We start from the raw sequence: 72,089 nt of genomic DNA, 5'->3' as shown, positions 1-72,089 counted from the left end.
CCGGAGACGGGCGCGAGCCGCGGCTGAAAGTGCGGAGCCCAGAGACAGACATGAGACGCTAGGGCCGCTGCTGCCGCCACCAAGAAGCCTGTGTGCGGGCACAGGTCACTATCCACACCCCCTTCCGGGGAGCCTGTGCAGCCCGCCACTGCCGGGGTCCCGGGATCCAGGGACAACTCCCCCGGGAGAACGCACGGCGCGCCTCAGGCTAGCAACGTCACGTTGGCCTCTGCCGCCGCAGGCCCGCCCCACACTCCGTGACCCTCCCTACCCACCCACCCCCCCCCACACCCCCCACCCCCCGCCTGAGTGAGCCAGAGCCTCCGAATCAGCGGCTCCTTTAACCCCGTCCTGTCTGAGCAAAGAACAGACGCCCTCCGGCGACCTACACGCACAGGCGGGGCCAAATCCAAAGCTGAGCCCCTGGGAGTTGTGAGAACAAAGAAGAGAAAGGGAAATCTCTCCCAGCAGCCTCAGAAGCAGCGGATTAAAGCTCCACAATCAACTTGATGTACCCTGCATCTGTGGAATACCTGAATAGACAACGAATCATCCCAAATTAAGGAGCCCTGTGGATGAAAGGCTCTTGGTGCGGCAGCCAGGAGTTAGTGCTGTGCCTCTGAGGTGGGAGAGCCAACTTCAGGACACTGGTCCACAAGAGGCCTCCCAGCTGCACATAATATCAAACAGCGAAAATCTCCCAGAGATCTCCGTCTCAACGCCAGCACCCAGCTTCACTCAACGACCAGCAAGCTACAGTGCTGGACATCCTATGCCAAACAACTAGCAAGACAGGAACACAACCCCACCCATTAGCAGAGAGGCTCCCCAAAATCATAATAAGTCTACAGACACCCCAAAACACACCACCAGACGTGGACCTGCCCACCAGAAAGACAAGATCCAGCCTCATCCAACAGAACACAGGAACTAGTACCCTCCACCAGGAAGCCTACACAACCCACTGAACCAACCTTAGCCACTGGGGACAGACACAAAAAACAACAGGAACTACGAACCTTCAGCCTGCAAAAAGGAGACCCCAAACACAGTAAGATAAGCAAAATGAAAAGACAGAAAAACACACAGCAGATGAAGGAGCAAGATAAAAACCCATGAGACCTAACAAATGAAGAGGAAATAGGCAGTCTACCTGAAAAAGAATTCAGAATAATGATAGTAAAGATGATCCAAAATCTTGGAAATAGAATAGACAAAATGCAAGAATCAGTTAACAAGGACCTAGAAGAACTAAAGATGAAACAAACAATGATGAACAACATAATAAATGAAATGAAAAATACTCTAGATGGGATCAATAGCAGAATAACTGAGGCAGAAGAACGGATAAGTGACCTGGAAGATAAAATAGTGGAAATAACTACTGCAGAGCAGAATAAAGAAAAAAGAATGAAAAGAACTGAGGACAGTCTCAGAGACCTCTGGGACAACATTAAACGCACCAACATTCGAATTATAGGGGTTCCAGAAGAAGAAGAGAAAAAGAAAGGGACTGAGAAAATATTTGAAGAGATTATAGTTGAAAACTTCCCTAATATGGGAAAGGAAATAGTTAATCAAGTCCAGGAAGCACAGAGAGTCCCATACAGGATAAATCCAAGGAGAAATATGCCAAGACACATATTAATCAAACTGTCAAAAATTAAATACAAAGAAAACATATTAAAAGCAGCAAGGGAAAAACAACAAATAACACACAAGGGAATCCCCATAAAACAGCTGATCTTTCAGCAGAAACTCTGCAAGCCAGAAGGGAGTGGCAGGACATATTGAAAGTGTTGAAGGAGAAAAACCTGCAACCAAGATTACTCTACCCAGCAAGGATCTCATTCAGATTTGATGGAGAAATTAAAACCTTTACAGACAAGCAAAAGCTGAGAGAGTTCAGCACCACCAAACCAGCTCTACAACAACTGCTACAGGAACTTCTCTAGGCAAGAAACACAAAAGAAGGAAAAGACCTACAATAACGAACCCAAAACAATTAAGAAAATGGGAATGGGAACACACATATCGATAATTACCTTAAATGTAAATGGACTAAATGCTCCCACCAAAAGACACAGATTGGCTGAATAGATACAAAAACAAGACGCATATATTTGCTGTCTACAAGAGACCCACTTCAGACCTAGAGACACATACAGACTGAAAGTAAGGGGATGGAAAAAGGTATTTCATGCAAATGGAAACCAAAAGAAAGCTGGAGTAGCAATTCTCACATCAGACAAAATAGACTTTGAAACAAAGACTATTAGAAGAGACAAAGAAGGACACTACATAATGATCAAGGGATCGATCCAAGAAGAAGATATAACAATTGTAAATATTTATGCACCCAACATAGGAGCACCACAATACATAAGGCAAATACTGACAGCCATAAAAGGGGAAATCGACAGTAACACATTCATAGTAGGGGACTTTAACACCCTACTTTCACCAATGGACAGATCATCCAAAATGAAAATAAATAAGGAAACACAAGCTTTAAATGATACATTAAACGAGATAGAGTTAATTGATATTTATAGGACATTCCATCCAAAAACAACAGAATACACATTTTTCTCAAGTGCTCATGGAACATTCTCCAGGATAGATCATATCTTGGGTCACAAATCAAGCCTTGGTAAATTTAAGAAAATTGAAATTGTATCAAGTATCTTTTCCGACCACAACGCTATGAGACTCGATATCAATTACAGGAAGATCTGTAAAAAATACAAACACACGGAGGCTAAACAATACACTACTTAATAACGAAGTGATCACTGAAGAAATCAAAGAGGAAATCAAAAAATACCTAGAAACAAATGACAATGGAGACACGACAACTCAAAATCTATGGGATGCAGCAAAAGCAGTTCTAAGAGGGAAGTTTATAGCAATACAATCCTACCTTAAGAAGCAGGAAACATCTCGAATAAACAACCTAACCTTGCACCTAAAGCAATTAGAGAAAGAAGAACAAAAATACCCCAAAGTTAGCAGAAGGAAAGAAATCATAAAAATCAGATCAGAAATAAATGAAAAAGAAATGAAGGAAACGATAGCAAAGATCAATAAAACTAAAAGCTGGTTCTCTGAAAGGATAAACAAAATTGATAAACCATTAGCCAGACTCATCAAGAAAAAAAGGGAGAAGACTCAAATCAATAGAATTAGAAATGAAAAAGGAGAAGTAACAACTGACACTGCAGAAATACAAAGGATCATGAGAGATTACTACAAGCAACTCTATGCCAATAAAATGGACAACCTGGAAGAAATGGACAAATTCTTAGAAAGGCACAACCTGCCAAGACTGAATCAGGAAGAAATAGAAAATATGAACAGACCAATCACAAGCACTGAAATTGAAACTGTGATTAAAAATCTTCCAACAAGCAAAAGCCCAGGACCAGATGGCTTCACAGGCGAATTCTATCAAACATTTAGAGAAGAGCTATCACCTATCCTTCTCAGACTCTTCCAAAATATAGCAGAGGGAGGAACACTCCCCAACTCATTCTACGAGGCCACCATCACCCTGATACCAAAACCAGACAAGGATGTCACAAAGAAAGAAAACTACAGGCCAATATCACTGATGAACATAGATGCAAAAATCCTCAACAAAATACTAGCAAACAGAATCCAACAGCACATTAAAAGGATCATACACCATGATCAAGTGGGGTTTATTCCAGCAAGGAAGGATTCTTCAATATACGCAAATCAATCAACGTGATACACCATATTAACAAATTGAAGGAGAAAAACCATATGATCATCTCAATAGATGCAGAGAAAGCTTTTGACAAAATTCAACACCCATTTATGATAAAAACCCTGCAGAAAGTAGGCATAGAGGGAACTTTCCTCAACATAATAAAGGCCATATATGACAAACCCACAGCCAACATCTTCCTCAATGGTGAAAAACTGAAAGCATTTCCACTAAGATCAGGAACAAGACAAGGTTGCCCACTCTCACCACTCTTATTCAACATAGTTTTGGAAGTTTTAGCCACAGCAATCAGAGAAGAAAAGGAAATAAAAGGAATCCAAATCGGAAAAGAAGAAGTAAAGCTGTCACTGTTTGCAGATGACATGATACTATACATAGAGAATCCTAAAGATGCTACCAGAAAACTACTAGAGCTGATCAATGAATTTGGTAAAGTAGCAGGATACAAAATTAATGCACAGAAATCTCTGGCATTCCTATACACTAAGGATGAAAAGTCTGAAAGTGAAATCAAGAAAACACTCCCATTTACCATTGCAACAAAAAGAATAAAATATCTAGGAATAAACCTACCTAAGGAGACAAAAGACCTGTATGCAGAAAATTATAAGACACTGATGAAAGAAATTAAAGATGATACAAATAGATGGAAAGATATACCATGTTCTTGGATTGGAAGAATCAACATTGTGAAAATGACTCTACTACCCAAAGCAATCTACAGATTCAATGCAATCCCTATCAAACTACCACTGGCATTTTTCACAGAACTAGAACCAAAAATTTCACAATTTGTATGGAAACACAAAAGACCCCGAATAGCCAAAGCAATCTTGAGAACGAAAAACGGAGCTGGAGGAATCAGGCTTCCTGACTTCAGACTATACTACAAAGCTACAGTAATCAAGACAGTATGGTACTGGCACAAAAACAGAAATATAGATCAATGGAACAGGATAGAAAGCCTAGAGATAAACCCACGCACATATGGTCACCTTATCTTTGACAAAGGAGGCAGGAATGTACAGTGGAGAAAGGACAGCCTATTCAATAACTGGTGCTGGGAAAACTGGACAGCTACATGTAAAAGTATGAGATTAGATCACTCCCTAACACCATACACAAAAATAAGCTCAAAATGGATTAAAGACCTAAATGTAAGGCCAGAAACTATCAAACTCTTAGAGGAAAACATAGGCAGGACACTCTATGACATAAATCACAGCAAGGTCCTTTTTGACCCACCTCCTAGAGAAATGGAAATAAAAACAAAAGTAAACAAATGGGACCTAATGAAACTTAAAAGCTTTTGTGCAGCAAAGGAAACCATAAAGAAGACCAAAAGACAACCCTCAGAATGGGAGAAAATATTTGCAAATGAAGCAACTGACAAAGGATTAATCTCCAAAATTTATAAGCAGCTCATGCAGCTCAATAACAAAAAAACAAACAACCCAATCCAAAAATGGGCAGAAGACCTAAATAGACATTTCTCCAAAGAAGATATACAGAGTGCCAACAAACACACGAAAGAATGCTCAACATCACTAATCATTAGAGAAATGCAAATCAAAACTACAATGAGATATCATCTCACACCAGTCAGAATGGCCATCATCAAAAAATCTAGAAACAATAAATGCTGGAGAGGGTGTGGAGAAAAGGGAACCCTCTTACACTGTTGGTGGGAATGTAAATTGATACAGCCACTGTGGAGAACAGTATGGATGTTCCTTAAAAAACTACAAATAGAACTACCATATGACCCAGCAATCCCACTACTGGGCATATACCCTGAGAAAACCATAATTCAAAAAGAGTCATGTACCAAAATGTTCATTGCAGCTCTATTTACAATAGCCCAGAGATGGAAACAACCTAAGTGTCCATCATCAGATGAATGGATAAAGAAGATGTGGCACATATATACAATGGAATATTACTCAGCCATAAAAAGAAACGAAATTGAGCTATTTGTAATGAGGTGGATAGACCTAGAGTCTGTCATACAGAGTGAAGTAAGTCAGAAAGAGAGAGACAAATACCGTATGCTAACACATATATATGGAATTTAAGAAAAAAAAATGTCATGAAAAACCTAGAGGTGAAACAGGAATAAAGACACAGACTTACTAGAGGATGGACTTGAGGCTATGGGGAGGGGGAAGGGTAAACGGTGACAAAGCGAGAAAGAGGCATGGACATATATACAATACCAAACGTAAGGTAGATAGCTAGTGGGAAGCAGCCGCATAGCACAGGGAGATCAGCTCGGTGCTTTGTGACCGCCTGGAGGGGTGGGAGGGAGGGAGACGCAAGCGGGAAGAGATATGGGAACATATGTATATATATAACTGATTAATTTTGTTGTGAAGCTGAAACTAACATACCATTGTATAGCAATTATACTCCAATAAAGATGTTAAAATGAAAAAAAAAAGAAAGAAAAACTGTGTCCTCTTACTACAAAGTATTCATAATTCATGTCCCTTACATGGAAATATGGAACCAAAAAAGTTAGAAAGTAAAATTGCTTGATATTCTATTACTTAAGTAAGACTAATGATAAGGCTTTGGAATAATTTTCCTTCCTGTCATCTGCTCTCCTTCCTCCCTTCTGTACACCGGCTAGGGTGATTTTTCTGGGACAAAGCTCCCATCGTATTGGATATCAAATTTTATGTTCAGCTTTTCTCCATTTAACATTGAAATCAATCATTTCTCATATAATCAGGGGATTCATAACCTTGATTTTTTTGTGTGGGCTACAAAATATTCCACTGAGTGGTTTTACTGGTTAACCATTTTACACATTTAAATTCTTTCCAACTTTTCAATATTATCAGACAAAATAACCGTTTTTATGCATGAAGGCTTTTTTCCATATTGAGAATAACGTTCTTGCAATAAATCCATAAAAATGAATTTCACGTCAAAGCAAATGAACATTTTTAAGGCTCTGAGATACCTATCTCCAAACTTCTTTCCAAAAGATGTCTGAGATTTTATACTGCCATCCATCAGCGATGTATCACTTGGTATATAACCTCTACTATAACTGTTGGCTTATTTCCTCACTTAGAGTGCAAGTTATCTGAAGATAGGGGGTGTATTTTATTAAGTGTTTATTCCCAGCACCTGTGCCTAGCACAACGTAGACGGTCAATAAATAATTGCTTAATAAGGAAAATCCCTGCCAATACAAGATGTACGTGTGTGAAAGACAGACTGTGTGCTTTTCTCTAACTGGATAGATGAAAACTTGTCATCTTCTTTAATGTGCAATTTTTTTGCTTATAATTAGTAATTAAATTTCTCTTTTAGATTGTATTGTAAAAATTCAGACTCTGAGGCAAATGGGCCTGGCACTACCCATTAGCTATATAACCTTGGACAAGTTCTATAACTCTAGGCCTCAACTTCCTCATCTATAAAATGGAGATAAGCTCCCACATCACAGAGCTCTTGTGAGGATTACATGCGTTAAAACACATATAAAATTAGAAGAGTGCTTGGTACACAGCATATGTTCAGTTAAGGCTGAATGAATGAACATGTGAACGCAAGCAGCAGTGAAGGGCTTAAAATGAAATAGTCTCATCCCACTCCCACATCCAGCAGTCAAGAAGCGACCGATTCTTTACTCAGGCTTTTAATTGTAAAATACGATAATGTGTACTGAGAAGTGCTCAGGACAAAATTGTCAATGTGACAAATAAAAAAAGAATACTTACATAACCACTACTCGAATCTGAAAGTATTGATACTTGTCAGCATCTCAAAACCGCCCCCCCATATCCTTTTCTCATCACAATCTCCTTTCCTCTTTCAGGTTAAACACCATCCTCACTTCTTGACAATCATTTCCTTTAACCTGCATGCATCCCTAACAAAAGAGTTTAGTTTTGTCAACATCTACCTTTATGTAGAGGATCATAGTATATGAAGTCTTTTCTATCTTATTTCTTTCTCTCAACATTGGTTTAAAAAATTCATCCACATTGCAGCCTGTAGCTCTAGTTCATTCAATTTTATTGCTGGATAGTTTTCCCACTGTACGAATACACAAAATTTATTTAATTTTTGACTCTTAATAGACATTTGGTTTGTTTTCAGTTTGTGCTAATGCAAATCGTGGACAGGAATCCTGCTGTACCGGTTATTCCGGTGCATTTACACAGGGCGGGGGTGAGGGCTGCTGGCTCACAGGCTATTTATATACCTTCAGTTGATGGAGAGTGCTAAATGCTTTCCAAAGTAGTTGTGTCGATTTGTACTCCAGTATAAGCAGGGTAGAAGATTCCCATAGTACTCCAGGTCTACAATACCTGATACTACCACACTCATTTATGTATTTGTCAAACTGATTGGCATGTAGTTTCATTGGTTTTGACTCACTTTTCTCATATTACTTAATGAAGTCGTACACTTTTCTCTGTTTACTGGCTGTTTGGATTTCCTTTTGTATGACGTTTACGTCAACTATTGTTATTTTTTATTATTTTTAAATTATTACTTATTTATTTTTGGCTGTGTTGGGTCTTTGTTGCTGCGTGCAGGTTTTCTCTAGCTGCGGCGAGCAGAGGCTACTCTTCATTGCAGTGGCTTCTCTTGTCGTGGAGCACAGGATCTAGGCACGCAGGCTTCAGTAGTTGTGGCACATGGGCTCGGTAGTTGTGGCTTGCAGGCTCTAGAGCACAGGCTCTGTAGTTGTGGCGCACTGGCTTCGTTGCTCCGCGGCACGTGGCATCTTCCCGGACCAGGGCTCGAACCCGTGTCCCCTGCCTTGGCAGGCAGATTCTTAACCACTGCGCCACCAGCGAGGTCCAACTATTGTTATTTTGAATTCTTCTCCATTTCCAAGTAACACTCTTACATGACTATTTTCTCACTAAATTGGAGGCATTATCTGTTCATTTTCTATTTTACTAAGTAAGGGTTTAGTTCCTTTACACTGTTTCCACACTGCTTAGTAAAGTTATGTCATCATTAGTTTTCTGCTCAGGATCTCTTTGACTTGTAGTGATATACTTAAAAACCTAAATTGTTGATCAACTATAAATTCTCTCAACGTCACGCTTTGTAAAATGAGGACATTCATACCATCTTTCCTTCTTTCTACCTCCTGTCTACCTTCCAGACCTAGCTTTTACATTGTCAAAGTTGAAACTTATATTCTGTTCTATGTGCAGTTAAGTCTTCTGTTATTTGAGAGTCAGTAGGGAGTAAGGTTTAAGAGAACAGGCAGAGAGCCTAAACTCAAAGCCTCGATCCAACCCTAAATTAGGTACAGCCTGGGCAAGTTCCTTCCCTGTTTTAGCTTCCTTTTCACAAAAGGGAATGCAGCTTCCCTGGTGGCGCGGTGGTTGAGAGTCCGCCTGCCGATGCAGGGGACACGGGTTCGTGCCCCGGTCCGGGAAGATGCTACCTCCCGTGGAGCGGCTGGGCCCGTGAGCCATGGCCGCTGAGCCTGCGCGTCCGGAGCCTGTGCTCCACAACGGGAGAGGCCACAACAGTGAGAGGCCCGCGTACAGAAAAAAAAAAAAAAGTGGGAATGATATTAGCACCAACCTCATAAGGCTATTCAGAGGATTAAATGAGTTAATATATGCAAAAACACTTAGAGCCTAATATATACTAAGTACATACTAGTACACAATACATTTCAGTACATACCAAGTTAATACAAATACATACTAAGTATAGGTTAGTTATTTGTTATTACATGCAAGTTGACAATAAAACCGGCAAACCGAGACAGTATTGCCATTATTACAATTACATTAATACTGCCCACTGCAGATGTACTGTCTCTGTGTATAGACTACACCTCGTTCCATACTGTGTCAGTGTCACTGCCCTTGTGCAGGGTGACCACATACCCCAAGCCGCCTTGGGCTGTTCCAGTTTATACCTGTTGTCCTGATGTTACAGCATTAGAGCACCTCCTTACACTATTGAAGTGTTCTGGTGTGGACAACAAATTAGATAGGTGGTCATTACCCCTGTGTGTCACTGAAAAGGGGGACATCTATAGTGTCAAGTTTAAGTGGATTCATCCATAGTGTCAAGTTTAAGTGGTTAAAAATCAACCATAGCTTAGTTTGCTTCAGGTTTATGTCCGTTTAGCCTTTTCTCCTCTGGAGTTCAAGTTCCTTCTCCTCTTCTTCTCCCTCCTCCCTTCCAACAGTGCCTAATAGCTAGTAAGTACAATATGCCTCAAGGTGTTTCTAAGCTCTCAATCACACAATCAATAGAAGCCTCTCCAATCTAGACTATCTGCTCTCTGCACTGAATCCCCTATTACCCTACTTCTTGGTTTATTGCCTCATATTGCTGGATTATTTCTATAAATAGCTTAAGGTGTAGCACAGGAGGTCAATTTTTCAAATATCTTTGTGTACAAAATATCTTCTTCAGCCTCCACTTATGACTGATAGTTTGGCTGGATACAAACCCCTAGGGTGAAAATTATGTGCCTGAAAAACTTTGGAGGTATCTTTCTAATGCCTTCCAGGATCCATGGTGCTGATGACAAGTATGATAAAGTCAGATTTTAACATTTTTTTTTTAGGTGACCAGTACTTTTCTCTCTGGAATGGATGTATCCTCTCAGTATTTTATTGTATGTTAATTTATTTTTTCAGTATTTTAATGTTTCACAGTGAAGGATGCCTAGGTATGAGTCTATTCCTGTTTATCTTGCTCAAAAATTGAGTAACTATTTTCAGTCTGAGGCCTGATGTCTACTTTCAGCTGTGGGGAATTTTGTTGCCCTTTGATAGCTTCCCTCCATTTTTTTTCTGGGTCTGGAGTTTCTAATAGTAACATGTGGGATCTCCCAGATGCAACCTCTCTAACATATTGCTATCACATTTTCCACTGTGTCTTTCTTTTTCATATACTGAGAAATTTTTAAAATTCCTCCTGAATTTATTTCAGCAACCTTATTTTCATTTTCAAGAGACCTCTCTTGCTTTCTGACCATTCTCTTTTTAATTAACACCCTAGTCTTATTTTATAGTTGCTAGCTCGTTTTAAACCTCTCTCAGGATACTAATTAGGGATTTTTCTTAAATTATTTTGTTCCCTAAATTGTCCCTGGTCCTACCAGGATATGTTTTCACTCTTTTTTCCCCCTCTCTCATGTTGTAAGCTTTACTCAACTATCAGGCAAATGACAGTTATTTTCTATTTAAGAATGAGTGCAGAAAGCTCCCTGAAGTCAATGACTGATTGGTTTCTTATGCAGGAAAAAGCGGGGAGTAACTGCAATAGGATCTCCCCCAAACACAATTTTCTAGGGTGTAAAAACTCACACTAGCTGCCCTAGTTCTCGCCAGTTTCACTGTTTTCAAAATGAAATCATCTCATTTCAGGAGTGTGAGGGTGGGGCTGGGAGTCCACTCCTCCAAACACAACCCTTCAATGAGCTCCCCTATTTCAGTCACACTTTTAACTAACTCCACCCTCTCTCCTACATGCCCATCTGAGCATGGGGCTACTTCTGCAGGTGGGGTCAGAATCCTCCTCAGTTGCAGGTGGTCGCTGTGCATATTCTAGGTGATGCTTTTCCTCTGTTCTACTGCTTCAGTTTCACACTCTTCCACTTGTCTTCCGTCTTTCAAAACTATGTTGAAATCTCTTGATTGTTGTGGGCTTATATACTTAAACACTTTGATACCATCATTGTAGTGTCTCGTCAAAGGGAGAAGAGCTAAAAGGGTTCTCAGTGCCTTCTGAATCTGCTATTCTGTGGTCCCAGTGTTTAAACTTCTTGGTCTTCCCCAGTGTCTATCATTGCTTTTAGAAATACAATCTCCTGGTCTACTCGTGGAGGAAATGAATACAACACATCTAAAATGACAAGCAATGCGGGTAGATGCTCTAGGGTCTTCTCATACTCTGCCATTTACTAATAAACCACTACATGCTACAAATTGTAGGTGCTCATTTATAAAACGAAAGGGGGTAACTCTACATGAACTATAGATTTCTCCTACTCTAACATTTCATAATTTTCTAAGTTCTTTTCTTAAAATTTCTCTATATTATCATTAATTTTAATTAAAAAAATAAAAATCTAACTTTCTCTTTTGAAAATCAAAGAGTTAATTCCCATAGTCCTACAATAATGGGATAATTAGTTCTGAAACCGGTCAAGTTTCATACGAAAAGAAAATCATATTAAATAATTTTTAAAAATTAAACATGGACTTTGTAGCACAAAGACAAGGTCCCCCCCAAATGGTGTTCCTTTATTTACTAGAAATGTTCAGCTCTGCATTAAAGTTGAAATAAAATAAATATATTATTTTTGAGGTGCAAAAATTTCTTATGAAAATCAATTTTTCTTTTCTGTCCATACAAACAAAAGTATGGAATGACATTAGAGGTCAGGTTTGTTTGGTAATATAATGTAGCTTCTTGATATTTTTTATTTTAGGAAAGGAGAATATCAAAATCAAAACTTTTTTCAACTTTACTTTTATTTAAAATGAGGCCATATTTTCCTCTTATTAAAACAGAGTTCAACTAGAACTGTCAATTTTCTCATCTGTAAAACAAGAACCCTGAATCAGCTGACTAGATTCATTCAGAACTCAATTTCTTTATCTTATGATCACTGCGGTTCTCCCTAAATCTAATATACTAAGGTTCTAAGGAAAGGAAAATATATTACTAACGACGTGTTTTGATTTTTATTTCTTAGAGTTCAAATGTCCACCATTCACCTTGGTCTAAGCTTAAGGAACCATTCAAGGGGATACAACGAAGATGGGAGGAGAAAACAGAACCCTCACATAAGCTGTGGCGTGTTGCAATCAGGCTGCTGTTTGAAAAATAATCTTCTCTATAGCTTTAAAGTGATAACTTTGTACCTGCAATGCTTCTTGTTTCAAACTGATTTTCTCTGGCTCTTCCTGAACACTTTCTGAGGAATCATCAACCTCTTCGATTTCTGAGGAGGAAGGACTCTCTACTGTCACAGTCACAGGAAATTCTGATGGACCTGAGTGTCACAAGAAGAAGACAGGAAACCACAGAGTTGTTAAACTAAAGTGCAAAGAAAGAAGACAAGATTGTATAAAAGACAACACAAGCCAGATACCAAATATCCAAATATTAGAGGACATTTAACAAAAGTGATCTGAGGTATCATTATTTATAAACGTCTCTCACTGCTCCATGGTCTAAAAGAGGCAATGACTAAGTAAAATTACAGGAACTTATCTTTGCTATGTTACTGTACAGACCTCTGTTGTACATGGTTAGGATTAGTAATGGGAATTGCCCATATTATTTTATTAAGTTTCTTTCACAGAAGCCAAGTGAAGATCCAAGGTAGACATTTTTTCTCAGATCAACTTTATACTGCAAATGAAAAATTTATTCTTCACCATCAGACACAAACAGTCTGGAAGAAAATGTAGTTTTACAGAGGAAAATACATCAGTAAAGGGACTGATAAAGAATCAGAAGAATAATCAGAAAGTCAACATATCTAAGCTGGGAATAATAGATGTTAGAATTTATAAAAGTAAATCACATACACATACATAACTAAAACTAACCCATCAGAAATTTCATCTTCTCATCACCCTTAAGCCAAAACTAGGGTAACAGTAATACAATTCTCCCATCAAGATTCACTGCCACTGCAATGCTGTTCAACTGGACATTTCCAATCATTTAAAACCTGACCTGGCCACAACCCCACAAAAGTCTACAGATCATAAAGAAGTGTGCTGGGATTATATAACCACGCAGAAGACAAGTCACTAGGACATCATTTTGACAACAAGCAGCAAACCCTGCAGCATAGGAAAACCCTAACAGGAGAATGCGGTACACACCCCTCTCTCTGGGCATGCAAGGGCAGGACTGACACCCAAGATGCTCTTCTCTCAACCTCAGCAGTGGTGCCTTTCACAGAGCAACTATGCAGTCTCCCAGAACCACTGGGAAGGAGAATCTTATACTCACAGTATTAGCTTGCCATGAGGCCATAATCTAGGGAATGTGTGTGGCCTTGGTGAGAGAGCAGAGGTTTGGGAGATGTTGCTTTATATTGGTTTTCAGATCAGAAGTTTGTACACATAGCCTGCAAACAACGTTTCTTGCAAACATATGAACGTTCTTGAGTATGAGAGCTCCATGTGAGGGGTCAGAAATGGCAGTCAAGTTCGTTTCACGGGTAACAGCTGATTTGCCGACTGGACAACAGGCTTCCTTGTTTACAGACAACCACAAGGCTGCCAGTTGTGTGCCAAATCCACACAACTACACCGTTGCATTGGGAGAGCGACCAAACATGTCTTACATGATTTATTTCAGAGAGGGAAATGCTTCTTGTAAGACTCTGTCCGTTTAAAAAGCAAGAATGACCATCTACCTTTCCCAGTTCAAGCCCTATATATCATAATATGATCGCTAAACACCAGCAACTGATTACATACATCACGAGCTTTGATGAATGGAAAGCCCCTAAAAAGATATCAACAAAACAAAGTTAGATCTTGATGTAAATACATCACCAGTTAAACCCAGTTAATACAACTATTTAGTATTATGTACAGTATCCATATAGAATTGTGTATGAAAATAAATAAGCTCAAAACAAGGACCTGGAGGGCTCTGCTATGGAGAAAACTGAACAGAATTCAGCCGACTGGCTTGGTAATAACTCTCTGAACTGCTGAGAGGCCCCTTCAGTTCCTATGTTCAGGATGCTTGAGATTTCAGTCTCACTTCTTTAAATGGTGATATTAATCATTCTCTAATTTACCACCCTGTATGAGGAGGATGGACCTCAGATTAAGTGTCTCAGGAAGAAGATAGGAAACCACAGAGTTGTTAAAGTGCAAAGACTGGGGATTCAACACTATAGTTTATGCAACAGCAATTCACATCCCCATTTGGTCATATTCTTTCTACAAAACAAAAGATGCACTCACATGTATTAAAAGACAAAAATTAACTGCCATCTGTATCAATATGTTAATGTGCTTCAATCACATATGTTTTCATGAAAGTTTAAACATAAAATCACCTTTAAGATCTTGGCCATGTAATCTGCTCCCTGCCATGTCAAATTATACCCCGTGAAGTTTACTGTCTTAAGAGTGATAGAGTTCTTTATACCTTGACAAGTAACTAAAAGGAAAAAAAAAAACCACACACACAATAAGATGAAGAGCCTATACATTTGTCAATCTTGCCTTATTTGCTTTTCTTGAGTCAATTGGAGGTTTACAGCCACATTCTTAAAATCATTAACTACAATCTTCCCAAACAGGTAACTGATGAACTGATGCATTCTAAAACTTGTCAGTAACAAAGTGTTATTCCAGTTTACAGCAACAGTTTAATTCTATTCAGTACTAAAACTGAATACACTGGATACTGCAAACTTTCTTCCCAACCACTCAGTAAAGTACTACATACTTTTGAGACAAAGGAAAAAAAAGAAAAACCTAAAGAGCGTAAGACTTCCGATTTTCATTTCCAATAATACATGCCAATCTTGATGATCAATCAGCGATGTAAATGTCAGCTACAAACCCAGTATTTTATTAGCTGCTATGCAGTATATTAGAGCAATAGAAGAGGGAGGACCTCAAACCCTCTGTTCCCTCAAATTGAAAGGCAGGCTTCCTTACCCCTTCAGACCACTACTGGACACAGGGAAGGCACACTAATGTTTCAGGACCCTAATCAAGAGTCACCTGCTTTGTGATTACTTCCATGACACACCCTCACCGACACCACTAAATTTGCTGCTCCTATGGGACGTTACATGTATTTCCTATTTAAACACATACCACAGTGCATTATAATTATGATTGCAGATAGATGACTTTTTTGCTTTTTTTTTTTTTTTTTTTTGCAGTACGCGGGCCTCTCACCGTTGTGTCCCCTCCCGTTGCGGAGCACAGGCTCCGGACGCACAGGCCCAGCAGCCACGGCTCACGGGCCCAGCCACCCTGCGGCATGCGGGATCCTCCCGGACCAGGGCACGAACCCACGTCCCCTGCATCGGAAGGCAGACTCCCAACCACTGCGCCACCAGGGAAGCTCAACTTTTTTGCTCTTTACATCTTGCTATTTCCCTTCCCATAATATTTCTTGAAGAGAAACCATAAAAATATAAACAAACACAAAAAACAGAAAATATATAAAACATGTGGTTTGTGGCTTAACACAAACTTAAATAAGATTAATTCTGACAGTATCCAGCATGACAAACTTCCATGGTACAAATGAGAATGGACCAAGGTTTGAGCAGGTACAGGAGACAATCCAGGCATGAACAACACCAAGAAAAGGTAGACGGAAAAAGGTAGACAGACATGGTGTGTAGGAAATCACGAGACCAGTCCGATGGGAAGAGACTTAAACAAGACTGAAACTCACTTTCTAAACCTCCATCTCCAACTGGAGAATTCACAGGACACAGGTGCACCAAAGAAGCCAATTATTCAATCCCTTTAATGGGGAGGAACAGTTTAAACTTTTTTTGGTTTCGTTTGCCCCAAAAGCACCCTAAAAGCAACTATCAAATGTTGGGAGGACACAATGAAGGCTTACCTTTGTTAACATAGTTAAGTCTCTCTCTCTCACAACTAGCCCACTTAGCTCCACATTCCTTAGCACACCCGACGCACTTACACAGCATTTATGAGCTTTACACAACTGGAAGGTCACATCTTTATTCCATATCGCAGGAACACGACTTCTGTAAACTTCATTTCTGTCACAACCTAAAGCAAAATTATTGTAAAATGAGTGATTTAAACCATACATTTTATCATCATTAAAAAGCATCTAAATAAAAACAAAAGCATCTGCTCTGTGCTAAGGATTAGAAACGACTCCTGCCCTTAAAGCCTTCATTAAAGAGGGACATGTATAAAAACTCAAAATTTCAATCACGTGAGATAAATAAACGTAACCTTTACACGCAGAGGTTCCTATGGAGGCAAAAAGTTATGTCTAAGTGATGGCTTCATGGTAACCCTGAAGTACAATCTAGAAAGATGAGGCTATGCAGAGTTGGAGTAGGAGGTGCATTAACTGCAGAGGGAACATCTGTGAAAACATACTCAAGCCTGACTCCTGCTGGGCACTGTAAATGCTGCAGGTGGGGATGACTACGGGCCAGGGGTCCAAGTACAAGTAGAGACAGAAATGAAAATAGAGATGTTGGCCGAAGCAAGCCTGGGAGAGAGCATGGCTTGTACCCCACAGGTGATGAGGCCTGGGGCTACCACTGGCTGAGTAAGGGTGCCTCCGCTGATTAGAAAAAGGCACCCCGCTGCTGAAGGACCAATTAGATTAAGGGAGTGATCACAAAAAGCTCCCCTTCTTCAGGGCAAAGAGCCCTATGAGGCTTGGCCAAACACAGTTCAGACTACACGCCTCTGTGCAGAGCACACGCTGGGCGGCTAGTATGCACTAACTCTGTGTGGGCAAGCCAGTAGCAGCATTATTTTAAGCACATCATTTTATGGTAGAAGATCACTCAACACGAGTAGGCAGATGAACTTAGAGGAACTGAACCAGGGGCCGCAAAACCACCCAGGAGTTTCTGCCACAGTCTGGGCAAAATGTAATATGGATGAAGAAGCAAATTTAGGAGAAGGCCAAAATCTACAAGCTGGGCCCATTGGATGGAAGACATAAAGAAAGTTCAGTGAAGGAACTCTGAAGAGAATGGGCTCTACAATAAATTTTTCTTACATTCAATGTAAAATATTAGGCAAAATTAAGTACCGTGGCCTTTCAGGTCCCTTCCAGCTCTAATTTCTTTTGATTTCTAACTTACTACTCTGGTTAAGTAAAGTCCCTTCAGAGATACAGAACACTTCTTATACCTGAATGGGATGCAAAGAATAATCTGACTTCTCTTCACCAGGGGATGAGCTGAACTGTCGTTGCAGAAGAGATAACAGATGGTGTGAACCCCAGGTGCTAGAAAAGGGCCAGGCACACGATAAGTGTTCAGCTTTTCAAAAACAAATGAACAATCACTTCCTCTCCTAGATCTTTACACCCTTCCTCTGTTGGCTACTTTCTCTCAGCTTATAAACATCCTCAAATATACCCACTTAAAAAAACTCTCAGACCTATGATCCTTTGGATATTCTTGTGGATAACCTAAGTCTCTACCATGCCTTCAAACACCTGTCCTCCCAAAAGCCCACATCTGTACCTTGGGCCCAGACCTGTCTACCAGGCCCCTCTAAAGCACTGAAGATGAAGGAAGATCCTCTCGCCACCCCCAATCCCTTTCTACTGTGCTCTGTATCTCTCAAAAAGATGCAGCTGTGAACTGTCACCCACGCTTGCTGCCCTCCCTTTTCTAACTGGTCACCAGGCCTCACCCATTCTCTCTCAGATCTGCAAAACCCGGTCCCACCTTTTATAACTTAAGTGGGACCCTTAGATTACAATTCACCCTGCACCCAATCAACTGCCTTCCACATGGAGGTCCAAGTGAGCCTCTAAACCAGAAATCCATTTCACTGTTCTTTGGTGTTTCCTGCAGCCTTCAGGATAAACATCCAAACTTCTGACAGGACAAACAAGGCGCCTTTCTGTTGGGCCCCACTAAGTTTTCAGTATCGACCCTCATTTCTCTCCCAAACCCTGAGTTCCAGTCCTGTACATTAGTTTTGCCGTATTTTCTTACATTTCTCAAACTTCAACACACACTGCTTTCTCCTGCCACCCCAGGAGCTTCTACATATCCTTAGAAAGGATGGCACTTCCTCCAAGAATCCTACCCTGAACTTTCCCTTCCAAGTTTCTGTGCTCTGCAAAGGGGAAAGATGGCGGGGAGGGATACATTAGGAGTTTGGCATTAACATATACACACGACTATATATAAAATAATCAACAAGGACCTACTGCATAGCACAGGGACCTCTACTCCATATCCTGTAACAAACTGTACGGGGAAAGAATCTGAAAAGGAATGGATATATGTATATCTGAATCACTTTACTGTACACCTGAAACTAACACAATATTGTAAATCAACTATCCTCCAATATAGAATAAAAATTAAATTAAAGAAAAAGAGAGATTCTGTGCTCTGTAGCAGCAGAACTCACTTCTTCCAGAGCACTGACTCCTGTGCTTGTGTTTACTTGCTGCCCAGTAGAAGGGACGATTACCTAGGGCAGAAGCATGGTCTCCAGCAGCCCTTGGTTCTGACAACTCATTCAAGTGCCAGGATACTTTACACACATAACCTGCTTAATTAATTCTAAGAACCCACAGAAAGAGTGATTTTTAATGTCATTTTACAAGTGTGGGGATTGTAGTGCAAAAGAAACCTGTCCAGGCCACAGAGAGCATCAGCCCTGGAATTCAAACCCTAAGCTGCCTTGACATCGGTGCTCTTTCCACTATATATGATACATCTATTGAAAAAAATTTTTTTTTTCCTGAGCCCTGTTTGAATGGAAACGAAATGAAGCTGGGATATATCCATTTCCTAATCGCTTTGGTGTGTACCAGGCAAAGTCATTCAACAGACCAGGTAACATCTGTGCAACAATTAACGATGCTCCAAACTGTGCTAAGTGTTCTACTTTGTAGAGTCTAGAAGCATTAACACAGTGCATCCTTGTAACCGCCACAGAGGCTGGGTCCTGTGAAGCCCATGCTACAGATGAGAACACTGAGACCTTGAAGCCTTAAGGCACTCGGCCGGGGTCACCGAGCTGGCAGGAGTCCTAGGCCGCACGCCCCGTCCAGTGCACGCACACCCGGGCACTGGGCACCGATTCTAGTGCCCACCCTCCACCTTTAACCATTTAAAACCCCGCTTCTCAGCGCCCACACGAGGGCCCCTGGAAGCGGGAAGTACAAACCTGTCTCGACAAGCCGTGGCTGGAAGAAGCTCTGGATACAGATCAGGGGCAGAGGGTGCTCAGGAGCGGCGCCCAGTCTACCCGCGGCGGCAGAAGGCGTTAAGTCCAGCAGGCCCTCCCTCAGGGAAGCCCGCACGGAGGGCAGAGGCACCGAGTCCTGCAGCGCGCACAGGTCCTCAGAGCGCGAGAAGGAGTCGGCCGCGCTGTCCGGGCGCAGCTTCACCGAGTGTTCACGGCCTGAGCGCGGCCTCGGGGACGCTGGCTGCAGACAGGATGCCCACACCCTCCTGTGGGTCCCGGCTCGCCTCCCGGCCCCTCGGGCGCCCACCGCCCGGCGGCTGCGGCCCCGCACCGTGCGCAGGACCGGCGTCGCAGCCAGAAGACATAGGGCCACGGGCCCCAGCTAGGCCGAGCCCTCCTTGCCGCGCTCCGGAGCCCACGCGCGGCCTGGTGTTGCGCGGGCATCAATGCCCTCCCGAGCCGCGGGGTTGCGGTTTAAGCCTCCGGGCGGGCCAGTGGGGGCGGGGCGCGAGGACTTCCGCGCGCTCGCCGTGCGTCCGCACGCAGACCCGCCTCCCTTGACGACGCGGCTTGAGGAGCAGCACGCAGACCCGCCTCCCCGGACGACGCGGCCTGAGGAGCGGTGTCGGCAGCTTCGAGACTACGGCAGCGCGAAAGGTAGGCGGTGTGGAGGGTTTGGGGTACGTTTGCTGACTGATCCAAACAAAAGTGAGACATGGTTGTATCAGCGCATTTTAAAAGTAGTTAAACTCCCTCAAAGTGTCTCTGCTCGCCCCGCCCAGGAGAGAGCGTGAACTCCGTGAGGGACACAGGAAAGGCTGAGTGAACGTCTGCCTGTGGTCCCTTACCTGGTGCACAGGTGTGTGAATTTCTGCGGAGAGCTCTTAATTTCTGTCGTTTCTGCTGACTTGACACGGTGGTTGGCAAACGGTGACGTGTTCCGTGCATTCAGGACATGATCGTGGTTCCTAATCATCACTTTGTTTTGTCCTGACACCTCCACAGAGAATTTACTACTGAATATCCACTTTACAGAAGAGAAAGTGAGGCGTAGGAAGTGAAGTGACTGAGTAAGAGGAAGGACTCAGACAATTGGTAAATTGTTAGTAAATTAACCCTGCAAGGAGGCCGTTAGCCTGCGGTGTCTCTAGCGATGCGGCCGCCTACTTAAACCAACCAAAATCTAAGCCTGTCGGCGCCTCAGGGTGACGAACACCGCTGAGGACACCCAGTCACAAACCACCAACTAGGCGTTAAAGCCATAGCAAATCACTCGTTTCCTTGCTTTGCTTCTGCCCTTTTAAAATAAACATCTCTGCAGCTCCTGTGGCTGGAGTGCTCCTCACCTCTTCCGCTTTGTGGTGCGTGAGTTGAATCTATTTTTGCGCACATAAAGTGTTAAAATTTTAAATATGCCTCAGTTTGTCTTCTAAGATTGGCCGTAGAAGTTGGATTTGTGTCCAGTTTCTAGAGCAGTGGTCGTCCTCTGGTCAGGCCTTAGGCGTTACGTGTACAACGTTCCTCTTCTACCACCACCTTCTGGATGCCTCCACCCACTACCAGCTCCCGCGCATCAGATCCCCTAGATGTGGTCAGCAATGGCTTTTACATGCAGCGTGCTCACATTATAACATCGCAGACACTCCTCCGTCCTCCAGCCAGCGTGTGAAGTGAAACATTACCGTTCCTGTTGAAGAGTCTCTGGTGTGACCACTTTCCCAAACACAGCCACTCCCCAGCTGACCCTGGGTAACCACTCTTCTGAACTTGGTCTCCGTCAGTGGCATGGATGTCTTTCTATGTAGGCTACATGTTTAAGTATTCTTAAACTGCATATCGTATTCTATTTTGTTTTCTCTTGTTACTTGCTTTACTTAGTGTTATCTTTGCTAGGTTCATCCATGCTGACACGTAAAGTTCTGTCTAGTTCATGTACTTTCCTCGCTACGTAGGATTCCCATATAGGGAAATACAATAATTTATATGTGCATTTTCCTGTGGATGGACATTTAAATTGTTTCGAATTTTAAGTATGATTTCTTTTTAAAAAAATTTTTATATACTTTTTAAAGGTTACTCTACATTTACAGTTATTACAAAATATTGGCTATATTCCCTGTGTTGTACAATACATCCTTGAGCCTGTCGTACACCCAGTAGTTTACATCTCTCACTTCCCCACCGCTGTATTGCCCCCTCCTCCCCCTCCGCACTGGTAACCATTAGTTTGTTCTCTATATCGGCGACTCTCCTTCTTTTTTGTTATATTCGGTCGAATGTTGTATGTTTTAGATTCCATATATAGGTGATATTCTGCAGTGTTTCAGAGTTCAAAAGACTCTCACAACAGAAGCCAAAAGGTAAGAGCCATTTTACATTGATAAAAAGCATTTTAACTATGTAGAAGCAGAAAATGAAAAGAATGAACTTTGCATTAAATTTAATTAAAGCTTAGGGAGATCTTTGTGGTATATTAGTGAAATTATTTGTGGAAATTTAGCCATGTACATTGTGTTGGAGAGGCACCAAGAGTTCAAGAATTCTCACAATTTGAGTACACAATTGCCTTACTTGTAGGCATGGTGGCAGCCATTTACATAACAATGATTTGGAGGATGTTGTGTTAGTCAGCTCTTGCTGTGATAATGCTTTGGAACAAATCGACCCAAAACTCAGTTCCATAAACAAGAATTGATTTTTCTTGCACCTATTGGCTAGCTGCAGTGGCTCTCTTTTAGACCTCTAGATGGCTGGTTTTGCTCCGTGTTTTGGGTCAGTTTGAGGTCTGTAACACACATCTTCCTCTGGAGCCCAACTGTGAGGCCGCAGCTCCCAGGCCCTGTCTTCTCACAAAGTTCACTGAAACATAAGAGGTGAGCCCAAGCGCACAAGCCCATTTAAGGCCTCTGCTGCTCGTTGAAGGCCATCATGTCTGCTCACACTTCATTGGCCAAAACATGTCACAGATCTAAGCTGTATTTAGAATATGTGTATTTGTTTAAAGTTGGGTGCCCTCACAGAAGAATATTGCATTTTGGACAGTGTTACCTTAGCATTTTCATTGGCATTTGCAAACGTGATAAACGCCGTGTGCACTTTTTCACCTTTGAGAACTTTCTGAAATTGTGGGACCATTTCTATTGGAAAAGAGGAAGGTACACTTTAGAACTCAACTCTAGTTATGGCATTGTTGGGAGAAGAATTAATGAGATAAGGTCAATACAAGTGAAAGATTTGGGATCACATATTCATCATTAACATTAGCATTCTACAGAACATTCCTGGAGAATTGTGATGCTTGCTTTATGTGATTTCTATCATAAATCATTACAATTTGACCAAGACACTTCAGTGAAGCATACATCATACAGCACATCACATTTTAGTTTTTCCTACCACTCCACAACTTATCATCAATACTTCACCATAACTCAGAAACAGAAACAGAAACTGAGTAAGTTCATTGTTAGCAGACGGGCTTCAGAAGTAATACTAGTGGAAGTTCTTCAAATGATAGCAGACAGTAACTCAAGCCATAAAAACAAAACAAAGAATGCTGACTAGAGCGGTTGTGTAGGGAATTATAAAAGATACTGTAATTTCAAATTTCTTCTCCTTTTTTCTCTTAACTAATTTAAAAAGTAAGTGCCTAAACAATATGACTATATTTGGATTGTTCTCTATATAACATAAAGAAATATCATATATTTGATGATATGGCACAACGAAGGCAGTGAGAACAAAGCTGTGTTAGAATAAAAATGACAGTAGATCATAAGCTGATTCCGCAGGAAGAAAGGAAGAGAACCAGAAATGGTAAATAGATTAACCCGACAAACTAAAAAATATTTATTTGCTCAACTTTCTTCTCTAAGCTCCTTGAAAAAATAAGCTTGTGAGAAGTAATAATTATAATAATATGTTGTTAAGTATGTAACATATATAAATGTAATAAAAACAAAAAAGAGGGGAAGGCATACAGCTCTATAAAAGTACAGTTTCTGTTTCTATCTGGAATGAACCTAGTAAAAATTTGAAGAGATTCTGAGATGTATTACATAAGCACTAGTGCAGCCATTAGTCAAACAATGTGGTTAAAAATCATTAAAGGAATTGCATGTTACAGTAGAAAATATCTACTTACTATAAAAGGAAACTGGAGGAACAACAACAATAACAAAAAAACAAAATCATGAGACATGTAGAAAACCAAAGGTAAAATGATAGACATAAATAAATCCTACCATATCAATAATAAAAACTAAATGTAAATGAATTAAACAATACAATCAAAAGGCAGATATTGTCGAACTGGGTATTCAAACATGTTTTCTATAGGAGACACTCCTTGGATTCAAAAGTCTAATGTGTACAAAGTAAAAGGATGAAAAGCTATACATCATGCAAATAGCGACCGTAAGCATTGCTGAAGTGGCTATACTAATACCAGAAAAAATAGACTTTAAAACAAACAAAAAAGTTACTAGATATGAAAAGAGACATTTTATGATAAAGAGAGGGAAGATACAAAAATTTTTAACATATTTGCCCTGAATAAGGTAAAACCAAAATCCATGAAGAAGAAAATACCAAAATCCATGAAGAACTGAAGGAAGAAATAGGTAATTACACAACATTAGGTAGAGGCTTCAGTACTCCACAGTCAATAATGGATAGAACAGTTAGGCAGAAGATCAACAACGATATAGAAGACTTGGACAAGACTATGAATTAACAAGACCTAATAAATGTTTACAGAACACTCAACCAAACAGTAAAATACTCATTCTGCTCAACTACATGTGAAACGTTTTCCAGCATAGATGACATGCTAGGCTGTAAAAGAAGAGATTGAAACCCATATACATTGCTGGTGGGAATGTAAAATGGTGCGGCCATTTTACAAAACAGCTTGAGAGTTCCTGCAAGTGTTAAACATAGAGTTACCCTATGACCCAGCAGTTCCACTACTAAATATATACCTAAGAGAAATAAAAACTTATGTCTGCACAAAAGCTTGTACGTGAATGTTCATAGAAGCATATTTCTAAAAACAAAAGGTGGAAATAATTCAAATGACAACCGGATAAATGAATAACCAAAATGTGGAATATCCATACAATAGAATAGCATTCAGCTATAGAAAGGAATGATCTACTGATCCATGTTACAACATGGATGAACCATGAAAGCATTATGTAAAGTAAAAGCAGCCACTCACAAAAGATCACATATTGTATGGTCCCATTTATATGAAATGCCCAGAATAGCAAATCTGTAGAGACAGGAAGTAGATGAGTGGTTGCCTAGGGCTGAGAGGGCTGAGGAGATTGAAAAAAGCTTGTTAATGTGTAATGGGTTTTTTGTGGGGGGACAGAAATCTACAATTGGATTGTTGTGCTTGCTTACAAGTCTTTTAGTGGTTACACTGAGAACCACTGAATTGTATACATTAAAGTGTTGAAATTATGGTATGTAAATTCCATCCCAATAAAGCTGTTAAACTTATGATAATTTTATATTTATAAATTTGAAAATTCATTGAAAATGACAAATTCTTTAAAAATGCAAGCTAACAAGACTAACCCAAGAAAGAAAAAATATCTAAAAAACCTATATCTACTGCAAAAGTTGTTTGTATAATTAAGTACCTTTACAGAAAATGATTTCCAGGGATAAATGGCTTTCCAAGTAAATTCTTCCAAATATTTAGGGAAGAAATATTGGTAATCTTACATAAAAATCTTCCAGGAGACAGAAAAGTATATATTGCTCAAAATATTTATAAGGCCAACATAAGCTTCAGATCAAAACTAAAAAGAATATTACAAGAATAGAATCACAGGCCAGTTTCTCTTTTGAACATGCATGCAAAATGTGTAAACGGAAGCACAAACCGTATCTATGGTATGTAAAACAATCATATATCACAATCAAAGTAGCTTTATTCTAGTAATGCAAGGTTGGTTTAATGTTCAAACATGAAACTGATCCCAGGAATGAATTAGAGTGGGAAAAAAGTCATTTAAAACAGAAGTCTTGGGACTTCCCTGGTGGTCCAGTGGTTAGAACTTGGCGCTTTCACTGCTGGGGCCCTGGGGTCCAATTCCCGGTCAGGGAACTAAGATCCTGCAAGCCATGAGGCAGGGCCCCCCCCCCAAAAAAAAGGAAAAAAAGAAGACAACCAGGAGAAGCGCAAGATCGAATAAACATAACAGACAACACCTTATGAAAAGTAGGTGAAGATTATGGAATATTCTAAAATTTTAAAACAAAAAGAAACATTTAAAGATTCAAGAGGATGTGGCAAATATTGTACATAGGCAAAAAATAAAATAAAATAAAATACATGGATGATGGGAGCCCAAAAATCCAGATGCCCATGTCCTGTCTCTGAAGATTCTCATTCAATGGGTTATGGATTTCCTCTATGTTTAAAAACCTACAGGTGTTATAAAGCAGAAACTAACACACCATTGTAAAGCAATTATACTCCAATAAAGGTGTTAAAACACAACCAAACAAACCTACAGGTGATTCTGATATGATTCACAGACAATGTAAAGCTTCTGCTTTACAGGAAATAATACCAGATTATTTTGTTATTTTATAGTTATAGTAACAGGTTGTACTATTGACCGGTAAGTCTGATGTCAAAATGCACTCCCCACTAGGGATATAAAAGGAACTAATAATCTCTACGGCTACTTGGTGGCAGCATGCATGTATTGCAAGGGCAATTATTGTAGGAATCCAAATGAGTGGAACATTTTAGAATTGGAAGACTACATACAGATCATCTAGTCAAGCTTCCAACTATTATAGTTGTGAAAACTAAGGCCCATATAAAAGAAATGATTTATCTCCAAAGAGCGTTAGTGAAAGAGTATGAAATTAAAAATATCTCTGAACTTTTAATTTAGTGCTGTTTTTATTAATCTCAAGTATTAGCTTAAACTTCAGTGTGACAGATTTGGGATTGAATTCTTGCTCAGCTTTACTAATTATGTGTCTTTTAGTAAGTTACTAAAACCCTTTTTTTTTAAAAAATAGATTTATTTATTTATTTTTGGCTGCATTGGCTCTTCCTTGCTATGCGCAGGCTTTCTCTAGTTGTAGTGAGCGGGTGCTACTCTTTGTTACGGTGCGTGGGCTTCTCATTGTGGTGGCTTCTCTTTGTTGCTGAGCGCGGGGTCTAGGTGTGTGGTCTTCAGTAGTTGTGGTTCACGGGCTCTAGAGTGCAGGCTCAGTAGTTGTGGCGCATGATCTTAGTTGCTCCGTGGCATGTGGGAGCTTCCCGGACCAGGGCTCAAACCCGCGTCCCCTGCACTGGCAGGCAGATTCTTAACCCCTGCGCCACCAGGGAAGCCCTACTAAAACACTTTTAACTTCGCTTTTCACATATGTAAAATGGAGAGCCTTGACTGATGTAGAATATGAGATAACCTAGCACTGTTCTTAACACATACACGTAGTTAACATTTTTTGGCTCTCATCCCTCTTAAACAACCTCTATCCTCTTGACAATGAAAATGTGTTTCAGCTAGCAAAGCACCCTAGAGCTGAACACATTCTGGCAAGAGATATAGGATTCTTTTTCTTACTGGTGGTTCTTTATACCTGATATTTGAACTGCACTGAAACATGAACATCTCTTGTTTATACTATATTAATGGATTTGATAGATGAATTTTAAAAAGTAATATGCAGGAAAAAAAGTAATATGCAGGAATTGAGCTGCCTTACTCTCAAGAAATATAATTCGATAGTGGTGGCTAAAACGATAAACGGTGTTTGCACAGGGAGTCCATATTGGATGTGAACTACCTGTACTCCCATTCGTCTATTAAGAATAAATAGAATCCTTTCAAAATCTGTTTTAAAGCGCAGTTATTTCCTTCTGACTCATTTAAGTTACCTGCAAGAAAAAGACAATCTCCTGAATCCTTGCTTAAAAGGCTTTTAATATAAAGCAGATAATTTTTTGCAACATTTCCCAAACTTTTCATTATCAAATTGGCTGAGGCTTCTCAACGATTATCATTTCACAACAATATCTCCATTTTCACCTTTTTTAAAAGAATTGGCCTCGTAGATGTGCCCTTAAAACAGAGCTTCACTCTCAACTTATTTTAAGTTTTGTATTCAAACAGTATGAAGAAAACAGGATCAGGGAATTCAGCCATAAAAGTGAATGGATTACTGATACATGCTACATCATGGATGCAACTAAGTGAAAGAAGTCAGGCACGAAAGGCTCTATATTGTATGGTTCCATTTATATGAAATGTCCAGCAGTGGCAAATCCATACACACGGAAAATATTATACATTAGTGGTTTCCAGGGGTTTGGAAGAGAGGGAAATAGGGAATGACTCCTCAAAATGGGTGTATGTTTCCTCTTGGGGTGATGAAAATGTTTTGTAGTTGGACAGTGGTGATAGTTGCACAACATTGTGACAGTAGTAAATTCCACTGGATGGTACAGTGAATTGTAAAATGATCAAAATGGTGGATTTTGTGTTATGTTCATTTTACTACAATAAAAAGGAGAAAGAATTAGGGAAAGACTTAGAGTATGGGAAACTAAGGTGAACTGGTCAAGAAAAAGACAGCCCTACTGTTCAGTGTTCTCTCAGCTCTCCCAGTGCATTGATCCTCAGCAAAAAGTAGCCTGAACTTGTCGATGATAGTCATTCAGCACAGTTCAGGGAAAAGTAAATAAAATAAAACCCAACTCTTCTTCTTTAGCACATCTGTGAAAGGTTAACTTGCTGCTCAGCCACGTGGACATTCATGAAGATGTTTCACTTTAGGTGTCCTCTACTTCAGTACTTTACTCACAGCTCATTCACAAATGTAGGCAACAGCATTCCTTAATTCGATGGAATCTGCAGTGCTGGTTGTGATCAGTCTCATGAAAAGAAAAGGAAGGAGGAAAAAGCCTCCACATTGACTTGGTGGCCTTGACGAAATGGATGCAGAAGACAGCTTGAGTGTCAAACTGGAAACTGTTATTTTCCTTTTCCTTTTCTTTTAATCTTTCCTATCAGGTCTCCTGCCCACTTCCCACCCCCTTCTTTCAAACAGGAAAGACACTAATTAGCTGCTTTTTTGTGTTTTTGGTAAAACAACTATTGTTTTGCGTTTCTTGTTGTTCGGTGAACATTATTGTTTTTACTGCCAAATGAGCTTCAGTGGTTGATGTAGGGGGTCTCTTGGGAACTTAACTTTTTCCAGTTTAAGTGGAAAAGCTTTTTTGTTTGAATTGGCTTTTACTGGGTGCTTCAAGGTTTGCTCTTGGCTCTTTGAAGGGAGACTGAATAGCACTGTGTTTCCTTTGAGGTTCTGTTCCAATGAAGAAAGGATCCTATGTCCTGGGCACTTTTTGTTGATTTTGCTGTGTGTCCTCTCTAATAGCCAGAGGCAGGTTCCAGGAAAATGACATATAAATGAATATAAGTAATCTAATATTTTTACAATTTGCTTTGGCCATACTCCTGGTCTTATCCTACTTGTAGTAGATGGCTTTAAAGAGCATTAGCTATGTATATATTAAAAATAATATAAATATACCAATATTAAATATTATATTGACGTATAAATGTAATATACTATTATTTATATTAATGTATAACAATTATATATTATATTTATATATATTTTTGCCTAGCATATATTATATACAACATACATGAGTAATGAAATGTATTTATATGGTTAATATGTTCGTAATATTAATATGATATATCCTGTAATATTGATTATAAAACAGCTATATCATAATATATAAATATATAATTATTATTATCTGATATAATACACTATAGTTAATATATTCTATAGAATACAATGTATAATGTATTAGTATAAGATAATTGTATTATATAATATAAATATAATACATATATAAAACTATATATCTTTTAGTTATACATTACAGGTACGAGTATGTATAGCTATTTATAATTTTATTTACATAGGAATCTGGTCATCATAACAATTGATGTAAAAATATGCAATATTTTCAATCCAATGGGCCTTAACCTCACTACCTACACACGACTACTTTTAAAATCTTGAACCCTGTCTAACTCATGCTTCCATATCTCTCAACCTGCTTTTCTACACATGCACGTAGACACACATTTCTACACGATATATATGTATACTACCAGTTTTCAGTTCAATGTATATAAAATATATAATGATATTCCTGTATATGTATACAAATTTAAATCAAAGATATGTGTATAGGTATGTATTTCATGTTTATATAAATATATCATACAAATAATGTATGTGTATATAAATACATGACTGTATACATACATACACAGAAATACACTTATTTAAACAAAAGGGACCTAAATAAACATAGTTCTCTAAGAATAAAAATGTGTGTCTCACTGTTTCAGTAACAGTTTATAGTTTTCTACTGTATGTGCTTCTACAATTGTTATGAACAATTCCCATTTTTGTTGAATGTTTTAATTTTTTGCCTTTTTTTTTTTTATGGTATGCGGGCCTCTCACTGTTGTGGCCTCTCCCATTGCGGAGCACAGGCTCAGCGGCCATGGCTCACGGGCCCAGCCGCTCCGCAGCATGTGGGATCTTCCCGGACCGGGGCACAAACCCGTGTCCCCTGCATCGGCAGGTGGACTCTCAACCACTGCACCACCAGGTAAGCCCAATTTTTTGCCATTATTAATGAAGTTCTGAAGAATACGGTGGGCAAGATTACTTGAAAAAATCTCCTAAAAGCAAAGGGTTAGGTATGCTAGGTTAAATGTACACAACTTATTTTTAAGTGAGTGGTTGATTTTGGAAGTGTGCAGTCGAAATTTCCAGGACCCATGAAGGAAGGGTGGTCCATGTGTGAGAGTTATAGCTCTATTAAGAGTGGATTGAAGATCTTGATAGCTTAGAACAGAAGCTGGAAATCCTGTTTTTATGGAGCCAAATGGCAAATATTTTAGGCTTTGTAGACCAAAGAGGCAAAATTGAGGATATTATTTAGGTACTTAGGTAACCATTAAAATGCTACCAGTTAAAATGTGAAAATTATTCATAGCTCATAGGCCATAAAAAATAGGCAGCTGTCTGGATTTGGAATACAGGCCGTAGTTGAATGACACACCTGGTATAGAGACTTGTTTTTAAATGGCCATGACCACATGGGAGGCAGGAGGTAAGACTCCATCCCTACTAGATGGGAAGTTAGAACTAAACCTATCTATCCCTGGCTTCACCTTTAATGAAAGGGTGTGCCAGGAGAAAAAAATATCTGCTGGCAAAGGGAGACTAAGAGCAAATTCTCTTGGCCTCTGCTCTGGGTAGGAAACAGGTAGGAAATCTTGAGAATTCTGAACCGCAGATCTGTGTTCACAGTGTTTGGGTTGCAAATTTATTTGCGGTCTTGCAAAGAGAAGCTAAGAAATGAACTTAAAATGCTCCCCAATCGGTGGTATTCCAAACACCAAACTAAACCCTTTCTGGAGAGGTAGACCTTCAACACAGGCCTATAGCGTTCCCACAGATAAAGTTTAGCTAAAGGTGAGCTCATGATCTAAATTTACACAATAATGAAGAAATCAGCTACAAGTGGATAGAATCAGCAAAAACAATCAATACCAGAATTAGATTCCCAAGGCCAATCATCAGATGTTGGAATAATCAGGTGCCAGGCAGAAAATATACATAAAACTAGAACTGAAACAAGGAGCAAGGATGTTTTAAAAGACTGGGTAGGATCTTTCAAACATTTTTAAAGTACATGTCATTGATAAAGCTAAAAACTCGAAGGTCGTGTAATACAGCAGATTAATCGTGGAGAAGAGTGAAATTATGCTGTTTTTTAAAATATGGCAGATCAGATTTCCTGCCTAATTACATAAGTTGATTTATCTTAAAAAATACACAGTATTTTAAAGACTTATTGGCTGTAAAATAAGTTAAGGGTATTTCAAAGGGCTTCTCTGCAAAGAAAAGTGAGAAGTAGCAAAACACAGAAAGTCGAGGGGAAAAAATGTCAATATATACATTGCTATAGGGTGAACTAAACCTTAGGCCAGCAACTATGAGGAGGAGCTGACCCTTAGATAAGTACAACTAAGCTGGAATCTTCAAAAAGTTCAACTATTTATAACTAAAAAGATTTATTAAACTTAATAACCAAGTGTTTTAATTGACATCAGAAGAGTAAAACAATAAACCCTGAGAACATAGAAAAAATAGACAATAAAGATATGAGCAGAACTTAATAAAACAGAAAAAAGTATAAAATTGAGGTGATTTAGTAAGTCAAAAGAATATTCTTTGAAGAGATTTAGAAAAACACAATTTGATTAAGCAAAACAAAAACGTAAGTAAATACTATACAGAAAGAATCAGGACAATGTTATAGCATAGAGTACAAACAGAGAATATATGAAATGCCAGTAAATTTGAACATTTCTGTAAAGTGGACAATTTCCTAGCTCCTAAAGTTTACCAAAACTGACACAAGAGGAAATTTGTAGCTGGAGTTCTTGCACCAGTAAAGGAATTAAGTCAATAGTTTACAATCGTTCACCAAGAAAATACCAGACCCGGCCAGATCATTTGGGAGGTGAATTCTATCCAACTTCTATTAAACAGATAACGTCAATATTAACAAAGAAAAACTTCTAGAGAGTAGCAAAGGAAGAATGCTCCTTTATTCATCTTATGAAGTCTATATAATCCTAATACTGAAAATAGATTAAAACTGTAAGGAAAAAGAAAATTACAGGTCAAATTTACTTGTAAATATAAAAGCAAAAATTTTAAACTATGCTATTAGCTACCCAAGTTCACTAGAGTAAGAAAAAGCATGAGCAAGTTAGGTCATCCAATGAATGAAAAGGTAGTTTAATGTCAAGAATATATATCAATAGATTGAAATCACCACATTTTATTTCTTTCATGTGTCTCTTTAAAAAATTGGTAAGTACTTATATTGATCTCTCTTGTACTAGGCACTGTGCTAAGTCACTTACATATTTACTCCTTTAAACCTTCTATCATCCCTGGGGGAAAGTTCTATTTTGCTTCCATTTCTTAGCTAAGACTCTAACCCCCAGGAAAGTAAAGCAACATTTGTAAGTTTTTGTGGATGATCAGTGACGGGACCAGTACAGGAACATCCAAAGTCTGTGCTTGGAAGCAGTGCCCCATGTTGACACTCACATTACAGATGAAAGGAAAGGAACCATGCACTTACCATATAGATTAAATCTCACATTACAGGTTAAAGGAAAGGAACCATGCACTTACATTATAGATTAATACCCACATAACAGGTTAAAGGAAAAAGAAACATGTGCTTCTCTCAAAAGTTGTAAAGAAGCATATCCATTTCTAAATATATTTCCCAATTTCTTTTGCTTGTTTTCTGACCTTTGTAGTGCATTTTGCCATGAGGAAACTTTTAATTCTTATATAATTAAATGTATCCTTTTTTTTTGGATCTTAGAAAGGTATTCCTCATGAATAATTTATTTCAAGTCTCCCAGGTTTCTGATACTTTTACATTTTCATTATTTTTTAACTCTTAACTAGTTGCTCTATCTAGAATTTAGTAATGATAGCCATATTTTCCCACTTTTGTTGAATAGTTTTTGCTACTGATCCAAAACATGAATTTTATTTTAATCTCAATTCCCTTATGCTCTCGCATCTAATTTTAAGATGCTTCCTATTCCGTTGTTTTGTCTATCTAAAATGAAATGCTACCTTAAAAATAATGTAATTATAATATAATATAATTAGTAAACATAATACAATATATAATAAATAACATAATATAAAATAACAAAATATAATTTACCATATAACAAGGTCAAAGGAGAGCAAAAGTATACAATCACTTGAAATATCCTCCAAAAGATATTTTATAAAATTCAATATTCATTTGTAATTTAAAAGAAAGGGTAAAATAGGGATTGATGAATGCTTCCAAAATAAGAAGAAATTATATGTCTAAAAGAGAAAGAGGTAAGTGATAGACTTTAGTAACACTGGCAATAAATGCAGGACCAGATGAGGATGCCTGATGTAATGTTAAAGAAAAAGTATTATGTAACATTGTTTTTGCAGCACTGATGAATTCAGTGAAAAGAGAATCTCATAGAAAAGAGTATCTCGTTCTTCTTAATGTACGTACACTCGTCCATTGCATGAACATAACAGCTTATTTAACCAATATGTTACTGATCTGCATCGGAATTTCTAGGTTTTCATGGAATTTTATTATGCACAGTTGTTTCAAACACTAGGACTTGCTCTTATGTTTATATCTTTTGAAAGAAACAATATCTCCACCGATGATTTATCTGTGCTGGCTGCTAGCTGACTTTGGGTACTTCTCAGTTCTTCCCTTTACCTTCCTAGTCAATATGAAAAGGGAAGGCAAGAAGGTCTCCCGTTTAGAGACTGTAAAGATAGATCTTGGTGATAAAGTCTTGGTGGTAAAGGCTAAAAGTGTTAACCCAGAACAAATGTTTTTCCAGCTGTAACTGTGTGTGATTCCCTTGGCTTGATTCCGTAGAGGATGTAAGACAAGACTGTAGAATCTCAAAGTGCTTCCGGTAGGATGAGCTAAGTCAAGTATGGTGGCATATCCAATTCAAGACAAAATATCACATCTCCTTTTCTGTCCTGGCAAAACTTGGTGGAGTGAATGTAGAAGTCACTGTATGCTTTAAATTAAAGGAACACAATAAATCTTGTATTGGAAGGTGATTATTCTGGTCTGTTTGTGGAGATGAATTGGAAATTGTCTAGAAGAAGGAAAATTAGGTTAACCAAAGTTAAACTCATAAATAATTGAGCATTAATTAAATATCTGTGGTCTGTGTTTCTCTTTGATCATAATTTCTCCCAATTTATAGACCTCTTTGATACCTGATTAATCCTTGTCAAAGATGCAGTTAACAATGACTATTACTGTGTATTAGGTTTTGCCTGGGCCCTGAAGAAACTATCCTAAGTTACCTGCTATGATTGTCACTTGATTTCCTCACAGAGAACAATCAGAACTCCTTAAGTGACTTGGAATGTGAAACTAGTTAGTCTCTTAGATACTGTTAGAGGACCCTACAGAGCCCATTGGTGAAAGTTTGGAAAACATTGGGCTTCTTAAAATTGATTCTTGTAGTGCTTCTGGAAAGATCACTGAACCAAAAGGATAACAGTGTTTCTGGTTCTGTTGTTAGTGTTCTCCATGGAAAGATTGCTGAAGCTTCTGCACTCAATTTCCTTCCCCATGTGTGAATGTCACTGAAAATATCCAACTCCATTCTATCCCCATATAACTTCAGAAACTAAGCAAAATGAAGACTCAAAATTCATTTCAAATAATGAAATGAATATATAACGTAGAATAGAACTGGGAAAATACCTGGTTTAAATTCTGGAAAGTACCAACTAGACAATTCTGGATAAGTTGCTTCATCTTGCTTAGTCTAATTTAATGCCCATCTCACAGGATGTTATGGTGATTAATTTAATATCTTTGTATAACGTACAGTGTTATGTAATTTCTTCTTGTTTTTCTTGAGTAAATTCATATCCTTAAGCAACTCACTGTAAACAATAGTTACTTGCTTAAATTACTCTTATCTTCTATTATCAGCTGAATTGTGTCCTGCTCACGTTAATATGTGGAAGTCTTAACCCCGAATACCTCGTAATATGACTGTATTTGGAGATAAGGCCCTAAATAGGTAATTGAGGTCAAATGGGTGGGCTCTAATCCAATATGACTGGCGTGCTTATAAAAAGAAAATATTAGGACACAGACATGCACAGAGGAAGACCATGTGAAGACAAAAGGAAAACATGGCATCTACAAACCAAGAAGAGATACTTGAGAAGAAATCAGTCCTGCCGACACCTTATGTCAGATTTCTAGCCTCTAGACCTGTGAGTGAGTAAATTTCTGTTGTTTAACCTCCTCAGTCTCTGGTACTTTGTCATGGCAGCTCTAGGAAACTAATACAACTTTTTATGGCCTCCTTGTCTCAAGTTGAAAGTTCAATATTTGGCATCATAGCTAGGAAACAAAAATATCTATATTCCTTGTTGTAGTCTTTCTTCCCCATTCTCATTGCTAGTAATTTCCATATTTGGGTCTGTTTTCTGTGCCTTGTAAACAGAGCGTTACGCTCATTTCTGGTCTTACTGCTAATATACAATAAATGTGCAGATACCGAATAGATTTTGGAGAAGTGCAACATATAGTTGGCACGTGTGTATGTGTGTGTATTCATATAATTTATGCTTTTTCTCTATTCTCTTCCTTTGTTGTGAGCTAAGATTCTCTGCTTTTGTGACTAGTACTCCTGAATACTAATCCCTGAATTTAATTCACCAAAAATTGCCAAAAATAATAATAATATGGGGAAAGAGAGAGTGATAGAGGGAGAAGAACAAACAATCAGGCAAGGGCAGTACTGTGAATTATTAGGGTCTTATTAATAAGCTTATGTTAGTCTAGAGGAAATGACCGTAAATATCATAAGTGAGCCCAGTTGGTCTTTACTGACTGCTAGACACATCCCTGAGTTCTGTTCTTAGTCTCCAACTGTGTGATTACTACTGTCTGGAAGTATTATTTGAACAACTAAAGGCACTTAATGGAAAAGGAATATGTCTTTAGAGAATCAACAGTAAGTTTTCTATCTGATTACAAAGGAATGTTGACTGTCTGGAAACCTCAGTCATATTTGTAAGCAGGAAAGCATTGGCTATTAAAAGTGGATGATGTAAAGAGATGAGCAGAATCTTTGGCGATAGGTATACCTGGATTTAATTCTCACTCCTACCGCTTGGCAGCTGGATAGCCTTAGGCAAATTTCATACCTCCCTGAAATTCACTTAATTCAGTGTGTAAAATGGCATAATAACTTATTATAGCATCCTTTTAGGAATTTTAAATCAGTTATTGAAATAAAAGTACACAATATATAGACAAGTATGGATTCCTCAATAGGTGTTTGACCTTTCATTTCTCCAGTATCCCACCCGCATCAAATAAAGAAAAATACTTTTTTTTTTTCTTTTTTTTGTGGTACGTGGGCCTCCCACTGCTGTGGCCTCTCCCGTTGCGGAGCACAGGCTCCGGACGCGCAGGCTCAGCGGCCATGGCTCACGGGCCCAGCCGCTCCGCGGCACGTGGGATCCTCCTGGACCAGGGCACGAACCCGTGCCCCCTGCATCGGCAGGCGGCCTCTCAACCACCGCGCCACCAGGGAAGCCCCAGAAAAATACTTTTTAAAATTTACGAATATTTCATTGTTCTAAAGTTAAAGCCATAAAAATAGAAATAATCAAATGGCCTACTGTCATACCATTAAAAGAAAAAAAAATAGGTGTTCATAAGGAGTTCCATATTAGAATACACGTTTTCCTTAGGCACCTGTTTATGTATGCTATTCTGCTCTTTACAATAAATAATAAAATTCAAAAGACTTAATTCCTCACTTTTAAGACTTTATTAGTTTAGAAATTACATATTGACCTATGCTAAATTTTATACCAACCCATGCTAATGAATTCAGTACAGAAAACAAAAAACACTGCACTCAAGCAAACTACATATATATATCTATATATCTATATCTACCTATCTATCTATCTATCTATCTATATATATATTACTTAAATGCATTTTTATCCTACCATGTCTCATAAAGCATTGTGGTAACTCAGCAAAATACAGACAATCGAATATAATGGCAAAAGCACTTAATATAAACAGGGCCAAGGAAACATAGACAGAAGATGAAGAAAAGATGAGGGAAATTTGAACAGGAGGAAGTGTAGTTAATCGAGTTGTATGTTTTGACCTTAAGGGTCTCTGTGTGGGGACTTCCCTGGTGGCACAGTGGTTGGGAATCCGCCTGCCAGTGCAGGGGACATGGGTTCGAGCCCTGGTCTGGGAAGATCCCACATGCCGCGGAGCAACTAAGCCCGTGCGCCACAACTACTGAGCCTGTGCTCTAGGGCCAATGAGCCACAACTACTGAAGCCCACGTGCCACAACTACTGAAACCCCAGCGCCTAGAGCCCGTGCTCTGCAACGAGAGAAGCCACAGCAATGAGGAGCCCACACACCACAATGTAGAGTAGCCCCTGCTTGCGCCAACTAGAGAAAGCCCATGTGCAGCAACAAAGACCCAACACAGCCAAAAATAAATAGTAAATAAATTTATTTTTTAAAAAAAGATTCTCTGTGGATAAAACAACATGTAAATAATTGGTTACAAAGCCACATTATTTGAAGGTGCCAGACTGCACATTAACAGTCTGACACAAAGGGACAGCACAGGAAAACTATTCAGAGATAAAGATTTTTAAATCTTTGCAGTTTGAAACCTTTTAGAGCAAGTATAATGAGCTCGACACACATTTCAACACTCAACATGTTAATCTCATGTTCAAAGTATGTCTCAAAGTCATTGGAAATAGTTGCTGTCTCTGTCTCTGATATGTAAAACAGATCTGTGATGTGTAAAACTCAGGAGGTATTGATATCCACTTTTTGGCATCTGAACAGGAAACAAAGTTGTTTTGCAGTGATAATAAAGAATGAAGTAAATGCACCAGTCAAATAAAAGACAAAGTACTGAGGGAATGTATTAACAAAACGAATCCAACTAAATTCTGGTGACCTGGGGCCTACGACTGTACACACTCCATGGAAATACCCCAGCCTAAATACTGGCATAGGAGGAAGGGTACTGCTAAGGCCATCACAGTATAATCCTTTTAAATATCCCTTTCAAGGTTGTCTCCACTCAACACTGAGTATAGGAAATCTTCCCATCAGGCAGAAACACTGGCTGCGCAATGATTGATCAAGAAATTAACACACTAATGAATAAATGATGCTAATTTATTTCTATCCCTGACAACGGGAAACAGCACACACTCTGTGTCAATGGTATGTCCTCTTTCCCACTTTTCTAAATGGTCAAGTATGTTTTCCCTTCATTGCTTTATATCATGTGTGGCAGGCATGATGGGAAATGGCTACCAATGGTTCTGTTATTGATTTCTACCTTCCTTTCACTGTGGCTAAAGAAGATACTTTGTATGATTTCAATTTCTTAAAAATGTATTGGTACTTGTATTGTGGCGTAACATATGGTCTTTCCTGGAGAATGTTCCATGTGTACTTGAGAAAAATGTGTATTCTGCTGTTGTTGAGTGGAGTGATCTATATATGGCTGTTAGGTTTAGTTGGTTAAATGTGTTATTCAGTCCCCCTACCTCTGTACTGATCCTCTGTCTAGATGTGTTATCCATTATTGAAAGCAAGGTATTGATCTCCAACCATTATTTTAGAACTATCTATTTCTTCCTTCAATTCTGTCAATGACTACTTCACATATTTGGGGGTTGTTTGGTACATATATGTTTATAGTTGTTATATCTTCTTGATAGATTGAACTTGTTATCAACATATAGTGGCCTCCTTTTCCTCTTGTGATAGTTTTTGATTTAAAGTTTATTTTGTGTGATATTAACGTAGCCATCCCAGATCTATCTTCCTTCCTTGCTTCCTTCCTTGCTTCCTTCCTTCCTTTCTTTTTCTCTCTCTCTCTTTCTTTCTTTTTGTTACTATTTGCATGGGATATTTTATTCTGTGCTTTAACTTTCAACCAACTTGTGTCTCTTGAAATCAAGTGAGTTTTGTGCGGACAGCATAAACTTGGATTATGGTTGTTTTTAAAGTCCATTCCGCCAATATTTATCTTTTTATTGGAGAGCTTAATCCACTTACTTTTTCAAAAATTACTTATGAGGAAGAACTTAATTCTGTCTGTTTCCTGCTTGTTTTCTATATGTCTTATGCATTTTTTGCCCCTCATTTACTCCATTACTGACTTCTTCTGTGCTTAGCCGATTTTGTTGTAGTGAACTCTTGATTCCTTTTTCATTTCTTTTTGCATATAGTCTATTGATATTTTCTTTGTGGTTATCAAGAAGATTACATTTACCCTTCTAAGGTTCAACCAATATCATTTGAATTGAAACCAACTTCAATAGCACACAGAAACTCTGTTCCTCTACAGTTCCATTCCTCCTCTTTACATTATTGTTGTCAAAAATTACACCTTTATACTTTGTGAGCTCAATAACATGAATTTATTATTATTTTATGCATTTGTTTTTTCAATCATGTAAGAAATACAAAGTAGAGTTACAAGCCAGTAGCACAATACTGGCTTTAGTATCTGCCCATGTATTTATCTTTACTGGAGATTTCTATTTCTTTATACAGCTTCGAGTTGCTGGCTAGTGTCCTTTCATTTCAACCAGAAGGTTCAATTTAGCATTTGTCATAGGGCAGTGTTAGGAAGTTGTAAAACAAACGCCCTCAGCCTTTGTTCATCTGGGAATGTGTTAATTTCTCCCTAAGTTTTGAAACCAGTTTGGCCAAATATAGAATTCTTGGTGGACAATTTTTTTCTTTCAGCACTTTAAATATGTCTGGCCTCTTGCCTCCATGGTTTCAGGTAGGAAATTAGCTATGAATCTTTTTGAGGATCCCTGCTTTGTAACAAATTTGTTTTTTCTTTCTCCTTTGGGAGAAAAGATTCTTTCTCTGTCTTTTGGCATCTGAGAGTTTGATTATACTGTTTCTTGTTGTGGGGTTCCTTGAGTTTCTCTTAGTCCTGAAATCAGGCAAAGATTTACAGCAACCAAACACATACTGAACCAGGGAAGAGGCAATTGGAAAATGGCAGGAAAGTTTTGTGGCATTTTTACTTGCCCTTGCCCCATCCACTGTTAGTGTAGTGATGGTCTTAAAGTGGTGGAGTCTTGATGCAGTGATAGTCTTAAAGTAGCAGCAGATCATTCCTAGTATGGGACCCTCAATCCTGCTTCAGGAGGGAGCAGAAGAGACCGTACTCTCAGATTATTATGTGTATCTGTTCTAACCTGTCTGGGAGCTACCTGAAGGACTGACACAAGATGCTTAACTGTGTCTTAGCTAACTTGGAACACAGTCTGGAAAAGCAGCGGTCATTGCTCAAGAAAAGTGCAAGGTGAACTAACAAAGCACAGATGGCTGGGGCAGAAGACTGTGCATTGAAATACAATAGACCACATAAGATGCAGGAGCAAACGTTGGGGGAGATTCTTTGGGAACTTAGAACATACAAAAAGTACACATGTGTCCAGAGAAATTAAGAAAGCCACATGCATACTCAAGATCAGATGCATGTTCTGAAAACGCCAGGGGAGTCTCTAAGCTTTTACCATGGGCTGAGCCCTGACCTCAGTGCAGGTCAGCTAAATGTTGAAGGAGTGATCCAGCAATCTGCACAATGGGGAGAGGTGTGTGGTTTTGAGTGTGCATGTGGATGTGCTTGTGTATATTTGTTTTTGTTTGTCTTAGGTGCAGGAATTCAAGGACATCTCTGTCAAAACATTAGCTAAACATGAACTAAAGGAACAAGACTTCAATGCCTACATACAATAAGGAGTACGGTTATTACTAAAATAGTTTGGAAAGGTCCCTAAACAAACAGACTACTACAGCCTTCAACAATCAAAAGCCCAGAAAACCCTGGGAAAGTGAGAGAATCTGATTTCCATAGACACCACATTATAATATGTGAAAGCCAAATGTTCAACCAAAAAAATCACAAGGTATACAAAGACATGGAAAAGTATGGTCCATTTAGGAAAACAAATTGATGAAACCATCCCTAAGGAAGCCCTGACTTTTCTCCATTGCATATTCTTGCCTCCTTTGTCATAGATTCATTGACCATAAGTGCATGGGTTTCTTTCTGGGCTCTCTATTCTGTTCCAGTGATCGATGTTTTTGTGCCAGTACCATACTGTTTTGATTTCTGTAGGTTTGTAGCACAGTCTGAAGCCAGGGAGCATGATTCCTCCAGTTGTGTTCTTCTTTCTCAAGACTGTTTTAGCTATTCAGGATCTTTTGTGTTTCCATACAAACTTTAAAATTATTTGTTCTAGATCTGTGGAAAATGCCCTTGATATGTTGATACAGACTGCACTGAATCCGTAGATTTCCTTGGGTATGATGGTCATTTTAACAATATTAATTCTTCCAATCCGTGACCATGGTATACCTTTCCAGCTGTTTGTGTCATCTTTCATTTCTTTTATGAGTGTCATATAGTTTCCTGGGTACAGGTCTTTTACCTCCTTAGGCAGGTTTATTCTTATGTATTTTATTCTTTTTTATGCGATTGTAAATGGGATTGTTTCCTTAATTTCTCTTTCTGATAGTTCACTGTGAGTGTATAGAAATACAAAATTTATATATAGAAATCTATTGTATCCTGCAAATTTACCAAGTTCATGTTTGAGCTCGAATAGGTTTTCGATGGTGTCTTTCATATTTTCTATGTATCATGCCATCTGCAAACAGTGACAGTTTTACTTTTTCCTTTCCATTTTGGAGTCCTTTTATTTATTTATTTTTTCTTGTCTGATTGCTGTGGCTAGGACTTCCAAAACTCTGTTCAATAAAAGTGGTGAGAGTGGGCATCCTTGTCTTGTTCCTGATCTTAGGGGAAATGCTTTCAGCTTTTCACCATTGAGTATGTTAGCTATGGGCTTGTCATATATGGCCTTTATTATGTTGAGGTATGTTCCCTGTATGCCCACTTTCTGGAGAGTTTTTACCATGAATGGATATTGCATTTTTTCAAAAGCTTTTTCTGCATCTATTGAGATGATCGTATGGTTTTTAGTCTTCAATTTGTTACTGTGATGATAAGAGACCTAAGACAGCTACAGAGGCTAAGTGACCTTTCCTTCCCTGAATGGGTAGGTATCCTTGTTCTGCCTTCTAATTGAGTTAGTATCTGAGTAAAGAACTGCCAGGTGTCATTTAGTTCACAATACACTGCTGTGGCAATATAGAAATGAATTTGCCTAAGTCATTTGGCTTTTCTCAATTATAGTAAATGAATATACTGAATGAATACTTCAACGTAAGGAAATGTTCTTAAAAATATATTAATGTAGGCAACTTCAGTGGAGAACTGGAAACAAAACAAAACATTCAGGTAAAGGGTTGAAATAAAAGTACACTCAGTTGTATCCAGTTTCCTCTTGTAAATCTCTCTTTTTAATTTGAGTGGACAGTCACTTGAGAATATCTGACTTGGGGCTAAGGAAATCTAAGCCTTCTTGGCCACACTGTATTCTCTTATGTCATTTACTAAAGACAAAAGTTGGGCTGCTGAAAAAAGAGTGGGAAAAATCAATCCCTCACATCCAAAGGGCGGCTCTTGAAAATATGTGGGTTGTTGTAGTTATTTTGCTCTTCTGGCCTCAGAAGTTCTAATCTTAACCTTAGCCCCTCATGGAGAGAGACTTTGTAAACCAATTCCCACATTACTCATTATGTGACTGTTGAAAAAGGGCAACCCAGCTCTTTTCCTGTGCTTTCAACCAGTTATCTTCTTCAAAAATCTGTTTGGATTGTTATACCTTAATCTTGCCTGGCAAGGGACTTATGGGAAGGTTCTTATGGTTTGAAAGTTTGGTGCCAGTATCTGCAAAGAAAGAAGAAAGTGAAGAAGGAAAGATGTGTTTATCAAACATCCCAATAGTGAAGGTGTGTGAAAGCAACTTTTGAAAAAGTTAATCTGTCAGAGTTTAGCCATATTATTACGTTTTATTTTATTCATTGAAAATAAATAATTATCAATGAATCCTTTCTAGATTTTCTAGTTTCTCAAAGTTCCCTGTATTCACATTCTAAGAGGAAAAATGGTATTTTAAGTCACTGCTCTCCACCTTATATTATTTATAATCACTCCTCGTGACCTCTTCCTTCCAAGAAACGTGATCCTGAGAAGTGTCCTTTGTTTGTCTTTGTGGAATAAGTGATGAGGATGCGTCCTGGAGACCTGTGAGATGTTTAACTTGTGGCATAATGAAACTAGGATGGAGAGTTCTGGAAAGATCTGGAAAGGTGGCTTGTAGAGTGTGGCCAGATGTGGGAGAAGAGAGACGTACAGAGAGAGGGAGAGTAAATGTTCAGAGGGAGAAAATGAAACATAATTAAATAAGTTTTGTTGTGTGGTGTGGGATGCAAGCCTTTCTCTCCCCCTTTCCTTCACAATCTCTTTGTTAAAGACTGTGTTTTTCATTAGTTTTACTAAGATAGGATTTGCCGTTTTGTTTGGATACTGAGAATGGACCCATGGGAACAGTTACATTTGGGTTATCTCTGACTATCTTTAAGGAAGAACATAAATATTGGCCACACTATCTATGCACATGCTATCACCATGCCTTTTTTGTTCTCTGTTCATATATCTAAGTCCTCTTCTTTCTTTAAGGTCAATCTCAAATCTCATCTGAAATGTACATTTATTGATAGATTCAACCCATAATGAACTGTCCCTTCTTTGTCCTCCTTAGGCTCTGATTATTTATAAAAACTCATTTTTGAACTTAGAGACTGTCCAATATGATATATTAGTTATTTCATCAGCATATGTTATATCCTCAACACAATTATACGCTTTTGTGGGGCTGGGGTCATACATTCTGTAATTTTTCTCAGTACTTACACTTACTTTGATAAAAAGCGCATTCATTCATCTAAACATCATTTATTGGGTGTTAATTAAATATCTCAACTCAGTAAATATTGTTTGAATGAATGCATGCATGAATGAGGGAGTATGCAATAGGTAGCTTAATGTACCGCCCAATGTGAGAAAACCAAAAACATAAACACAAAAGCAAGCCAAAAAGTGAACCAGGACTTTCTGTAAAATATCCTGCTTTTTGTTGGATGATGCCATGAAAATCAAGATGCTCCTGAACGGTCTTAATAGCTGACCAAGAATAGTAAACAATTGAAATTCTCTCAGGCTTCTTCAACCCTATCACTGGACACATTTATACCTCTCAGGAATGGTATTAAAAGAAGAGATTAATAAAGCTTTTATAGATGAGTTGATAAATCTCTAAATATTTAAGTCTTCATTGCCTCCTAGGTTTTCTCTATTTTGGGTTTCCAAAAGATTTCAATAAACCACAGGATAATTAAAAATTAGACATTATCTTTCTTACCTTGACGTTTTTTGATGGTAAACACCTTTTTATTGTCTCCATAGTGCTGCTCAGTTTCCACCAGTACAGTACTTAAGTGAATTTTGCTCTGGATGGTGGGATATGTAAGATGTAAATGAATTGTTTGTATATGTTTTAGAATTCTTCAAAAGGGCCTGGCCATGGAAATGCATTGAATATTACTTAAATAACTAAGATAACTTCCTCAGAATTATTATTCTGTTCTGGTTAGGATACTATCTGCTCTGGTTTGTTAAAATTTCCCTTTAGAGTGGTTTTAATTTTGTTTCTGATAGGGTCCTAGGATTTATTGCCACACCCATCCTGCATCTGTTTTTCTTTGAATTACTCTCCTTGCAGTTTCTGATTCATACAGGGCCTTACAGGTTAGTGACAACCTGGCCATCACAACGCTGGGAAGGACAGGCCTACTTTTCAGAGGTGTTGATGTTTTCTGTACCTGAAGGTTTTCAAGAGATATCAATCTTCCTCACCACCTCCCTTGGCCCTCTTAATGGACTAAGCAGTTCCTCGTGAAATTTCTGTAGGATATCTGTACCAACTTCTCAGTATTGTTCCATCCTGAGTCTAAATTCCTGGCCTCAAGGTAATGTTAGATTTCTAGCTCCAGCCCCTATTTACATAAGGCCTATACTAAGGAACGGAACCCACAGACATCAGTCCAATCTTCTTTCTCTGGATTTAATTTCTCTGTTACTTTCTGAAACATGCAGGTGTTTCTTTCTTTTAATCTCTGCTATGTGCTTTTAACTTTTTCAAAATTGACCCAGAATTTACGTGTGTCTCCAGTAAGAGTACATTAAATTGAGCTTAGTCTGCTATTCTACTGGCATATTTGAGATCCAGATAATTTGCTACTTAACTGGATTCAATGACCTGTATATTTCAGGCATCTAACACTCACCATGTTCCAAATTTCCCTCCTTATAGTTAGTAATTTTCTTGGGAATCTGGATGACATTAAATGGAATAAAGTTAGTGAGTGGCCCAGGAATGCCTGAAAGTTTGTTTGTCAGAGTGGCCAGGGAAAGTTAAGCAAGGAAGAAAAGCAAATGAAAAACAGAATCCCATTATTATGGCTGAGATTACTCCCAGGATTCCATGCAGAGCTCTCTGTAGAGCTGGGTTGGGTTATAACTTATGCCAGAGCTCTACGTGGGGCTGACACCATCTCATGCCAAGCTCTCAGTTCTGGGCTCACATCATCTCTGGTCCACTCTGTGGAGTGGAAACTTTGGAGGAATGGCCAATGTGTTCCGCAGCGTAGGAAGAGGGAACTTGTGAATGTGACTTTCTAAATTGTGGAGGAACTAACCACTGTAAATGTGCCTTGAACTATGTTGTTTAATTTGACCAGTCAGATCAATGACTTTCCCCTTGAATGAAATGCTGCTACGTATATGAGCAGAAAAACAAAACTGGTATAAGGAATAGATAGCTAGTGGGAAGCAGCCGCATAGCACAGGGAGATGCGCTCGGTGCTTTGTGACCACCTAGAGGGGTGGGATAGGGAGGGTGGGAGGGAGGGAGATGCAAGAGGGAGGAGATATGGGGACATATGTATAACTGACTTACTTTGTTATAAAGCAGAAACTAACACACCATTGTAAAGCAAATATACTCCAATAAAGATGTTAAAAAAAAAACTGGTATAAGGAGATGGAGAGACTGGGAGTCTTATTTTCCCACCAATTAACTTTGCCTCTGACCATGACCTTCCCTTTGAGTCTCCTAGACCTTGGGGATGATCGCAGCCCCTTGGGTTGGGTGACGGCAACCCCATCTTCACTAGAACCTCTATAGTTAACTTTGATTTTTCCCACTCCGTCTATCCATCCCATGTGTGCAGTCAGACATTTGATCTTGGACTTTTCCTGACAAAATGTGCTTGAATATAACCATTTCTTTTCACTCCCACTGCTACTGCTCTTGTCACTGCCTTAACTAGGGCTTTATCGTTAAGTTCTTTATATAAATATATAAATATCTATATATAAATATAATATACAAATAAATAAAATATAATATTAATTCTGAAGATTTTAAAGTCTTTTCTTGATAAAGACTTTTCCTGATAAAGATACACAATATCTTATCTAAATATTTTTGTATTATCTGTTCTTTTCTTAGAATTTTAGTCATATGATTCTATCTCTTGGTTTGTCTAGAACTTTTTGATTGAATGCTGGCTATTTTATTTGGCTTTTTTTGTTTTTCTCAGCGGAAACGTTGTTTTGCTTCAAAATATTTTATTCTACCTGGAAGTAGCAAATCTTCAAATTACAATTTTTTAAATGCTTTCAAATATCAATACTATAGGTGTCACAAAATCCACGAAAATGACATTTAAAAATTAACTACTGCCAGATGTGTCTCTATAAAACTTTTCCCCCACTTTTTTAGCTATATATTCTTTAACTGCCTCCTCATACGACAGTTTATATATTTTCGAAATAAAATTTTAACAAATAAACTTTGTAGTTTTTAGACATAGATTTCTTGTAACATGGTTGATTACAATTTGCTTCTAGTTATTAATAGTTTAGAAAAGCTTATTTCAGCTTCACAATTTATTATTGATAATGTCACATTAATTTTCATTGTTAACTTTGAGAAAACCTCTATGGATTACTTCCTCATAAGTATTTACTATTATAAATGCATTACTGATTTCAGTACTGCTATAGGCTTGTGCATTACAGGAATTCTGATAAAATACTCATTCACACCATTCCATTACACACATTGTTGATGGAGTATATTCTTTTATTTATTTATTTATTTATTTATTTTTGGCTGTGTTGGGTCTTCGTTGCTGTGCGCAGGCTTTCTCTACTTGCAGAGAGTGAGGGCTACTCTTTGTTGCGGTGCACAGGCTTCTCATTGCGGTGGCTTCTCTTGTTGCAGAGCACAGGCGCTAGACACACAGGATTCAGTAGTTGTGGCTCGCAGGCTCAGTAGTTGCGGCTCACGGGCTCTAGAGCGCAGGCAGTGTAGTTGTGGCACCACGGCTTAGTTGCTCCGTGGCATGTGGGATCTTCCCGGACCAGGGCTCGAACCCTTGTCCCCTGCATTGGCTTAACCACTGCACCATCAGGGAAGCCTCTGGAGTATATTCTTGACAGAAGAAAATTTCCGTTTTGACTAAGCATTGATGAAAACTGAATCTTTGACTTATCTTTCACATGCCTGATGATTGAAGTAATTTTCCACAGAATAGCTTCTGGTTTTGTACTTTTCAGTTGTTTTTTTTTTTCTTCAAACGCACATGCTTTGAGAGCTGTGAAGTGCAAGACATGGCTATATTGTAAGGTGGTTTTTGTCCTTATGCTTCTGTGTCTTGTGCTAGTTAAGTCAGTAGAGTAGTCAGTATGAGTACTGGAAGTTATTCCTGTAATGGGATAGTATATAGTCAATTACATATGGTGGTGTCTGAAAATCACATAATAGTCTCACTTAAAACATCTCCTTAGGGCTTCCCTGGTGGCGCAGTGGTTGAGAGTCCACCTGCCGATGCAGGGGACACGGGTTTGTTCCCCGGTCCGGGAAGATCCCACATGCCGCGGAGCGGCTAGGCCCGTGAGCCATGGCCTCTGAGCCTGTGCGTCCAGAGGCTGTGCTCCACAACGGAAGAGGCCACAACAATGAGAGGTCCGCGTACCACTGAACAAAAGAAAATCTCCTTAGCCAGATTTCAAAAAAGCCTGTGGCCATTCCAATATGATCCAACATAGCGGAATATGATAGAAGGAAAATTGGCAAAGAAAGAGATGCTGGTCTTACCTGATGGAAGTGAAAATATCTCACTTTTGACAATTTTGCAAAAACCTATAATTACATGAATTAATTTCTAGGGTTCTTCATAGGACCTAAAAAGGAACCCATAGAGTTGTGGAACAACCATAGAAGCTGCTGTGATGAGAAGCCGGGGCACCGCAACAAAAAGTAGCCCCTGCTCGCCGCAACTGGAGAAAGTCTGAACGCAGCATTGAAGACCCAAAGCAGCCAAAATAAAAATAAATAAATAAAAATAAATAAATTTATTTTTAAAAAAGTAATACTCAGGTTTGAGGCATGAGAGGTATGATGAGGAAAAATTAACTAATCCTTTCAGAACTTTTAAAATATCAAACTCAGTCTCTAAGATTTTAGCATTATATACAACATCGGTTACTTATTAGTGGTTTGGGAAGGCCAATTTAAAATTTTCTGAACTTACTGTATTGAAATTCATGACCCTAATGTTTTCCACATTGACTATATGAATGATGAAGTAAAGTCAATCATGTATTTCCTTTCCAACTAGGCAGAAAACAAAATTTTGAAAAGTGTTTGGACTACTGACTTTTGATTTCTTCTAAGGCAAGTGTATAGGTAATTTTTATTCCCTGATTAGGAGAAAAATGGTGGAAGAGGGCAGGGTTAAGAATTAAGATTTCAAGAGCATGAGAGGTAGATGACCAACCAGAGTTCCTAAGGTTCGGTGCCTGTAACTGTCGCCGCCGCTTAAGCCTGCCAAAGCAGTGGTATGGCTGCTGCCCTCGTATTTGCTACCTCTAGAAACATTCTTGCCAGTAGTGGCGGCAGCGGGACTCAATTACCCCCTTTTCTCACTCTCTCCAGAAGCTCCAGATGGCGTCTTCTGTGGGCAACGTGGCCGACAGCACAGAACCAACGAAACGTATGCTTTCCTTCCAAGGGTTAGCTGAGTTGGCTCATCGAGAATATCAATCAAGTGATTTTGAGGCAGCTGAGAGACACTGTGTGCAGCTGTGGAGACAAGAGCCAGACAATACTGGAGTACTTTTATTACTTTCATCTCTACACTTCCAGTGTCGAAGGCTGGACCGATCTGCCCACTTTAGTACTCTGGCAATTAAACAGAACCCTCTTCTGGCAGAAGCCTATTCGAATTTGGGGAATGTGTACAAGGAAAGAGAGCGGTTGCAGGAAGCAATTGAGCATTACTGGCGTGCATTGCATCTCAAACCAGATTTCATCGATGGTTATATTAACCTGGCAGCCGCTTTGGTAGCAGCAGGCGACATGGAAGGGGCAGTACAAGCTTACGTCTCTGCTCTTCAGTGCAATCCTGATTTGTACTGTGTTCGCAGTGACCTGGGGAACCTGCTCAAGGCCCTGGGTCGCTTGGAAGGAGCCAAGGCATGTTATTTGAAAGCAATGGAGACGCAACTGAACTTTGCAGTAGCTTGGAGTAATCTTGGCTGTGTTTTCAATGCACAAGGGGAGATTTGGCTTGCAATTCATCACTTTGAAAAGGCTGTCACCCTTGACCCCAATTTTCTGGATGCTTGTATCAATTTAGGAAATGTCTTGAAAGAGGCACGGATTTTTGACAGAGCTGTGGCAGCTTACCTTTGTGCCCTAAGCTTGAGCCCAAATCATGCAGTGGTACATGCCAACCTGGCTTGTGTATACTACCAGCAAGGCCTGATAGATCTGGCAATAGACACCTACAGGCGAGCTATTGAATTGCAACCACATTTCCCTGATGCTTACTGCAACCTAGCCAACGCTCTGGAAGAGAAGGGCAGTGTTGCTGAAGCAGAAGATTGTTATAATACAGCTCTGCGGCTGTGTCCCACCCATGCAGACTCTCTGAGTAACCTAGCCAATATCAAAGGAGACCAGGGAAACATTGAAGAGGCAGTTCGCTTGTATTGTAAAGCATTAGAAGTCTTCCCAGACTTTGCTGTTGCCCATTCAAATTTAGCAAGTGTATTGCAGCAGCAGGGAAAACTGCAGAAAGCTCTGATGCATTATAAGGAGGCTGTTCGAATCAGTCCTACCTTTGCTGATGCCTACTGTAACATGGGAAACACTCTAAAGGAGATGCAGGATGTTCAGGGAGCCTTGCAGTGTTATACTCGTGCCATTCAGATTAACCCTGCACTTGCGGATGCCCACAGCAATCTGGCTTCCATTCACAAGTATTCAGGGAATATTCCAGAAGCAATTGCTTCTTATCGCACTGCTCTGAAGCTTGAACCTGATTTTCCTGACGCTTATTGTGATTTGGCTCATTGCCTGCAGATTGTCTGTGATTGGACAGACTATGATGAGCGAATGAAGAAGTTGGTCAGCATTGTGGCTGACCAGCTGGAGAAGAATAGGTTGCCTTCTGTGCAGCCTCATCATAGTATGCTCTATCCTCTTTCTCATGGCTTCAGGAAGGCTATTGCTGAGAGCCACGGGAACCTCTGCTTGGATGAGATCAGCGTCCTTCATAAACCACCGTACGAACATCCAAAAGACTTGAAGCTCAGTGATGGTCGACTGCGTGTAGGATACGTGAGTTCTGACTTTGGGAATCATCCTACTTCTCATCTTATGCAGTCTATTCCAGGCATGCACAATCCTGATAAATTTGAGGTATTCTGTTATGCCCTGAGCCCAGATGATGGCACAAACTTCCGAGCGAAGGTGATGGCAGAAGCCCATCATTTCATTGATCTTTCTCAGATTCCATGCAATGGGAAAGCAGCTGATCGCATCCATCAAGATGGTATACACATCCTTGTAAATATGAATGGTTATACCAGGGGTGCTCGAAATGAACTCTTTGCTCTCAGGCCAGCTCCTATTCAGGCAATGTGGCTGGGCTACCCTGGGACCAGTGGCGTGCTTTTCATGGATTATATCATCACTGATCAGGAAACTTCACCTGCTGAAGTTGCTGAGCAGTATTCTGAGAAACTGGCTTATATGCCCCATACTTTCTTTATTGGTGATCATGCTAATATGTTCCCTCACCTGAAAAAGAAAGCAGTCATCGATTTTAAGTCCAATGGGCACATTTATGACAATCGGATTGTGCTGAATGGCATCGACCTCAAAGCATTTCTTGATAGTCTCCCAGATGTGCAGATTGTCAAGATGAAATGTCCTGATGGAGGAGACAACGCAGACAGCAGTAATACAGCTCTTGATATGCCTGTCATTCCTATGAATACTATTGCAGAGGCAGTTATTGAAATGATTAACAGAGGACACATTCAGATAACAATTAATGGATTCAGTCTTAGCAATGGACTGGCAACTACCCAGATCAACATTAAGGCTGCCACTGGAGGGGAGGTTCCCCGTACCGTTATTGTAACCACACGTTCTCAGTACGGGTTACCGGAAGATGCCATTGTGTACTGTAACTTTAATCAGTTATATAAAATTGACCCATCTACTTTGCAGATGTGGACAAATATTCTGAAGCGTGTTCCCAATAGTGTACTGTGGCTGTTGCATTTTCCAGCAGTAGGAGAACCTAATATTCAACAGTACGCACAAAATATGGGCCTTCCCCAGAACCGTATCATTTTTTCACCTGTTGCTCCTAAAGAGGAACACGTTCGGAGAGGCCAGCTGGCTGATGTCTGCTTGGACACTCCACTCTGTAATGGACACACCACAGGGATGGATGTCCTTTGGTCAGGGACACCCATGGTGACTATGCCAGGAGAGACTCTTGCTTCCCGAGTTGCAGCTTCCCAGCTCACTTGTTTAGGCTGTCTTGAGCTTATTGCTCAAAATAGACAAGAATATGAAGACATAGCTGTGAAACTGGGAACTGATCTAGAATACCTGAAGAAACTTCGTGGCAAAGTCTGGAAGCAGAGAACATCTAGCCCTCTGTTCAACACCAAACAATACGCAATGGACCTAGAGCGGCTCTATCTACAGATGTGGGAGCATTACGCAGCTGGCAACAAACGTGATCACATGATTAAGCCTGTTGAAGTCACTGAGTCGCCCTAAATAATGACTGTGTGCACAGGAGAATTACCCCTGTACCTGAGCCTCAACCTTCTGGGGGAAAGGGAACTACTTTTTCCTTATCTGTACAAAACCATGTTGCAGATGGGTGACAGACAATGATAAGAAATAGCACAGCTAGACTTGCTTCCTGCATGATCACGATAGGGAGAGACACAAGAGATGGGAAACTGCTGTTCCACAAGGAGTCTCCATAGAATTTTGCAGCAGCCAGGTGTCTGGAAGGTCTGGAAGGTAAGTCTGGAAGGTCTGATCTCCCTTGGTCTTCCATGGGATGGATGGTTAGTGTGGAAGGGAGATAGAGATTGCCCAGCCGTTTTGTGATTATCATGGATTGATTGAGTCTTCTGGATTAATATTTTTCTTTATATTTTGGGTATTGGAGCTTTTAAAAATGTTTGGTTTCAGGTATTTTTATTCATGTGAAGTGTATATGATTCTCTTGAGATAAGGTTTTAAGCTAAAATATTCCTTGTTTTAGTTTCTGAACTCTACAGATAAATGGGGATTTTGCTGGTGTAGTCTTTTTATAGGTTTTATAAACCACTTGAGCCTATATCAGTCATTTTAGTGTCTGACATAATGTTTGGAACTATCAGTGCTTTGTTGGTTTATAGATGATGGCTTAAATTCTTTTCCTGGTCCGTTTCCTTCTTCCCTTCCCCCCACTTTAAAAATTCTCCTGTAACTTGGCTAACAAAAAACCAAGTCTGATTCAAAACCTCCCAGAGTGTTTCTCTTAAACGCATCATCTGGTGCCAAATGAAGATCCTTAGGAGTGATTATTAATTCTGAAGGGCACAGTTGTGGTACTGTCACTGATGATAATAATAATGGATTTTTGGCCTAGAGTGTTGACCTATTTCACCAGTGTTTTACCGTTGACTGCCCCTCTATGCTGCTTCCAAAAGTGATAGTGTGTGTTAAGATTTTTACTTTCATTTCTAAAGTTTTTTTTTTTTTAGTGAGTCCTGTTCTTCCTTTTTCTTTCAGCAGAAATGAAATCCCAGATAAGTATAAGTATTCAAATATTTGATCAGTAAGTCACAGTTATCTCCAGTACATTAAATAACTTTCATCAAAGAAACATGTTATAGGTAAAAAGCTCTGAAGGACCAGCTATGTATATGATAATTATGTTTCAGACCTTCTAGGGTATTATATATAATAACTTGTCTTCTGGACGTGGTCTTGAAGTCTTTATGGATTCAGCCTCGGTAGTAGCGAACTGCACTGCTACTTGGTTTGGAGTACAAATTAGACTTTAGCCCTCCTGGAGGTTGAGTTTTTGGTATTGAAAACCATAGGAATGAAATTATTGTATTTCAGCAAAGGATCGAGGGCTTGAGGCTTAAACAAGGCAACATATGTGTGGGAAGCAGTCAGCCTTGAAAGCAGGTAAGGACATGCCAGGCATGCCGCCGCTGCTTGAAGGGACTGTCCCTACTTGTTCCCCTCCTTATTCCATTCCATGGGAGATAAATCACCAGGGCCCAGAGATCAGAAAGAATGTAAAATTTGACAAGCAAAGCTGTCTCCCCTCTGCACGTGCAGGTTATTTTTGATGATTCTGGGTTTATGGGTTTTCTCCCAGGGAAGTTAACCTTGAGCCGAGACAGTCTGTAGATAATGTAAACCACCATCTGGCAAGCTTCCTTTTTCTAGTCTGTTTAATCTGCAACTGTAGCATAATGACTTTGGAATTACTGTTGCTGTATTACCAAAATCTTAAACTAGGATATTTTTGACAAATGCGGTCCTTAGTTAATTTTTAGAGCTACAAACTGTCAGATGGCTCTGAAATAACAATTGTCTGGCTATTCTTCAGGGTGATCACAATATGGTAATGACCTTGAGGTATCACTAAAAAGCAGGAAGGTGTGAGTCTTCCTTTGGTTCCAGAGTGAAATGCGAGTTGGAGTTGGAAAAGAGGCCCACAACCAAGTGCTAGAGAAGGAAATGTGAGGTCATTGGTGAAAAACCAGGTTGAAGTTAAGGTGAAGAGGCATGAGGAAATGGTCAACTGTTACAGTATTACAAAGATCATCAAGAAGAATATCCATGAATGTGGTTTGTATTGCAATCTGCTGAAAAAGAGACAAATATCCTGGCCTGGCCTTCATGGAGATTATATTTTATTGATTCTGATAATAGATTATTGTTGATAAGGGCCTCCTATAAATTATAACCATGCAAAGGCAGCAAGATAAGTTTTTTTTCTTTATGTATGTGTTTCTCATTCCTACTCACTTCTCTCTTAGGGGAAGAGAAAATCACAAAAAATAAAATTGTCAAGTCTCAACTATTCCTTTTCAAAATAATTTTTTTTGCAAATTCCAGTGCAGACAATAGGTTAACTGTTAAGATTTGTAAGGCTCAAACAGCTAGATTTTTACAAAGTGTAGCCAAATTTTATTCCATACCTAATAGCTTTGGAAAGAATATGTGATGATGCAAAGTTGGAAAAAGGTGGTTTTTCTTCTGTGAATGGCTTCACTGTGTTGGGAGAAGAGGCACAGAAGAAATCAAAGTAATTAAACATGGGGTGAGTTTTCCTGATAGGGGACTCTAGTGCTTTAAAATAGACTAGATAATCCTAGGGATAATCTGAGGGTAGAACAGACCAATGCCTCATTTCCAATCTGGTACCCTGGAAGAAAACAGTGTATTTCCTTTGAGGTCTTGAGAGGTTTCTCTTCTGCTTTGTTTTATTTTTGGTTCATTTTGTAATCAACCTTATTAAGGTATCATTTACATACAATAAAATGCAGACATTTTTAGTCAACGGTTCAGTGACTTTTAATTAATGTATACATTTGTATAACTAGCACCCCCATAAAGATAGATAACAATCCTAAAACCCTAGAAAGTTTCCTCCTAGGCTTTTGCAAAAGTATCCCCATCTCCCACCCCAAGGCCACCACGGATCTGTTTTTTATCTTTAGAGATGACTTTTGCCCAGTTTACAATTTCATGTAAGTTGAATAATACAGTAGGTGCCCTTCTGATCTGGCTTCACTTGCTCAGCATATGGTTTTTGAGATTCATTCATGTTGGGATGTTTTAAACCAGGACTTTAGCCTGGGTGGCTGATGTTGTCTGAAGGCACCTATAGGTACATCTGAGTCTCTGGCATTGTCACTGTCTGTTCTTGGCTCAGTATTTTCAACTTTACTAAGAAGCACAAGGTTGAAGTAAGGAAGATCATTGTCAGTATAATGGAGGTGAAGTGGGTTCTGTTATATAATATTCTCAGCAAAAATTGACCTGCTTGGAATCATTGTGTTGATAATCGACAAGGATTCTCTTCCTCCAAAAGCCTTGATACTATAAAACTTCTAAAGGACGCTGTCCTAGGACCCTTCTTTTAGTTTTCATTTTTTGGAAACATTTCTGGAAAATTCAAATGCTCGCAACCTGAAAGAAGCAATTATTCACCTGAAGGCTAACTCTGCTAAAGTTGAGTTGTCCGACCTTTACATGCTGATAGAAGCCAAATAGCCTTGCAAAACAATGCTCTCTTACTGGATATAAGCATATAGATATTTTAAGATGGATGTGTATATGCAGTAAAGTGAAAAAACAAAGAATCTTTGAGTTTCCCTTGCTGGTTTTTTTATTTTTTCATTTAAGTTTCTATAGCATATGCTAATAATTCACAGTAACCTCAGGTTAGTTTTAGGTCCACTCTTTACATAAATGTTGAAGTACTCCATACCCACCTTTTTTCTACCTTCCTTCTTTTCTTCCATCTTTCCTTTCTAACTTCTTATAATCCATTGTACTTAATCCTGCATTTGCTGAGGTGGCAATTAGTGTAGGAAAATACTGTGAAATTTTGCTGTTCAGAATGCATGTTGACCAAATTCTATATTGAGAAAAGGTCTGAATTTACCCAGAGCAACCCTTTCTCAGCGTCTTTGAATAAAGGCCATAGAAAGTGGGCTATATATAGTATCCTGACAGGTATGTAGAATCCATAGCAATCGCCCTAAAGAGCTTACCTAGCGTAGATGCATATGAATGCATTTAATAATTGCTTTATTGGCAGCAGTGCCAACATACACAGTCTATTTTGTTTTATATCATTCTCATTACCTGCTGTTTACCGCTGTATACATTGCTAATGGCGTGGTTTCTATGGCTTGTGAATTTCACGGCCAAATAATACGTAATTTATTGCACACTTCAGTGTAGAAGATGGAGACTTCATAAATTTTCGTGTGCTCGTTGCCCCTTTGGAATGTATACACTGAGATCAGTCAAAGTAATAAATTTATTTCAAATGTGCATGATAGGTAGACATCAATTAGGACTGATGGGCAATATTTCTTCTTCCAGCAACATAACAGTTTTTAAAGACTAAGCCATTGAACGTGGAGTTACTGAACATGGGACTCAGTTCACTGGGATCCTTCTTAGAAAAATAAAGGACAACTTGGATTGGATTTGTGTGGCTTATTCAAGTAGAAACTAATCAGCTACATCTTGGTGAACTTAATTTGTCACAATCATTTGGTATTTTATTAACTCTCTTCCCCTTCTTCCCCCGACTCTGACGAGAACGGATCATGAGTATCTTAAAACATACTAAGTCATCTTCCATCCCTGTTAATCTAACTACAAAGCACACTTTCCTTATCCAATGTAACTTACTTTTAGAGTGGCTGGGGTTTTAATTCTCTACAGAATTAAAACCAGCAAAGAGAAACATTTTCAAGGAGCCACCACATTGTAGAGCCTTAGAAAGAAGACTTTAGAATTAAGGACAAATATATCATTTTATAGCTAAAGCACCTGAGGCCTAAAGAGGGAAGGTAACCATCGAGGTCAGGGAAAGGGGTGGAAGATCAGGTTTCAAGCTGAGAAAGAGTCTACAGGGACTCAATCTGAGCAGGTCAAAAACTGAAAGGAGACCACGAATGTTCTGGGAAGGCTGACATCTGGCCTCCAGTGTGGGATTCAGACAGGGAGTGGGCCTGTGGGAACTGAGCTTCTGCAGTAGGCAGAGAAGTCCACCTCATCTCCGGAAAGTGCCACTGACATCAGGGAGTTGAGGGGAAAGAGCAATGAGTTCCAGTCCACCTGAGAAAGCAGGCCAGTCTGATTAACTCTGAATTTAGGCTTATTTCAGATACTTCTTGAGAAAGAACTTGGACAAGAGCAAGTCCCACGCAACCTCTTTTAAATCCATGCCCAGTATTTTCTGGTGGAGCTGCTTAAACTCTCCAAGTGACTCCAGTATTTTAATTTCACTCTGTATTTAATTCCGACAGTTCTATGATTGATTATTTAATGGGCAAATAAGTAGGGTCACAAAAGAGTGTGAATGTATTTTACAGGATGAGGATGGGCGGAGTGGAGCAGTCTGGAATAGGACACCAATAAAAAGGGATCTTGATAAAGTAGAACGTCTATTAGAGATGGAGAGGAATTCGCAAGGAAATTAGTGCCTGACACCACGCCCTTCTCTCTGCATGTTTAGAAGCTAGTTTCTAATTCTATTTTCATAGGAGATGTGCCTGTGATGAATTGTCTTTTACCTCCACACTATTTATCACATGGACATATTGTGAAGTTTGTGTGAGAGAAAGCAAGTATGAGAAATTGTCTTGCAAGCAGCTATAAGCACTGCCTGGAACAATCTAGGATAGAAGGAAAAGGAAAGGAAGGTGGAAACAAAGGAGAAAGACAGCTAATGATGCTGGAGTCTCTCGCTGAGATTTGTGGTATCTCTTTTTGAAACTAAGTACAGAGAGTCAGAACTTGACTGATTGTTTCTTGATCACGGTTTGTTTTCATTTTTGCTTTTTTCTTGCTCTCTTATCAGTTATTCCAGCCAGTGCCATGTCATTTTCAGTTTCAGTAAGCATGCCTGTCTTGTTTCCATTTGCATTATTCATGCAAACCTTGATTGAACTGATGACCCCGAGTTATCACGGAAACATTAGATACACCAGTGGATACATTTCTTAATTTTAGAAAAAAATTACCGAGTGAAGGTTAAAATAACTCTTCAATTTGTCATTTAAAAAAACTTCTCCTAACATACAATACCTCATTGCCTAACAATGCCAGATAAATGAAGAATTTCTATGTATTCATGAATGCAGGCTAGTCTGTATATCTTTTGGCAGGTATGACCATTACCGAGGGTAATGGCCTTGTTTGCTGGCCATGTCCTGTCTCCTAGAAAGTTGTACTTTCTGTTGTCTTTCAGTTGGTCCATGGGATATCAGAGGTGAATTTATAAAACTATACTTCCCTTTACAGTTACTTTGTTTTGTTTTGTTTTGTTTTGTTTTACTTGAAGTGTAGTTGATTGACAATGTTGTGTTTCAGGTGTACAGCCAAGAGATTCAGATATATATATTTCTTTTTCAGATCCGTTTCCTTTATAGGTTATTACAAGGTATTGAATATAGTTGCCTGTGCTATACAGCAGGACCTCGTAGTTATCTACTTTATACATAGTATACACTTACTTTGTGTGATCCACGCTGGTCAGACCACATAATTATTTTCACTTCTGATATAATTTTTTCAGGTCCAACCTCAAATCTTTGATGAGAAGATATTTTAAAATAAGTTTAGCATGTGTGTGCTCTAAATCCAACAGTAGTTATTAGAGATATGATTTTGCACTAGGTATTCCTCTCTTTTTTGTTCTTGGCCAACCAATTGAAAATTAGTTTTTATTTTCTGGTTGTTTGCTAGATGTTTATGACTATAATAAAAGTCTTAAATTTTGTCTCATATCTTAAAACACAATCTGAAATGGATATTGTGCTATACATAGGGGCTGTGATATAAATAGAGTTTCTAACTTCAAAAACATATAGCCTAGAAGGGAACACAGACACATATGCAGCAATTATGGCAAGTGCATCTGTTTACCAAGTGAAATAGCACTGAGATGGATAAAGTGCTAGCAAGCCTTGAACAGCCAAATTAGCTTCAAAAACAGATGCGCAGTTCTTTAAAAATCTTTTTAACATTTTTCCAGGTACATGTAGAATATAACTTAGCATAAAAACGGTATGGGTTTAAGGATATGGGGAGGGGGAAGGTTAAGCTGTGACAAAGTGAGAGAGTGGCATGGACATATATACACTACCAAACATGAAATAGATAGCTAGTGGGAAGCAGCCGCTTAGCACAGGGAGATCAGCTTGGTGTTTTGTGACCACCTGGATGGGTGGGATAGGGAGGGTGGAAGGGAGACAAAAGAGGGAGGGGTTATGGGGATGTATGTATATGTATAGCTGATTCACTTTGTTATATAGCAGAAACTAACACACCATTGTAAAGCAATTATACTCCAATAAGGACGTTAAAAATAAATAAATAAGGAAAAGAAGACTGACTCATCCAATTAAAAAAAAAAAAGAAATTCTTTTGTCCTGGATTCAAGAGAAGGGATGAAGTAAAAGGATGAGGAAGAACAAGAGGAGGAAATGTGAGCATGGAGAGGGTAGGAGGAAGAGCAGAAGGCAAATAAGTGTATGTGCTTCCCTTGCCATCCCTGACTTTTTTTTTTTTTTTTTTTTTTTTTGCGCTTCAGGAAAACCCAAAAGCCAGAGAAGAGCACGGAGGTGGTCACCACTGCATGTGAACAAAAAGGTGGAGAGAAGAGAATGGTGGTAATCTGCGCAGGCAACTGGAGGATGACCTGAGTGCATCTCGCCAGGGAACGGTCCCCGTTCCATAGAATCCCTGAAGATGCCAGGCTCTTATGTTTAGATGGGGGGCGGAAGGTGTCTGTGGGGTCACCACATACATCACTCCTGGAGGTGTTGTTCACATTGTGTTCTTTGTAAAAAGTGTCCCTGGTGAGGTTCAACATCTCCCTCTGCAGGACCCAGCCTTGCCCTCCCAACCCGCCGAGGTCAGCAGGCAACATCCCCAGTAAATCACCAGGTGTGGTGAGATATCTGGAGTGGCCCTGGTACCCCCCAGTTCAGGCGTCCTGGGGAAAGGGTGAGGAGGACAGAGGCACCGGGGCTTCTTCTCATGTAAGCAGACAGCTCACCTGGCCCAGCGCTGCTGCATCCCTGTGGGCACGCGGTAGCCCTGGCATCCGGTAGGGGACACTGCAGGATCCACACCTGGCTGGGACTTGCCCACCCCCTGGGGACCCCGCAGCCTCTGTGGAGCCCCACTGAAGGGCCTGGGTCACCTCATGGCACCGTTTCTCAACCTGAGGTTCTATAGATTTTCCATAGATGTGTAAAAATTGAATACAACACACACACAAAATGAAGGCAATTCAAAGCAATGCTAATTTAGGATGAGTTAAAGGGCCAGGATTCCAAGTTAATTATGACCTTAAAATTAGATAACAAATACATCTGGTTTTATTACACGCTGAAAAGCAGTGTCTTCTACAAACTTTTCATGTTGGGATACAGCAAAGCTATAGAATTTATGATTCTGTGACCACAGCATCAGGATATTTTTAAATTAAAAAGCACAGGCAAGTTTGGCTGGGGTGTTAAAGAAAGAAAAATGATTATTAGGGGAAAAGGGAACATTGCGGTTCTCTGCCCACTTCCACTGTGCTGGTCTCATGATGGGCCGTGTTGCGTGTGGGCTGGAGGGACAGGGTCACTACTCCCACCTGTGTCATCAGACCTCCCACTGCTCACAGCGCCCAGGTGGGAGGGACCCACACTTTTCACCCTGGAGCCCCAGAGCCTCCCCTTTCCTCTGCATCACTTTCACTGTTCAGGGGACCAATCACTTGAACGCCGCCCGGCCAAATGCCCAGGTTAAATCGCCCCTGTAGGACAGGTCTCTCTACTACCAGAACACACTTGGCAAAGAGCAGCAAACAGGCCCCAGTGCCCTGGGGATGTGAGCCCTGGGGGATGTCAGGGCCCAAAGTCACTTGCAGGGTCTGAGTAGCCCCCTGGGTCCCACACACCGACCCCAGGGAGCCCACCTCCCCACTGACTCCAGTCCCTGCCTTTGTGTGGCAGGTTCTGGTCTGACACCTGTGAGGACTGTGACCTGGAGGCCTCAGCCTGAGACTCAGAGGGGATGGAGCCTGTGCAGCGTCTGGCAGCTTAAATGAGACACGAAGCCAAGGAAGGAGGGCCGCCTCTCTGCTCCCCCTCCGCTCCTGAGTCAGCTAGTGAGTGCCGGTTACTTCCTGTCGGAGCTGTACAGATTTAGCATAAATTTTAGATATAGGTCTTACTTTTAACAGTGAAAGGCTGTTACATCAAGCAAAATTGCTCTCTTTTTTTTTTAAACGTTTCTATGTAAGATAACACACAAGTATAGAAAAGCACCCTCCGCAAAGGGAGGGCTCAGTGAATTACAATGGGCGCTCCACTCTGGGGAGCAGTAGTTTTTCCCTCTGTGAAAGCCCAGATGCTTCTGAGAAGCTCCTCTCAGCTTCCTTACTCTGGCCCGACCTCCACAGCGGCAATCCCAAAGGGACTGGATTCTCCCAGCCCTCCAGCAGCCTCCACTACTTTCTGGTTGTGCTGCCACACTCATTGTGAGTTATTTGTGTGTAAATCACTGCACTTGGAATATACGTGGAGTAACTGATTTCATTCTTATAACCGAATAAGTTAGCACTTATTCTTCTCCCCTTCTACAGGGGGCGGCCGGGTGCTGGAGACGTCCTGTATATTGAACTGGGTGTTGGTAACAGATGTGTTTATATTTACAAGAAACCATAAAGCTCTATGCTTAAGATCTGTGCCCTGTACAATACACCAAGTAAACTTCAATTAGAAAGAGATGCCAAAAAAATTTCCCCACAAAACAAACTTCAGGGCCCTGTGGCTTCCTCTGATTTCTACCAAACATTTAAGACAGAAACGATGCCCGTCTCCTACACACTCTTCCAGAGAACAGATACAGAGGGAACACACCCACACTGCTTTCATCGGACCAGGAGAATACTGATGTCGTACCCGCAGCAGATATTACAGGACAGGAGAAATTACAGACTAAACACTTCTGAATGTCGATGTCAAAATCCAAAAGCAAATATTAGCAGTCTAAATCTAGAGGTTTTCAGAAAGGAAGGAAACTGGGATTTCGTGGTGGTTATTTCCAGTGGTTGATGTGAACAGGATCACTGGGTGTTTGGGCGCTGCCTGGGAACGAGAGACGGGACAATGCCATCGGGTTAGTGGAATGAACATTTGGTGACAGAGATTAGGAGGGCCTGGGTCATCCTCAGAGACAGTCCTGGGATGGGGTCTCTAGGCTGTGGCTATGGAGGGGTCCCTCTAGAAGGGCATGGGCCTCTCTCCTGTGCCACTGCAGGGTCTAGGGATGGATGAGGAGTTTGTAGGGGCTGGATTTTGATGAGGAAGGATGAGCAGGGAAGGTGTGCCCTCAGAGCCAGTGCAGCCACGGCCCCTCCCCAGCCAGGCCGTAGCCCAGGCTACTCAGACAGTTGCTCACATCAATAGTCAGGCAACAGTGGGGCACGCCAGCTTCACCCACTAAACCACCAAGCACAGCCCAGCAGGCCACTGTCCTCATTAATCAGCACTACCTGTGCATCCAGGGCTGGTTGTTGAAGACCAAGCTAATTTGTTAGAGACGTGCCATGTGGGCAACTGGCTTGGAGAGACCAGGGCTCTGAGCCACGTGGAGACAAGCCGACCACTGGTCAGACCACCAGGAGGCTCACCCAGTGTGTGAAGACGCTGAGGGAGGAGGGACGTAGATGGGACCCCCTGATCCTTCAAGGGACCTTCTTTCAGGGATATTTAAGAGCTGTGGGGTCAGGGATCAACATGTAAGGGAGGCAGCGGGTCAGGCATGGGCCCTCCTGTTGGCTCAGACCCCTCCTGTCCTTGGAGCAACCATGGGGCAGGCAGGAGGATTGGGGGCATGGAGGGAGGGGAGCCCTGGGCTCAGGGGTCCAGAGCACCATCTAGAGGATTCAGGGGTTCAGGGATTTCTGTCCCAGGGAACCAACTACATTCCTGTCCCACATCCATCTGTCATCAGCTTTGCGATTCCAGGAAAGTCACTTAAAATCTCAACATTTTCGTGCCATGTACCATAAAATATGGTTCACAGCACCTGCCATGAGTTCCCCACGGGGCTGATGTCGGGATCACAGGAGATGATGACAGATATTCTTCACAAGCTCTAAAGCATCACACCCATAACCTTCCCCACTCCCCTGCCCTGTGGCATCCAGGTCCCCTCGCTGGAGGCAGCACTACCACATTTCTTGCTTATTCTTCCAGACATTTAATATTTGCACACTTAGGTAGCACTTATGAAGTAACCATCATTTTTCATCAGGGTCTACCTGATTTGCTGTATTAAGCTTCATCATGTAATACTAATAAGTGGGCCCTCTTAACATTTCCATTATCACAGAACAAGGAACTGAGGACAGAGGGTCTGCATAACTTTCCCAGGTTCATGTGGCTTCTGGTATGATTTGAATCCAGACCATCAGGCACCAGCCCCCACTCTGTCGGTCACTGTGCTGTGCTCCCTTTCTGTATTATCTCACTAAATAAAGTCATGTCCCCGTGCAGTCAGCCTGCTGGCTATTCTAAGTGCACACCACATTGCAACACCCTCTTCTCAGCCCAGCTTCGATTCACATGACTCCCCTAGACTCCCCTAGGAGGCTGGTGAACAAACAGAACAGACGTGTGACCTGGGAATGAATTGACACCTCTGCATGGTCTTCTCCCAGCAACATATCAATAGTTCTCTCAGTTTCTGTCGTGTTTTCCAGGATCATGACTCGGGTACCAAGAAGAAAAGGAAGATTATAAAGGAGTCAAACATAGGATGCACAAGAATATCATCTGCGATCAAGATAATCTGCTGGCCATCCGCAGCGGTGGTTCAGGCACATCAGAATCAGCATCTGGCCAAACAACAGGGTAGGGACACAAATAGCACCCCCACTAACCACTCCATTGAAGGTACTGTGGAAATAATACCAGCAAGTAGATTCAGGAGCAATGGCTGTAGTTTGTACAGCAGAGCCTGGATCTGGCTGAGGGAGGATTGGGCAGGGAAGGTGCCCACTCAGAGCCCGTGCAGCCACTGCCCGCTCTTAGGCAGGGCTTAGTCCAAGCTGCTCAGACGATTGGTCAGTTTCTAGTCAGTGAGACCCTGCGGGCATGTAAACTTCATCTGTTAAGCCACCAAAACACCAGCCCAGTAGACCCTGTTCCCAGCTAATGAATATTAACTGCTCATCATCCAGGTTTGATCAGTTGAAGATGATGCTAATTCTCTGTGCAACTGTCATGTGGGCAGTTGGTTTGGAATGTCCTGGGTTTTGAGTCAGTTAGGGAGTCAAGTAGACTACTGGTCATTCAGGGTGGTCACCTGACCACCAGGAAGTCTCACTGCAAATCAGCTGCTAGAATCAAGTGCTGAGGGGGAAGGGAGGGGAGATGCACACGTATTTGGATACCCCGGTCCATCAGGGGGTCTGCATTTGGGGGAAAGACATGGTATTTGGGGTCAGGGATTGAAACGTAGAGCCAGGAGGTGGGTCCAGATTTGAGCCGTTCTCTTGGGCCAGGCACCTCCTCCGAGTACCAGCTGTCTCCCTGCAGCATCCTTGGGGCAGGAGGATGTGGGAAAGGGAGTGAGGAGAGCTCTTGGTTTGTGTATCCAGGGCATGATCTCATGTCCATGTGTTCAGGAATCTCTATCCCTCCCCTGCCTCAGACCCATCACTCATCAGTGTTGTGACTCTGGGCAAGTTACTCAATCTGTCTAAATTTCAGTGCCCTGAACCATAAAATATGGGTCACAGCCCCTACTCTGCCCACCCCACAGTGCATCACAAGAAATAATATTCTTGCCATGAGCTCTAAAACTTCTTACTCATGTCATCAATGTGAAAAAGTAGGCTCTCTCCTCCTGTTTGTAGCCTCCTAGGTGCCCTTTCTGGAGACGACCTACTTATTCTTCCAGGCATTTAATACTTGAACATTTATGTAGGTAGCACTTATGAAGTACCCATCATTTTTCTTCAGGCTTTGTATTTACTAATTTTTAGCCTCAGGACATAATACGAATAAGCAGGTCCTACTAATATTTCCATATCCTTGGCCAGGGAACTGAGAAACAGAAGGGCTAAGTAACTAACCTTCCTAGGTACACGTGGCGTTCAAATAGGATTTGATTTCAGGCCATCAGGCACCAGCACCCATACTCTCCCTCATTGTGTTGTGCTGACTTTGTACTTGTCTCATGTAAATAAAGTTATTTTTCCCATGTGATCAGCCTGTTGGGTATTTTAAGTGCACGCTAAAATGCAAGATCCATCTTCATAAGCCCTACTTTGATTCAGGGGACTCCCCGGGCAGCTAGTAATAAGGAGCTCTGAAGTTTGACCTGTGAATAAGTTAAGACTTTTGCCAGGAAGATGTCAACACCTCTCACTATTGTGAACGTATTTCCTAGGAACTTGTTTCAGGAATATGAAAAGAAAAAGACAAGGATTCAAACCAAGGATACATATGGGGATTGATCCTCCGTGAAGAAAATATACTGGCTGGCCCTCACCGTCATTCAACAGCTCAAAATGAACATCTAGTCCCAAAGGGTTGAGCCTCAACTATCATCCCATACAAGGCACTCCATTGAAGTCACTGTGAGAATTCCATCCTGAAACTGATCAAGAGTAATGACTATAAAAATGTTGTCATATTATCCTTTGATTGAGATATAATTCACATTCCATCAATGCACATTTTTTTTTAACTGTGTGATTCAGCTGCTTTTAGTGTACTCAGGTTTTGCAATCAACATCTCTAATTCCAGTACATTTTCATCATCCCCAAGAGAAACCTCATACCTAGTATCAGTCATTCTCATTCTGTCCTCCCCTTTCACCCCAGCCCTGGGTCTTTCTGTCTCTATTGATTTTCCTATGCTGGACATTTCATATGAATAGAACCACACAATGTGCGGACTTCTGTGTCTGACTTTTGCAGTAAGCAAAATGTATTCAAGGTGCATCCAGGTTGTAGCATGTATCTGTCCTTCACCCTTTTAATGGCTGAATAATATTCATTGTATGGATATAACACATTTTATTTTTCCATTCCTCAGTTGGCGAATAGTTGGGTTGTTTCCACTTTTTGGCTATTATGAATAATGATATGACAATATAACACTCATGTACAAGTTTTCGTGTGAACATATGTTTTTCATTTCTCCTGGACATATACTGGGAGTGGAGTTCCTGGGCCATGCTGTATCTCTGTGTTGAACTTTTTGAGGAACGGCCAAACTATTTTCTTTTTCATATTTGCACCAGCGATGCTTGAAAGTGCCAATTTCCCCACATCATTGCCAACCCTTGTTTTTAAAAAAATTATATGGCACAATAGTGGGTATGAAGTGGTATCTCACTGTGGTTTCAGTTTGCATAATTTTGACTAATAATTTTGGACATGTTTTCATGTGCTTATTGGCAATTTGTGTCTTCTTTGGAGCAGTATCTATGCAGATTCTTTTTCTCATTTTTAAAATTTGGTTATTTGACATTTTATTGTTGAGTTGCCAGTGTTCTTTACATATTCTGAATACTAGGCTTTATCAGATATATGACTTGCAAACATTTTCCTTCATTCTGAAGGTTGTATTATGTCTTTCTTGATGGTGTTCTTTGAAACACAAAGGATTTTAATTTTGGTTAACGTCCAATTTCTTTTTCCTTTTGTTGCCTGTGCTTTTGCTATCATATTTAAGAGTTCATTGCCAAATCCAAGACTATGAAGATTTATCCCTTTTTTTCTTCAGAAATTTGTATAGTTTAGCTCTTATATTTAACTCTTTGATCCATTTTAAATTCAAAGTCTATTTTGTCTGATATTGGTATAGACACTCCTGCTCTCTTGGTTACTATTTGAGTTTTCTCACTGAGTTTGGAATTCCCTTTTCTATCCTTTAACTTTCAACCTGCTTGATTCTTTTGATCTCAAGTAAGTCTCTTGTAGACAGCATATAGTTGGGTCATATGTTTTTACCTATTCCGCCAATCTCTGTATTTTGATTGGAGAGTTTAATGCATTTACATTTAAAGTAATTGCTGACAAAAAAAAAAAAAGTAATTGCTGACAAAAAAAAGACTTATTTCTGCTATTGTGCTGTTTCTTTTCCATCTGCCCAAAGCTTTTTTGCCCCTCATTTCCTGCATTCCTATCTTTCGTTGTGTGTGTTTAGCTGATTTCTTACAATAAAATATTTAAATTCCTTTCTCACTTCCTTTTGGAACTATTCTATAGCTATTTTCTTTGTGTTTACCATGGGGATTACCTTTAACATCCTAAAATTAAAACACTCTAATTTGAACTTATACCAGGTTAAACTCAACAACATCCAAGTTCTTGAAGCTAAAAGAGCACCCTACTATCTCAATGCAAAAGACCTTCTCCAAGACACACTGCAGTTTCTGCCTGGCTGGGACATTGCCCCAGAGTGAGGTTAAGTTTAAGGAGTCGAAGGAGGCATACATTTCCATCCTCTGGATCACTGCTCACCAAAAAATACATAATGCCAGGCACATATGTAATTTTGAATTTTCTACTGAACACACCAGGAAAATGAAAATGGTGAAGTCAATGTAAATAATAGATTTTTAATTCAGTATCTGCAAAGTGTTAGAATGTTTACATGTGTCACGAGAAATGTGGTCATATTACGAAGGCTTGAGAGCCGCGTGGGGCAAGATAGAGGACAAACAGCATGCACTTGAAACTCTAAGAAGTGAACGCTAACAGGCAGATGGGGCCTGGAAGTCCAAAGTTGAATAACAGCCCATAACAAGGTGATTATGGTGGGGTTTTTTTCCTGCCTCTGTCTCCCAACTTAGGCAAGGCACGCAAAGTCCAGCAACAACTGAAAGTTAAAACCATGGGATCAACCTTTTATTTCTAGCCAGACAAGTGAGAAAGTGGGGGGCTTGGATGTTGAGGAGTGAGGGGGTCATCGCCATTGGTCTTTTTCTCCCCAGTTACCACATCTCCCCTGCAACCTCAGTGATGGCAGAGGCCTTCACTGAGAAATGGCCTGTGTCTCTGGACAAAGGAACAGGTTAAGAGGCTCCTATTGTCTGAAGAGTGTGGGGGCATGCCCGTTATTTTCCTTTCTTTTCTCTTGCTATTTAAATTGACAAGAACAGATACTACACTTGATCTTAGCCGAAAGGCTGAGATGAAATAGACAAAATAAACTTTAAGCTAAAATTACTGTCAAGTATAAATTTTACTAATCTAGTAGTTCCAAAGGACCAAAGAGCAGGGCAGTGGCTTTATTGAGAACCCAGGATTTCCGAGTGTCCACCGTGCTCAGTCACTTTTAAATCATCAGCACAGCCCTATAATTCAGAGATTTAGGTGAAGTGACTTACCCAGGGTCACACAGCTAAGTGAGAGTCTTCTAGGACCAACAGTAACTTTTGCAAAGGCGTCTCTTGTTATACTTAATCACTGCCACCATCTGACACTCACATTCTTTCTTTTTATACTATTCTGTTTCCTTGGGTCAAAGAATCCGACCCCTGAATTAAGGTTAAATAGCAATTAGTGGCAGATCAAAAGCCAAAATCGCTTCAAGATATTCTTTTAATTCCCCCAAGTAATGCCTTTAGTCACAAAAATATAGAACAATATAGAAAATTACAAGTGACCTTAGTGTTCACAGGCAAGCACTAATACATTTTAATGTACCATGATCATATTAAAACAGAAATAACTATGAAACATTTTCTGCGGAGAAGCAGCCCCTGCAGCAGGCAGCAGAAAGGGACAGGGAGGCTGCATGGTGCCCAGGCCCCCAATGGCCTAGGTCTCACCCTGCAGCTCACTGCTGATGCGCCGGAACACTGCTTCCTTCTCGGAGTCTAGGTCTTCAGCGGCAACAGGGAAACCCAGCTCAGGGCCTGGGGGCAGCCTCAGAGGCTCCCCTTGCCGGTGCGGCAGCAGAGGAATCCTGCGTTTTCGGGGCCTGGGACTGTCAGATGTGCAGGAGCCGTTCCTTCAGGGCCCTTTCTGCCCTCTTGTTGCCTCTACATCTTTGTCAGGCTGGCTTTTCCTCTGGGAAACCACCGGAGCTGCAGAGGGCGACGGAGGGCCCTCCTTGCTCCTTTTCTTTGCAGACTTTTCGAGCAGCCCTTCCGGTATGGCGGGACTCCTCCTTCTCTTCACTGGTAGGACACCTCGGGTGGAGCTATATGAGTTCGTGATGGCGTTTCTTTGGGAGCAGGAGCTCATACAAGTGGTCTGCGGTCTCCTGGTGGATCTGTCTTCTGCCCTCTTGGCGTGGAGGTCTCTCTGCAGAGGTCCAGGCCTGGGCACGAAGAAAGAGCCCCCCAGGGGCCTAAATGCAGATCGTGTGCCCCCGGTGTCATCGGGGCCGCTTCTCTGGTCTTCGTTCCTCCCTGTGACTGTGGGGACTTCTTCCTGCTCGGCCATCCCTTGCCCGCTCTCTCCCAGGGCCCTCAACACCGTCTTCTCTGTGCTGTAGTTCAGGACACAGCTGGGTGTCGTGGCCGGCACTGGCTGCCCCCGTGCCACACTGAGAGTGACTGTGTCCACTGCGGACACTGAGCTGCGGGACGTCGTGGAGGTGCGAGCACCCATCACTGCCTTCTTCCAATGGCCTCGCCTGCAGATGGAGATAAGGACCCCCAGAAAGGAGCGCAGGGTCTGCGGAACGGTAGAATGGGGTCTCAGAGACTCTGTGGCAAAGCGCAGGTGCAGAGTCACTGGATACTTGTGGGCTGGCCTGCGAGTGGATAGCCGGCCATAGACAGCTGGGTTACCCGAGCCAGCCATGGGAAGTCGGTGGGTGCGGGGAGCGGGCTGGGGGCAGCCGAAACCTCCTGGCAGGTGCTGGTCCCCCAGTGCCCGGGGCGGGGGTGAGGGGCAGGGCCTACCTAAGTAACTGACCCTAGAGAACTTGGGTGAGGTCGGTCCTTGGTTAGAGAGCTGGGCTCCGAGCACTCTCCTTCAGCTGCCAACTCGGCCAAAAGCGGAGTGCGCTCTCTTTGGCCTGTTGCCTTTTTATACCCTGAAACCTGTGAGCGAACAATGGGCGTGCGTTGGTGGGGCGCAAAAGTTTAGGGAGGGGTGGCGCATGCGCAGAGTACACGTCAGGCCCTGGGGCGCACAGGTGAGGATGCGCGCCCCTGGACCGTCTAGCGCTTCTGAATCTCCCCGGGGGTCTGAGGGCTGGAGGTGTTTGCCTTGAGGGTGATGAGCTTCTTGGCAGGGCAGCTGCCCCTTCTCCCCCGGCCGGCTCTAACTGTACAGGATGGGTCCCCGGCCACCAGAGCAGGAAAGCTGGAGAGCAGGGTACCTGGCTCAGCAGCCGCCGCCCGAGGTGGCAGATTTGGCATCAGCGCCTGTGCGTCCGCCTGCCCTCCCACCTGGTAACATTGGAGGAGAGAGCCGCTAAGAACAGAAGTGCAAAAAAAAAACCAAAAACAAACAAACAAAAAACCCCAGAAGTGCCCAAGCCAATCAGATCCTGCTGGGGTGACAACTGAAGGGGCAGGCAGGGCGGGCTGGGAGGGACATATATACCAGGTCCAAACCCAGAAAGATCTGAAATGCACGAGTCAGAATGAAAGTCCAGAATCATCCTTGGGCTTTGGGCTGAGCTGGAAGTATAGCCAAACTCTTCAAGGTCTCCAGCTCCACCTGCAGTTTCTGCCTGGCTGGGACATTGCCCCAGAGTGGGGTTAAGTTTAAGGAGTCTTAGTTCCCCTACCAGGGACTGAACCCGCGGCCCCAGCAGTGAAAGTGCTGAGTCCTAACCACTGGACCGCCAGGGAATTCCCTGTATATGTATGAAAAAAGGATACCACAGTCTCAGAGGGTGGCGTTGACGTCATACAAAGGTGACACGTATGACAGCTATAACAAAGAGTGGAAGGTAAAAGAATCTATATGGATGTAAGCCTTCTGAATTTTATTTAATTGGTAAAATATTAACTCTAGACTGTGAAACAATACGTATACATAGTGTTATTCCAAGAACAATTAAAAAATGACAAACTCAAGAAAATTGGATAACCTCAATAGTCCTATATTTAGGAATTGTGGACAAGATAGCTAAAACATTCACATATGTGTTTTGTGAAAAGTTTTTCTCTTGGTTAATTGCCTAGGAGTGGGTTTTTGGGTCATATGGTAAGTATGGCCCTCTCAGCCAGCCCTGGCCACCACTTCAGGTGTCACCCCAGCAGGATCTGGATGGTGTGGGCACTTCCGTTCTTAGCGACTCCCCTCCAGTGCCGCCAGGGGAAAGGGCAGGAGGACGCAGAGGCGCTGCTGCCAAAGCTGCCGCCTCTTGTGGGAGCTGCACAGCCAGCAACCTTGCTCCACTTTGCTGGGCGGGGATCCCTTCCAGTACAGTTGGTTTCCCCGACAGCACTGGGGCGCGGCCAGGGGAGAAGGGCCAGCTGTCCTGCCAAGAAGCTCATCACCCTCAAGGCAAACACCTCCAGCCCTCAGACCCCCGGGAGATTC

The 72,089-nt window shown here is 40.6% G+C and overlaps 2 pseudogenes; one reads left to right on the top strand and one right to left on the bottom strand.

Moving 5' to 3' along the window:
- Positions 1 to 20,263: 20,263 nt before the first annotated feature.
- Positions 20,264 to 62,628, top strand: LOC137222070 (UDP-N-acetylglucosamine--peptide N-acetylglucosaminyltransferase 110 kDa subunit pseudogene; annotated as a pseudogene).
- A 6,042-nt stretch (positions 62,629 to 68,670) lies between these two features.
- On the bottom strand, positions 68,671 to 68,776 carry LOC137222901 (U2 spliceosomal RNA; annotated as a pseudogene).
- Positions 68,777 to 72,089: the final 3,313 nt, after the last annotated feature.

Source organism: Pseudorca crassidens, chromosome 3 (genome assembly GCF_039906515.1).
Source record: "Pseudorca crassidens isolate mPseCra1 chromosome 3, mPseCra1.hap1, whole genome shotgun sequence".
Lineage (NCBI taxonomy): Eukaryota > Metazoa > Chordata > Mammalia > Artiodactyla > Delphinidae > Pseudorca > Pseudorca crassidens.
This window is presented reverse-complemented; position numbering and strand designations above follow the sequence as displayed.